Source organism: Erigeron canadensis, chromosome 2, assembly GCF_010389155.1.
Source record: "Erigeron canadensis isolate Cc75 chromosome 2, C_canadensis_v1, whole genome shotgun sequence".
In the NCBI taxonomy this organism is placed as follows: Eukaryota; Viridiplantae; Streptophyta; class Magnoliopsida; order Asterales; family Asteraceae; genus Erigeron; species Erigeron canadensis.
The window spans coordinates 13,164,423-13,236,511 of NC_057762.1; the positions used below are offsets into that span (position 1 = coordinate 13,164,423).

The 72,089-nt window shown below is 34.3% G+C and overlaps 4 protein-coding genes across 4 annotated transcripts; 1 reads left to right on the forward strand and 3 right to left on the reverse strand.

The window, feature by feature from the left end:
• The first annotated feature begins 4,822 nt into the window (after positions 1-4,822).
• On the forward strand, positions 4,823-5,359 carry LOC122587737. The gene has a single exon (XM_043759900.1). The coding sequence runs from the start codon at positions 4,823-4,825 to the stop codon at positions 5,357-5,359; it is 537 nt and encodes a 178-aa protein (XP_043615835.1).
• A 17,480-nt stretch (positions 5,360-22,839) lies between these two features.
• Positions 22,840-24,469, reverse strand: LOC122586291. Its single transcript, XM_043758294.1, has 3 exons — positions 24,412-24,469; positions 23,280-23,609; positions 22,840-23,184 (listed from the first exon to the last, which is right to left on the reverse strand). The coding sequence occupies exons 2-3, from the start codon at positions 23,605-23,607 to the stop codon at positions 22,919-22,921; spliced, it is 594 nt and encodes a 197-aa protein (XP_043614229.1). The 5' UTR covers positions 23,608-23,609; positions 24,412-24,469; the 3' UTR covers positions 22,840-22,918.
• A 732-nt stretch (positions 24,470-25,201) lies between these two features.
• LOC122586609 (probable metal-nicotianamine transporter YSL7) lies at positions 25,202-42,372 on the reverse strand. Its single transcript, XM_043758587.1, has 6 exons — positions 41,776-42,372; positions 27,463-27,626; positions 27,229-27,326; positions 27,009-27,143; positions 26,533-26,722; positions 25,202-26,448 (listed from the first exon to the last, which is right to left on the reverse strand). The coding sequence occupies exons 1-6, from the start codon at positions 42,173-42,175 to the stop codon at positions 25,342-25,344; spliced, it is 2,094 nt and encodes a 697-aa protein (XP_043614522.1). The 5' UTR covers positions 42,176-42,372; the 3' UTR covers positions 25,202-25,341.
• Positions 42,373-47,280: 4,908 nt separating this feature from the next.
• Positions 47,281-48,471, reverse strand: LOC122587738. The gene has a single exon (XM_043759901.1). The coding sequence runs from the start codon at positions 48,469-48,471 to the stop codon at positions 47,281-47,283; it is 1,191 nt and encodes a 396-aa protein (XP_043615836.1).
• Between the last annotated feature and the right edge of the window lie 23,618 nt (positions 48,472-72,089).

Consider the following 72,089-nt stretch of genomic DNA (forward strand, 5'->3'; position numbering starts at 1 on the left):
TAAGTCAGATTGTGCAGATATATGGTTATATGATTATTATCAGTTGGTAAAACTAAATCAAAATAGTTATTATATTAAAAACTATGAAATTATGTAAACTTGTGATTGACTTTGGTTTATAATATTAATGAGATACGTTATCCGGGCGTTGCCCCATGAGACATTATATTTATTGTGTTTCGTACTATGTAAAAATTATTACATGCTTTTAGAAACATTATATTATTATGGTTAGGTGTATATATTCAAAACATACACCCTACTGTTATGTGTATATATACTATCTAATAATTCACTTGTAATAAGAGAAGATAATCTTAAAAATGTTACAAACTTAGAAAATAATAATATGCAATTAAAATAAGTGATCTTTGTAAACAAATTAGAAGCAATTTAAAAGATCAAAACATAATCTGTCAAGCCCAAAATTTAGAATAAAGATGGGTCCAAAATAAAATGAAGTTAGCCCATTAAGAAAATGGAAACGGGCCCAAAGAAATAAAATGATCCGTTATTATCCTTTACACGTATTTTCGTACCATTGTTTTATATATATATATATATATTAATAGCATTTCAAACAAGCATTTTAACTGGTTATTAATTAGTTAGAAAAATATATTTTATTATATACATATATAAAAATAAAAATTAAAAAAGTTTATTTGGTGGTGGTCATTGTAGAAACATCGCAACAATGTACACTTTCGGGATAATAATGTAACAAGCGATGACCTATTTTATATTGGATATATTTTGTTTCTCTGGATTAGCACATGTTCTAACTATTTTTTTCCATGAACCGTGAAACAAATTAGCCTGAGTCACTTGACGAATATACCCTTATTAATTATTAAAGTATACCATAAATATAAACAAATATACCCTTATTAATTATTAAAGTATACCATAAATATAAATAAATACTCGTAATAGTGAGTTGACTTTCTCATTCTCTCCTTTACAAATTGTAATATTATTATATTATTTATTACTCTCTCTGTATCATATTAAATGTGCAATTTTGACTTGTCAAGGATTCTGCTTGTAACTTTGACCATAAATATCTTTGTTTGTGTGATATAATAGTTGATGAAAGTTATATCAATAAAAAGTACATTAAAAACTCAATCCGTCATTATAACTTATATGAAGTTTTATATAATATAAACAAATACTTTTACTGTTAAAGTTTAAAGTAGAAGACTTGTCTTCTGCTTGTAAATTTGACCATAAATATCTTTGTTTGTGTGATATAATAGTTGATGAAAGTTATATCAATAAAAAGTACATTGAAAACTCAATCCGTCCATATAACTTATATGAAGTTTTATATAATATAAAAAAATACTTTTACGGTCAAAGTTTAAAATACAAGATTTAACAAGTCAAAATTAGACATTTAAGATGGCATATAGAGAGAGTATTATTTAGTTAACATGGATTCCAAAGATAAATACGATTGCGAATGAATAATGAATTGTCAAAATAATTGTTTTTTAATATGGATGGTCATCACTTTTATTAACTTTGTCATGGATACATTTTTAATTTATTTAATTTTTCTTAATTCGTAATTAGAAAAAAGTATGGATTTATAGATATATTTTAAGTTTATTTAAGTCATTATACCTTTTTAAATTTATAAAATTTTAATTTCAATTTAATAAATTCAAATATGATCATTAATGATGAAAAAAAGTTACTTTAATGATATAATCATTGAAAAATAAATTTTAAATTAACACAATATTAGTTTTTTTATGTTGGATGATTAAGGTTTGTGTATTATTATTAATTTATATAATAAAATATATATAAAGTTAGCAATCAAGTTTAATATAATTAACAACAAACTTTTTCATCGTCAATTAGAGAGAGAACAACTCACATAAAGTACAATCACTAACGTTTGAGAATCAGTTGGGTAGCCTGAACCTTTTATCTTTATGTCTATCAAATCTCAAGGTTGATTCTAACAATCCGAATAAGAAAGCGTCTTAGGAAATTTGTACGATCGTAATCGCCAAGGTTGTTCATCCTAGTTGACTGTAAATCTAAAGCTGACTTCTACACCCAACTTTATCTTTTATATTTGTGCTTCATCTTCGATTTAAATCAAATGCTATAATCTACATTAATGGATCTTGAATAATCACTTCTTAAACTTATAATATACATGTGAATATTAGGTCAAGTTGGAGATTAAAGATGACATAATTTAAGAGAGCTTACCTAACTTAAGAGAGCATAAACTAACTCAATTTACAATTAACACTTAAACATTCTTTTACATTGTTTGATATCAACAAATAAATCCATTTGTTATTATAAAAACTTAATATATTAATTTCGCGTATTACACGAAAAAATAATCTAGTTTTGTACATTATGTGTTGTCTATACTATCTTATAAAATATTTTGCATTTTTCAAAAACCTAAATTACCCCTCTTCTTTATTCATTAATTTAAACATCTCTACCTATAATACCCTTAAATTTCAACCACTCATTTTTCATCTCTCTTCTCATATCTCAACCACTTTTTTTTTTTCTCCTCCATAAATCATTTTATTTCTCTAATTTATTCAAAAAAATTTCTCTCAAAAACCGTATATCGATAAATTATAAAAACTGTATGGGTGTTCTTAAAATTTAATGCTCTTTCATTGGAGATGTCATTTGATATACTTTCGACGAATTTTTAAATCTGATGATGAAACCCGTACGGGTAACACATTTGCTATCACACTCCATGACTCATCACCTCCTATGACCTATCACCCTCACCATATCACTGTCGTAATGCGCGGACACTTTCTCTCGTTAATTTTAAAAGTTTCTCATGGTTTTTACAAAATAAATGATTCTCATGTGAACCACCACATCGTCGCCATCACTGCATAAATATAATGTTTAATTAGATTTTATATTAAAATGATAAATATTTTTAATACTATACTAATTTAATAAATAAGTTTATTGATTATATTAATTTGGTAAACCATGGAGACAGCGTTAAAGATTTTGTTTTGTCATTTTAATGTGATTTTCATCCATTAATATGAAATTCAAATTAGTAGGATTAAATCAGTCAAAAACCTCTATCTTTATAAAGGGGTCAACACTTTGATCCAACTTTGTAAAATGGCTGGAGGTCAATCTAAAACATTCTTTCTATCTTCTGATTCCATGTCTGGTGAGATTCTTCCCAAAGCAACATCTCTATCTCTACCTCGAGTGGTGATGACGTACCCCCTCCCCCAGTGGTACGCAGGACCTAGCGCTACGACACGAAGGATCGTCCATCACGAAGACTTCCGCAGCAATATAACAAGATAAGAATTGTTCCTCTACAAAATTGGGATTCGGTCTTATCACTTCCATTTGATAACTAGGGAAATTATATCCCAGGCCTGAGACTTAGGAAACCTTAAGCGGCCTACTTGCTCTCCAAGAACACCTTCCCTATAAAAGGAGGATCATAAGACCTACTAAAGCCATTCGACAACACACACACACACATCATATAAAAGGCTTCATCGGCGTAAAGAGATCAACTTTACCATTCGGGAACCGCCAATAAACAATTCCAACAACCTCAAATCACCCATTGTATTAATCCCGGTTCAGTGCACAAACATTTGGCACCATTCGTGGGACGTCATACTCAGATCCCACCACCACTTTGAATCCTATTTTCTGCATCAAATCAAGAAAAATGGCCGACGTCCCGCCAGGATTTGGGCAAAGCTCTCAACAAACAAACTGAGAACCAACCCATTAGAAACTCTCCACCCAGGTCCGGTCCAGCAACCGAAACACCGACTAATGGTGATCAGCAGACTGATCGTCGAGCGGGGGAAGACACTGAGCGCCCCACAACTATTTGATCCAGACTATATTATTTGAAATTATAGTCGAATCAACCATACCATTAGGTACCTTCAGAGCACTGGAGCACTCGACGGTGTCACTAGGACACTGAATTTCGATGGCAAAACCGAAGATGAATATGATGCTGACACCCCTTCGAGGGGATTCCGGCGATACCCTCGGATACCGAGATCCGGAGTCAGGACTGATTATGGATTCGGATTAGGAAGCTAGGAGCTTCGGCCCCGAACCCCTCCGCATCGCACACAACCGGAGGAAACAGGGGCCCCAAGACAGGAGAACTGTAACACCCCAACTAAGGCGGAATAATGAGATGTACAGAAAGTCAAGCATTCAAAACAAAGGATAATAAATAACATTCACCATAGCTTTATTTGATAAAAGAATTTTACCAAACCCTAAACCCTAAACCCTAAACCCTAAACCCTAAACAAAAGAACTTCCAATGGTATCAGAGCCATTTTGTTTTTTAAAATAAGGGGGAGATGGAGAATAAATTTTAATAAACGATTCTGAAGAATCTAAAGAAAACATAACTGAAATTTTAAATTTCAATGAAAATGAAAAATGTTTTGTATCAGATTACATGATTAATTCTGATCAACTTACAAAATTTAACAAGCTTAAATTCAAGCTTGATTCAATACAAGTTTTTAACCAGTCTGGATATTTACAGAGTTTAGTTTAAAAAGCTTTTACTCGAAAAAATAAAATCTTTTACTGTTTTAATACTGAAGAACTTTCAGTAGATATAAAAGATACTTCTAGAGAAGTTTATTTACCACTTTTAACCAAAGGAGAAATAGCAAAAAGGCTATTAAGTGTTAGACCAGATTTAAGAAAGTCTCTTAATATGGTTCATATAGGAGCTGTAAAAATTCTCCTAAAAGCACAATTCAGAGATGGAATTAACTTTCCAATAAAAATGGCACTTGTTGACAATAGAATTGTTAACAGACAAGATGCTCTATTAGGAGCAGTACAAGGAAATTTAGCATACGGTAAATTTATGTTTACTGTTTATCCTAAATTCGCATTACATAGAGAGTCTAGAGATTTTGATATGTCTTTAAGCTTTATACACCAATGTGAAAGAACTGACCTTATGGAACCAGGTAATAAAGTATTTACGGTTAATTATTTAATCGCATATGTTATTACAAATAGTACTCATTCAATAGAGTATAAAGAAAAAGAGAATATCACAATGGAAGATATATTCTCAGAAATTGGAACTGTAGAAGGCAGTAAATTTACTGAACCATCACAGTTACAAGAAAATTGGGCAATGAATATTGCGCGAAATAAAAAGGTTTTACACCAAAGGCCTAGATATAATTTCTCTAATTCGTTAAGATTAAGTGAACCTAGTTCATCTGAAATCTCTTTTGATTTAATGAGATCAATGTCCGAAAGGATAGATAAATATGGAGAAATCCTCAAAGAGGTAGTAGGAATTTAATATGTCCTATTATTCCTAAAAAATGAGTTCTATTACTGAGAAGTAAGAAAAAATCTTTTTTGATAACTTAGAAAAAGATGATTTAGATCAAGTCAATGAACTAGTGCAACTTTTATCCTTAAGCGATGAAGAATATGAACAAAGGTTATCAGAAAATAAAGAATTGAAAAATAAATATTTTCCCTATCAAGAGAAAATTTTTACTATTCAAAACCAGAAACCGAAGACGATTCTTTTGATGACATGGAGGTTGAAGAAGAAGAAGAGCCAATAGAGCACAAAATAAATAGGAATCAAACTCAAGCTAGTAGTAGCAAAAGGTCTTCCTATAGCAATACTAAATCGGAATTCTCTATGCCATATCATAAAGGCATACCCAATTCAAATAACAATGGAAATTCACAACCCATTGACACTATAAAAATTGATTGCATCTTTGACTTTGAAAGAAGAAAAGAAATAATTGATAAATGGAATATTGAAATAAGTTTAATTATTCAGTCAAATCCTAATGAGTTTCTCATGCAAGAACTGTTTTACTTTTGGTAGAACATAAATCTTCTGGCATAATTCAAAATATGATCAAAGGAACTAATTGGAATATAGATCTACATGGAGGAGATTTATATTATCAAATTATTGGTGCCATATACATGATGTTCTTAGGACTTGATTTTGTTACCAATAGAGATCAAGAAAATGGCAGAATACAAGAAAAGGCAAGACAAGCCTTAACAAAAGCTCAAATTTGCGATATATGTCTTTTAGAAGACTTTACTTGTTTATTTGAACAAAATCTATATAAATTATCCACAAGTGAATATCATAATTGGATAGAGATATATTTAATGAAAATTCCTATCGTTGGAGTAAAAGCCAAAGAAAGATGGAATAAAGAAAAAAAATGATTTAACAAAACACTCTCTTGGATTTGCTATCGTTGGAGTAAAAGCCAAAGAAGAAATTGCAATTATTTGTGATCTTGCAAATACGCAAAAACAATTAAAAAGGTTTAATAAAAATTGTTGTACAAATTTGACTCATATACCACCATTATCATATGGTTGTAACATAGTTAAAGACAAGAAATATTTCAAAAATAAATATAAAAAGAAATATGATAAACCTACCAATAATAGAAGGTTTTGGAAGCCAAAGAAGAAAACATTTACCCCAGGTAAATACTTTTCAAAAGAAAAATCTAAGGTATGTCCTCAAGGTAAAAAAGACTGTCGGTGCTGGATATGCCCGAAGAAGGGCATTATGCAAATGAATGTCCAAATAGGCAAAATTTTCCTAACAAAGTAAAGCTTATTTTAGAAGCAGAAAAAGATGGATATTTTCCCTCAGAAGACAATTTTAAAGGAGTAACAAAGGTATACTCATTAAAAATTGAATACTCTTCGTCAGAAGAATCTAGTGAAGAATAAATATTATTTTAAACAGATGCTTCTAATAAATTTTAAAGTGCAGGTTTTGAAGACAAAAACTACAGGAAAAGAAGAAATTTACTCATGGTAAAAAAGATTATCTATCCAGATAACAAGTGATGTCTTGTCAAAAGACAAATGCAGATTTCAAGATATTCCATTAAAACATCTTGACAAAAATGATACTGTTTATTGCTTGACCCACTATTTTCATAAACGAAAGCAATGACACAATCAAAAATTTTGCTATAAATAGCATTCAAAAAGTCTTTGAAAAGGAAAAAGACATCTAATTTTCCATTTAAAGAAAGGGGAATAATGGATGAGCTTAAGGCATTTCGCCTAAAAGAAAAAATTCTTTTGATTGAGTTAAAAGCTATTCAAGAAAAAATAGCTCTCTATGACGAAAGTCTAACAACTGTTAATTCAGAACAGGAATCCGCAAGGATAAAATCTGAGTCTATTCTCTCTCAAACGGTAAAGGGTAAAGAAAAAGAAAATCCATTGACTCCTATTGCTTTGGAAAAAAGCAAAAAGAAAGTTAATGAAGAACTACAATCTTCATCTAGTCTAGCAGCAAACGGCTCTGGTAAAGACACAAAAAATCCGTTGATGGCTGACAGTTTGCCAAAAACTGAAACGGTCTCTCTCAGACCAAGTTACGCTCAAGTGATACATGAGCCCACAAACACAAATTCCACATATTTTGTCATTTTCGAAGGCGAAAATAGAGGAATTTACGAAGATTGGGGAATTGTCTCCAAATATGTAACTGGAAACCCATTTCCATACAAGAAATATAAAACGCTGTTACAAGCACAGCAAGAAGCTTCTCATTATTCAGCACAGGATGGAAAGAAAGAAATACCTTTAAAGGTAACCTTTTTTACTGAGCCATTGAAGAGCAAGAAGAAAGAAAGAATCATCGAATTCAAGCAACCTTTCTCAAGACCAACAGTTATTGAAGAAAAGGAAGAAAGAGATTTAATCTCTCTAGACGAATTTAGAATGATGTGGTCCAAAGCCAGATCGCTAAGTCAAAAAGACTTTGAGGTCGAACATATCTATTCAGAAGATAAAGCTACTAAAAGTTTAATTATCTTTTGTCCAGGCACCAGCCCAGAGCTTGTTTCTCTAGCATTTTCAGCTGGATTAATAAAGTTCATATATCTTTCTCCTAACTTGCTAGAAATTAGCTTACTACCAGAAGGAATGAAGAAAGCTATTAAAAACTTTCGAAAAAAGATTGCAGCTGCAAAAGATGCAAACATCTTTATCAAGTGTAATTCTACACTACCAGATTGGTCACATGGAGAATCCTTCCAGAGTTACCATCATCTAGAAATTGGCATTGCCCAAGCAAGAAAAGTTGATCCGTCCAAAGTAATGGATGAAGACTACAATGACCCAGAATACTGGGTTGATATTAGAGCAAGAGGATTTATAAAAATCCTAAATAATCTACAAGGATTAAAAGCAGGTAGCTTTAACAAAATGAATTATTGCAGTAACCATTGCATTATCACTAGTTATTGTGGAACCCCACTACCAATGCACGAAAATGAAGCTTTAGAGAAAATGGAGCAACAAATTGCCTTCAATAAAATTGAAGCAAGTCCAATCACTAAAGAAAAACTTTGCAAAAGGTTAAAGGCTATGACCAAAAATCATAACTGCGATTATTGCAAAGAATCTTCAACAGAAGAAAATAATTCAAGTGGTCCCTCCACTAGTAAAGAATCTCTTTATACGGACGAAGAGAGATAAACCCAGCACATGTAGCTGTCGATCAAGAAACGTCATGGATGACGAAAGAAGAAAAATTAACTCAACACATGCGGTTGTCGAGCAAAAAACGTCAGAGATGACGACCTTTTAATTTGTCTTGTAATAAGCCACTTCCATTATATAAGGAAGATGGATCCTTTAGTTTAAGACATCCCCATTCGAAACATCCCATCCTTCACACACCCATTTCTCTCATTGTATAATATGATTACTAGTGAGTAGTTTCTCCATTAAGGAGAAATAATGTAAATTATCAAGAAGTTTCTTATCTTCGGATAAGAGACAGTTATGAAATAAGACTATCTTTTCTAGTTTTCTATATTTTTCTCTAAATAATTGTTATTGTTAAACCTGGAAACTCTGAAGCCATGATGAAGTACCGTTTAGGCAGGAGGCCGCTAGGGAAATATTGGTTGGGTTTGGTCACTAGCAGAAATAGAATTCAGAAGAATTAGAAAATATCAAGAAAAGGTATGTTACTCATAACTGTTAAAACAACTTTATATGGTAACTTACTTATTCTCCTTAAGACTAAAAACTTGAAAAAGAAATCAAAACATATAAAATTGATATGCAGACAAACATGTCCATGTTGAATTTGCAACTCATAAATTTGGCTATGCCAATAATTAAAGGTTACCCTCAAGATATGACTAAAAGTATATCATTAAGTATGTGGTTCACCACAATTATGACTAACTCAATCTTTATGATTGTTTACGTCAAATTAAAGAAAGGCTTTATTGCCAATAAAGACTAGAAATTGTAAGACTTTGATTAAAAATGGTCTTATACTTAAAATTCCTTAAAAAGGAAATATATCGTGTTAATCAAGAGATTATTCGAAAGAAAATCAAGAGATTATTCGAAAGAAAAATATGATTGAAAGGTTATATGAATCTATTCATAAACAACCAATTGATAGACATGTTGATATATGTCAAATAATTAATTTAAAACTCCATGTAGTTTTATTAAATGAAGAAATGAGATGCTTGTCTCTAAGAGTCTTTTAAAGATCTTTTTATAATTTAATCAATTATAATGAGTCCATACATTACTTTCTTGAAATAAGAAATTAAAAGAATTAATCATCAGATTATTCTTAATAAACAACGGATCCAATTGTTATCAGATTCTGTTACCTAACATCCAGCCAACTGGCGTAGAGATGTATCTCAAATACGAGAGTTAACATTCTATCTAGTTGAACTAGAACAAGAACTGAGACTGTTGTCTCTACATATCTTTTAATTAAGACCATATCTTGAGAATAATTAAACTTATTTCAGTATTCCATTAATCAATTATTTCTTTTCTTCTTTCGAAGTCAAAGATGCAATCAATTTTTAGCGGAATAATGAACTGTAACACCCCAACTAAGGCGGAATAATGAGATGTACAGAAAGTCAAGCATTCAAAACAAAGGATAATAAATAACATTCACCATAGATTTATTTGATAAAAGAATTTTACAAATGTACAAGCATGTGAACCAATCCCCAAGTACAATGCGTCTACCGCACTTGGGCATTAAGTCCACGAAACAAATAACAAGCACATCAAGTAGTATACTACAATGATCAAGGTTTGATCTTTGACTCCAAAGTGCAATGCAAAAAATCATGATGCATATAAATCCTCAAAGCTTATGCTAATTCCTGAAAAGCATGAAGAAAAAGTGTCAACTACGTTTGTGCATAGGTTTTTATATAAATCTTGGTACATCACCGTTTTAATACTTAGAAAACCGATTACTATTACATTTCGAAATACCCAACCCATATGACCGACAAAAATTCTCATATCATATTATCGAGTTTTTCCCAAATACCACAATGTTATTTAAAACGTTCAAAATCCATGGTAATTATAAAGTTCTCATTTGTCAAATCCACTTGAGGGAAAAATATATCAAATAATTAATCATATATCACATCGAAACCATTCGGTCATCAATATTTCAATATCGCCAATTTCAACGACTTTCAAGATTTCATATGAGGGATGATACCCAAACCGTATGTTCAAATCAAAATATCCAAACATATTAATATCAGTTTCATTTAGCCACACAGGCATAATTTAATATCAATTTCATTTAGCCACAAGGGCATAATTTAATATCAATTTCATTTAGCCACAAGGGCATAATTTACATAATTTTTGATGAGTAAATGCTTGAGCCACTACTACTACCTTTTCATGTCCAAACAATATATTATTTCATTTCATAGAACAAGCTGTCAATCAAGTGCTTTAATTACAATTGGGGTCATGCCATGGAGACGACCGTTTAAATTTAAGGTAGCTAGAGCACCGCTCTGATCAGACTGGAAGTGAAGGTCGTCACAAAGGCAACCAACATTCCACCGTTACGTTATGGGTGGGTGGACAACTCCTAGTTGCGCAACCCTCTAACTACAGGCCTCCCATTTCGGAGTAAATAGTAGTGTACCGAAATATAACAGTTTGACAGAACTCAAGCTCATCATATATCATTTATAACATTGAACATAAATCATAATTCCATTTCATAATCATACTATCAAGAATCATTTCTTATATAAAAAGAAATTTTATTTATATATATCATGTTTTTCACCCCAAAAGTTAAACACATAAAATAGTTTGAAAGGGGGCTATGACTCGCCTTGATATGCCATGCATTATATTCATATATCCAAAATGGGTACTTCCCATCTATAGCTTCCTTGATCATATATTCCTTATGCTCCTCATTCGTATATCAAAGACAAGCCTATCCCTACGAGAGGACTAATATACATAAGTTCCTATCTTAAGCCATCACTTAGAAATGCCATTTTCATTATGTTGTTATCAATTTTGGAATCCAAGTGTATTGCAAATATTCACATCATTTTGGTTGTAGAGATTGATAGTGCAAATAGTTACTTTCATTATACACGTGGTTATAAGTTTAAATTTTCGCTAACTTGGCTTCATTTATGGTTTCGTTTAGCATCTTAGGTTATCATATGCTAATGCCATATTAAGTTATGTTTTCTTAAACATTATTGGATATGCAATAGATTTTTGTGTAAATTATCTTTGGATGTATCATTTTATATTTTAATTAAGTTATTTATGTTTATCAACTTAATTTGTGTTTCACGTCACTTAATTATACTTAACTTTTATCTCACATACTTATTGATAATCTTACGATCACTCGGGCTTTGGAAGGTCGCTTATGTGTTATGGGTCACAATCTTTTGGGCTTACAAGTGTTTTGGGCTTAAGTTTGTTATATGCTTGATGAGTTATTTTGGTTATTGGGCTATATACCTTATTGGGCCAGGTAAGCCTACTGACTTATGGTTTTATGGGTTAGTTATTTGGGTCGGGTTAGCCCATTATGATTCATAGTTCATTACATAGCCTATTACACAAACTATTAGTTCACTTCAGAATTTTCTGTTTTAATTCACATTTTTATGAAATGTTGGCTACTATTTTGAGGTCAAGCCGAATTATTTGGACCTTCATGCTTTTTACACAGTGACTTATATGTATCTAGTATTTTTGTGAATTTTTGGTGAACTTTTAGTTAAGGTTTACTATGCATAAAAATTACGTAAACTAATGTGGTCAAAAAGGCTACTGTTTGGCGACTTGAAATGTTTTATAAAAGTTCTTAATGATATGTCTTTCAGAAAAATACCACAAATTTATTTTAAGTCATGGACACATTGAAAATTACTTTCCACTAAGTTTGAGCTTCTGAAGCTTAGTATTTTGAAAACTAAAAATCATCAAAGTCTACTGATTTCCAGACCAAAATCCTAGTTTTGCGATCTTAACTTGAAAAATACGATTCACTAACTTTTCCTTCGAAATATGACCTAAAACCGGTTCCATTTAAAACACAACTCTTTGAACTTAATTTTAGACACAAAAATCGTTCAAAAATATTATACCCAACTTGAGATATCACGTCCCCAAGCTGGCATAGTTTTCTAATCAGCTTATCTTGAAAACACAATCACATGTCTTTACTTTATTACTTCACCCAACACCTATTTTGACTTCCCCAATGTATTAACTTTATTTTGTATCAATATCCTATCATGTTAATAGTGCTTCTACAGATTTTATAGCTAGTATTTTTGTACAAAGTTATTGGATTCAAAGGTTGATTTCTTAGTTTGTGAAGTTAAGCTTTTTGGTGAAAACTCAGCTCGACCACTAGGTACTAAAAGATTCATATCTCGAGTTTTGTTGACCCTTTTCGCTTGATTCCAGTTGTTAGTGAAACTAGACTCATATATCTACAACTTTTATGTTGGACACTTTCCCTGAATCGGTCCCCAAATGCCCGGTTTACCAGCCCCAAGTTCTGTTACAGATTATGTGACTTTATTTTTGATCCAAACAACCCACCAATGGTCTCTCTTACTTATTTTGCACTCTTTAACACCACTCAATAGATTTTTATAAACTTTTGGATTATGTTAACATCATATATTCAGATTATAAGCCATTTCAAAATCATCCCTTATCCATCTCAAATCCCATATTCAAAACTACTTAAATCTATATATATGCATGTCAAGATCTAACATTCTTACACTCAACCTATTATTATCTTACATTCATGTGTAGATCTATGTGTTTTTAGTGATAAAATTGAAAGATAAAGAAAGTGATAATCAAAAGATTATAAGTTATCAACCTTTGAAGATCAAAACAAGAAAATCAAGAGTGTTGTTGGGTCTTGTTCTTGATGGCAGATTTCGAGCTCCTTAGGGGCTGTTTTGACATGAAAATGATAAAGAAAAAGGGCAAGAAGGTTACTAGATGAAAGCACAAGGAAGAGACAACAAAGAGAAGCATTGATATCAACCTTTGGTGATGCAAATAAGCAAGAAAGAGGGCTGTTCGGATAACAGTTAATCACGATTTTTAGAGCTCTTGGGGGCTGTTTTGTTTCTCCATGCATGCTCCAATCCATCATAGCTTGATCCCTTACTATGTTACTATGTTATTGTTGTTGTTTGATGATTTATTGTTAAGATTTAGGGGTGTTTTTACCCCATATTTCTGCCAAGAAAGAGAGGAGAGGAGGAAAAGATAGTTGAGAGAGTTTGAGAGCATTTCTTAATGTGTGTGTGTAGAAAGCTGAAAATGAATGGGGTTGTGTAGGTTCTTGGGGTTACATCACGTGAGGAGAGGGGAAGAAAGAGGTTGGGAGCCATCTTATTGATTTGATGGAGTGGTGGTGAGACTAGGATTGGTTAGACCAAAGTGTGTGTGGTGTTTCAAACTTGTTTGGTATGTATGTAAGTAAAAGTGTCTTGATTCATTATGTATGTATGTATGTATGTATATATATATATATTTGTAATTGTAAGAGTAAGAGTAAGTGGGTTAGTTGTATGTTGATTGGTTGGTTTTATAAGTGTTTATAATTATAATTAGTTTAAGTTGTAAGCACACATATATATATATGTCGTATATGTATGTACAATCATATATGTGTTGGTGTTAAATTCTAATAAGATTGATAATGTACCTTTAGTAATTGCAAGACTTATTTAAATTTGGCAATATATATATATATATATGTTGTTTACGTATATTAATATGTACTTGACTTGTAAATTGTATTGATGTGCATTGTTCTCATTTGAGTTGTTGAATCATAATTCTGGATACATAGATTTTGATTGTTTAAGTTACATTTTTATAAGATTGTCATTATTTAATCACTTTGAGACTCTCTTGAATAGTTATAATTATTGTGTTTGGCATTTCTAAGATAACTAGTCATATATGGGCATTTCATTGTACTAGAGGGCAATTTTCACTATGCTTTAATGTCTATAAGACAATTTCTCTTAATAAACTTCTAGAAATAGATGTCTAGATAAGTCTAAGTAAAGTGTCCTAATCGGAATTTGAGGGTTGTTACAAGAACGTGCCCTCCGGGGCCAGCACTCAAGTTAATGTTCCTCCAGAATCCGCGAGACCTGAAGCCCCGAGGTCCAATCCACCTCAGTCAGGGCCCGTCCCAGTAAGATCCGATGCGACGAATAGCGTTCCCTCCCTCTGGATATAGTATTCCATCAGGAGGTTACCAGGGACCTTCAGGCCAGGCCCACCCAGGACCTTCGGAACATACCTACCCAGGACCTTCGGGATATACCTTCCCAGGACCTTCAGGTCAGACCTTCCCAGGACCTTCGGGCCATACCTTCCAAGGATCTTCGGGTCAGACATTCCAAGGCCCTACCGGTTAGAGTCATTCAGCACCCTCGGGCCAAATCCCTCAAGGACCTGCAACACAGAACTACCAAATGCCTCAGAGTCAAGGTTATGGAAATATGAATGGACCTGGGACACAACAGTACTCCTCGGGGCCTTATGGCACCCATCTCTCAGGAGAGATTTATAACAACCAACAAGCAGGGCAGGCGCAACCACATCAATATTATGCATCGCAATTCACCATACCGACACCGAGGGTCTCGCAAGGCATAAGAGGACAACAATATGCTACCCCACCCCCTGGATCCTATGGTCCTCAAGGCTGGGGGGCTCCCGTGTATCAGAATGCCCTGGAACTACAAATAGTTGGAGGAAGTGTAGAAAATTCACCGTTCGTGGCCTGGATACAAAATTATCCCCTCCCAAAGGATTTAAAATATCCTTCCCACCTGGAGACATATAAAGGAAAAAGAGACCCGGACGACTTCTTGGAAGCATTCGAAGGAGCGGCAGAGATGAAGGTTTGGAACCTACCGACCGCGTGCAGGATGTTCAGGTATGCACTCGAAGGAGACGCCAGGAAATGGCTAAAGAACGTCGCGAAAGGATCCATTGTCAGCTTTGATGACCTTAAAGAGAAATTTAGGGCCCGCTTCAGCCAGCAGAAAAGCACAAGAAAATCCATGTGGCCACCTACAGAATAAAACAGAAAGAAACGGAAGGTTGTAGAGTATTCATGGATCGATTCACCACTGAAACAAAAGATATTGTGGATCTTTCTGAGTTACTGCATGGCCTTCGGAGTAGAGGGCTAGTCGAGTTCTTATACAGGGATCTCCCAAAAACATACGAAGCGGTTCAAAAAAGCGCTCACGTATATTTGGATGCCAGGGACACCGCCTTGAAGGGAGACACAAGCCCCACGCAGGAAAAGGAAGCTCCGGCAAACAGGAAAGGAAAATGGACAAACGAAAGAGAGAAATCAAGGTACACCCCGTATCACAAGGATGACAAAGGATATCTCAAGGTGAATCTTCTGGAACTACACAAAAGCCTAAAAGAAATATTGCTCACTGAGAATGTCACAAAAACCTTCCCCACCCCGCCCAGACTATGCGTAAAAAACAGGAAGGACCCAGAAAAATATTGCGAGTTCCACAGGGATCATGGTCAGGACAAAAATGCGTGTCGGCAACTCCGGAAAGCTTTAGAAGAGGCAATAAATGAAGGAAAGCTCTCGCACCTAGTAAAAAGCGTCAAGCAACAAGAAGGCATGTAGAAAGAAGACAACATGGATCAAAAGAAAAAAGGCCCTGAGAAAACTATTTATACCATAATGAAAATCAAACCTGGGCCCGGACATTCGCTCCCAAAGACCTACAGGAGGGACATGGGAAGTATCATGTTTCCTCCAACTTACAATGTAAAGTCTTTAGAGATCCCCTGGTGATTTCCGCAATTCTATAAATAACCAAAGTAAAAGACATTATTGTGGACACCGGAAGCGAATGCAATGTCTTATATGAGAAAGCTTTCTGGAGGTTACATCCTGTGTCACGAATGAACTTGAAGAGGACAGAAGCTTCGGTCCAAGGGTATTCCGGGAACACAGCTAAACCATTGGGAAAGTTGTCGGTGCAAACGATAATAGGAGAGGGATGCTGGAAGCGAAAAGAGAAGATTACTTTTCTTGTGGTGCAGGGAACATCAACCTTCCAAGCAATCCTAGGAAGACACGGAATCCAGAAATTTGAAATGATCCCGTCCGTAGCACACGGAATGATCAAGTACGAATCAAGCGGAGGAATAGGGACCTTGGTGACGAAGGAAAAAAAACTCTCCAAAGAAGGCCAAGACGGGCCCCACTGGCTCTCATGAAGTGAAGGACCCCACTATGGACGCCTAGATGGATAATGATACGTCCAAAGGCAAGCCCCATTTACAAGAATAATTAGTCTTTTCCTTGTCTTTTCTTTTTTCTTCATTTTATTTTCTAAGCCTAGAAGATATGGTATGTAACCTCATTCATATTAGTAAATAAATGCTTTCTTTTTTTCTCTCAAACATATCTTCGTTAGAAAAAGACGCACATAAGCGCAAAAATACACACGCACAACAACACATGTGCTCCAAAATGGGGACACCCATATAATGGAATTCCATAAAATGAAAAAAGGACCTATAGTCCAAGCAAACATCTATGAATATATCCACATAAAATAGCATGCAAATAGGTGTGGAAAACAACTATCAAAGTTGCATAGAAAAGCTGCAATAATCAAGACAGCTCTTATGCCACAACATCAAAATTATGTAAAGCAGCGATCCCCATTGCTGCACAAGCAAAGTCTTATAACATTAACAAAGCAGTCTTCAAGACAGCAACCTGTCCATAAACCGCAGTCCCAACACTGCGGGCAAAAGAAAATACCCAAAGAGAAATTATTCAACAATTTACAGACATAGCAATTGTTCAAAACAGCATGATAAGCTGTTGGCAAAAGAGAAGATGTCTAAAGAGGCACATACACCAGATCAAAGGCACGTAGGCCTAAACCATTCACTGAGGGTCAACAGTGGCTTCGGGCTAGATCACGTCAGGAACAACTTTCAGCAGGTCTTCAACAGCAATGTTGGGGTCAGCAATAACCTTCTCCAGGTAAGGAAAGACAACGTCCTTCCACTTCTGGTCAACCACCTCGAGGTCATGAGAGGCAGTGGGAAGAAAATCTCCTCTGCATTGTAAATCACACTTACCTTCCGCAGCAAACTCCTCCAATACAGTAGACCTCTCATCAGCCCTTTCGGCTGAATTCAACTCCCCCAACAACTGACCCACCTTATCACTATACAAGAAAGACTTGCTCACATAAGGAATTACCTCTGTAATTAGCCTGACACTATCCTGCTTCAAAACATCAATTTGCTCACGCAACAACCTGCTAGCCTCACGCTCATCAGCATATTCTTGTTGCAACTTCAAGACAACGTCATCATGAACAACTACATCCGCTTTCAACATATTTATCTGCTGCTTCAAATCCTGGACAATATCAGATGATTCGACAGTGGTGATGAAACTAGCCTCCTTAGCCCTCAAGTCTTCAACAGTGGCCACCAAAGATTGTGTAATGTATAATAATGAGCTTAATTAAAGGTTTAATGGTGGAATGTGTGTTAGAGTGTGTGTGGGTGATGGGAGGTTGAAGGAGAAGTTAGAGAGAAAAAGTAACTTAGAGAGAAGTTGGTATGGTAAATATATCAAAAGCTTATTACAATGTTTATGGGGAAGGGGTATTATGCAAATCACTAACTTAACACTAATACCCCTTCCAATACAATAATTTACAATTAAACACCATATTTAAAATTTTAACAATCTCCCCCTTAGTGTTGAATTGTAAATGTTGCATCGTCTTTGGTCTTTAAATAAACATGATGAGCCCATTTGTTGAAAATCTCCAATGTTGATTGGACTTTGAAGCTTTCTCATTGTCTTCGATATCTTGTATCAACCTTGACTTGAATCTTCCCAACAAACATAAATTCTTGACGATGACTTTCTAAAGCTTGATCTTCTCTTGCAACTTTGAGTACTTGGAAGCATCTTTGAAATCTTTGTAGCTTTTGAGCTTTAACAACTTGAACTTTTGAATGTTGATTTCAACTTGATGTTGCTTGGAGAAGTATGTTGAATCTTTGAGTAGCATGCGGGAACTTGGTTTTGACTTTGAGTTCTTTTAGATTGCGGAAGCTTGATTATCTTGAATTCTTTTGGCATTGCGGAAGCTTGGTTTGACTTTAAATTCTTTTGACATTGTGGAAGCTTGGTTTTAGAACGCGGAAATTTGATTTGACTATGAGACTTCAATTCTTGATCTAACTTGTCTCTGAATCACAATCATCTTGGAGCATTTGATCCTTTGATCAACCTATACTTGCTCCCCCTCAAACAAACATTTCTTTCTTGGAGCAAATTATCAACTGAACGGATTATCTTCAAATTTCTTGCCCCCCCCCCCCCCCTCGAACAAATAATCATTTCGGAGCATATTTAACAATTCATGAGTTTACTCTTGCTTCCCCTCAAATTAACATTCTCTTCAAACTATGAATCTTATCAACACTTTAAACGAACTTAACTATTCAAGTATCAACAAAAAATACAATCTCCATCTAATCTCAAACTTTTTGTCTTTTTATCAAAACATTATTCCAACTCAAACTTTTCTAATCATCAAACAAATGGTCATTTTTCTTAACAAATCTTTCCATTATCGACCATGTACTTTCCAAAACTAAAATCTTGAATATTCTTGATCTAGACACAATCATTCAACTTACTCGAACAATCTCTCAACTTAACACGATAATTATTCACTCTCTTCACCTAATATAACGATCCTTTGAACATCCAAACACAACAAATTCCACCAATCAAATTCTAATCAAATTCTACCTATATCTTTGAACTCTATCTATCAATCATATAATCATTTCTCCCCCTTATGATGAAAATGTGAAACTGTTTCATCATACAGTAATGATTGATAGCATAAACGGTAGAGCACAACAAACAACAAGCAAACAACTTAACCCAACCCAATTCCCAATGAACCTATTGGTGAACTAGAATGTGGGGTTGCATTGTTGGAAAAAGATTTTTTATATGGTGTTTGTGTTCTTTGTGTTTGTGTGAAGAGAAATGAAATCCGGATAAAAATGATCTGTTATCACAACCAAAAATCAAAAGGATTAATGGTGTGGCCTAAAAAATATAATTACTATTTTTAGGACTTCCCATTATCATCGAGAAATACACAAAGCTTATCTCTCAATGGTTCGGTCTATGGCTTTGCAACCGATAGATTGCTTTAAAGAATGTAATTCATGGTCAGTGTCACAAAGGCGTTCGATAACCATGTCTTACTATCCTCAAAGACTTTTAGAAAAATAAATCCGAGGTCACATAGACTTCTCGTTTACTCAACAAATTCATAAAATGAAATTGTGAGACCTACGTTCAACGTTGGAAAAGATGTTAGCATTGGTAGGATTTCTATTCGATCATTGTGGAATATCAATAATATGATATCACTACGAATGTTCCGGAAATATCACAAAGATATCCAATGTCACAAAGACATATAAAGACTCATTGTGTCCTATTGAAATGAAAAGATATATCAAGTACGCTCTAGACTCGATAGTGATCAAATGAAGTCAGAGACTGGAGCAGAGTGTCTCCCTTTTTCAATATCAACGTCTTCCAAATGAAGAGTCGATAGAAATGTGAAAATCTACGTGAGAATGTTAAGAAACACTTGAGTGGTTAGGTAAAGATGTGCATTGCTTCACTGGGTCCATGAAGTCTTCTTCAATATCGAGAAATCAACAAATGAAATCCGATAGAAACGTGTTGACCCGGTTTTTTAAGAATTTGGGGAGGGCTTTTGTTTCTTTTAGCCCTTTCTCACATCATATTCACCTTAACCTCTCACTTTTCGACTACTCCCTCATGTCCTATTTGCACAAATATCATTACATTCATGTACCCTCACAATCTAGAATTGAGATTTTAACTGCGGGGTTAGACCTCATCGGCGATGACAAGATCATGGAGTTTTTATGAGTGGCCTAAACTCTCATGTGCAAATCTAACACCGAACTTCAATAGAGATGATCGAAAATGGTTTGAAAAACATCCAAAGTGTTTATCAAATGACAAAAGAGTTTGAACACTTGGAAGTTTTGGTTTTATAAACAAACTCCCCCTAAATATATGCATGATTTAAACAAAATGTTTTGCATATAAAGGGTGAGTAAAATGATTGTAAGTTACTCACAAACATTAAAAAATGAGACTACGAGGACAGTAGACAAAGGCGTTCGATGTCTTGCATCTCATCCTAATATTTTGTAAGAAACTCAAAGACAACATAAATAAAAAAAATGAAAAGAGAAAATATTTTTGGATTTTTCGAAAATAAGAAAAATGAAAATCTTTTTGGATTTTTCAAAAAGTTAAGAAAATGAAAATATTTTTGTATTTTTCTAAAAATAAAGAAATTACAAAAATGGTTTTAGCACGGGTTATACACTAATGTGTGCATAAGCCACTTTTCATAAAATCACTTGGAAATCACTTTTGGAACCCATTTGAGATTGGGCCCAACGGTTTTTGACTTGTTAAAAGACCAAATGTAAGTCTCATCGATTTGATGAATTGACGTTGCATTCCACAGAGAACTAAAACCCGGTAGTTTAGTTGAAAAGAGTTTTCATGGAAGCAACGGTGAAAAATCATTTGATTTCTTTAAAAACTTGTCAATCTTGGGAGATTGATTTGAAAAATGATTTTTCGAAGCAAAATCATTCATTGCACAACTGTTTTCACACGTTTTGGTGCAAGTTCAAAAAGCTCAGAAAATGAATATTTGAATGATTTTGACTCAGATGACTTATCTTTTGAAATCGGTTTTCATTTTGATTTTGTCAACTGAGATTTTGCTTGAGAAAGATGTTTAGAATCATCCTCGAAGGATAGAAAAGAGACAAAAGTAGTTGTTCCATCAAAAATTTGTTTCTTAACGTACTTCTTACCCTTTTGCAGGGAGTATTTAGTAACATGGGAGAACTTTCTTTCAAAAGGTTTGGAAGATTTACCTGTGTAAACCCTCTTTGGAAAATCAACGTTTGGTTTTGATGAAATAGATTTTGGAAAACTTTTGGACACCTCATTCTTGTCACAATCAAAATCAGGATCAGTCTGAGTTGAGGACGCGGTAGTCTCAACACATTCATAAAATGCATCATCACAACCAGTTTGCATAGAAGAATTCACAACATTACATGCCAACTCGGGATCAGTCTGAATGGAAGTCTCAACGGTCTCAACCTTATCACAATCAGTCTACACAAAAGAGTTCACAAACACAGGACAATCAGTTTGAGTACAACCATTAATCATGACTTTGGGAAGGTCAGATTTCACAGATTTGGTTTGTGTTTGCAATTCAATCTCAAGTTCGGAAATTTTCTTTGTCAAAAATGATTCGTTTGACTGAAGTTGTAAACACTTGTCTTCAAGACACTTTATTTGAGCACAAAAATTTGTTCTTTCTTCTTCAACTTTGCCCTCAAAAATGGTGGACTTGTTTCGCAACTCATGGTTAAGCTCATAAATCTTTTGTTGCAAAACAAGTTCTTTCGATTGACTGTCCAAAATATTCTTATTGAGCTATTTGAGAGAATTGTTCAACTCATTTGTTAATTTGGATATCTTTACCAACAAAAATTGATTATGAAACTCGCCGGAAAAATCGATGTCTCGCCGGAAAACTCAACTGACACCAAAACTCAGCCAATCGAAAAACTGAAAGTATGAAAATGATCACTGTTTCACCGCGAATATAACCGTATAAATTTCAGATCGTATTGATGAACAACGATCGTATAAATTTCTTGAGAAATTTGTTGTTAATTTTCTGGTTTTTTTTTTTTAATAGTTGAAAAATGTAATATTCAATGTAAACTAAGGACAATCACGAGTGACAGTTACTGTAGTGAACTGATCAAAAAGCGTGTGGTTACTATAGCCACAGGAATATGAAAAGTGTAATACAGATATTGACTACTTCTTCTTTTGAATGTATCATTTGAATTATATAGTTTACCGAGCTCAAACTTTAAGCACACAACAACAATGAAATTTTAATCTGAGAATCAAATTTAATTAGATTTAACACTAATCCACACTAATTTGATAATCGGAATCACTAATTATCCTCAAACTCCGCGAAATCTGAAATTTCAGTGTAATGAATTTAAGCTCAAAAACACGAAATTTCGAACAAAATGGGATGAATTTAAGTTCGTGGATCGTTCAGATTCACCGATTATGCTCTGATCCCAAATGTAATATATAATAATGAGCTAAATTGAAGGTTTAATGGTGGAATGTGTGTTAGAGTGTGTGTGGGTGATGGGAGGTTGAAGAAGAAGTTAGAGAGATAAAGTAACTTAGAGAGAAGTTGGTATGGTAAATATATCAAAAGCTTATTACAAGGTTTATGGGGAAGGGGTATTTATACAAATTACTAACTTAACACTAATATCCCTTCCAATACAAGAATTTATAATTAAACACCATATTTATAATTTTGACAGATTGTACCTCAAAACTCTTGGATCTCAGATGAATGGACATCCTGGAAAAACGCCTAGCAATAAGAGCATCAGGATAAGTGTGGAATTGGCGATCTTTTTTGAAAACACGAAGAAACGTCTCATTATCCATGTTGTCAATTTTCTTGATATTTTCAGCATTCATGTCCTCACCATTCAACCAAGTAAGAATTTTCTGATCATGAAGATCTGCAAAAAGGGGGACAATAATAAATAAGTAATATAACAGAAAGAGAACATCAACAATACAAGATTATATATATATAAAAAAAAGAGAGTCGCACCTGTCTTTGGAGCAGAGGGCCTGCGGAATTTAGACTCTTTGAGATCATCCCAAACCTTTCTCTTCTTCACACGACCTGCAATAGACTGAGGGATAGGAACTTCCCTCTTCTTCTTCTTCTTCTTCTTCTTAGCAACAGAGACCCCAGTAATTTCAACCTCAGACATATCAATGTTCAGAATGGGGGGATCCACAGCACTTGACACCTCTGGATCATCGTTCTGAACACCAGAAGAACCAGCATCAGCAACAAGACTCCCTTGCCTTTCAATACGGGGTACCTCGGTTACTTCTTTCACACCTTTTCTCACAAACTTCTTAAAAGTCATACCTACAATATGGAATAAGGCAATGATCAGAGTCAATGAACAGAAAGACTATTAAAAACAAAAATGCCAAATCCTTACCATCTATATCTACACTACCAGGCAATGTACCAATCAACTTCGCTTTGTACAACACAACATCATGATACAACACTACTTGGATAGGATGCAATCGAATTTCACGACACAAATCATCAATGACATATTCAGGAAAGGGGTTTTCATATTTTTTATGCTTACACAGTAATTTTCTATCGGTCACAGACTCAAAACCACTTAGAATCAGAGAAGCTTTCATAAAGAGGAAATCATTTATGCAGTCACGAATATCAAGACCACCCCTTTTAAAACACCCAACTTTTGATCGGTTACCCACTGTAACCCAATCGCCAGAGGGGCAGGTTTGAACAAAATATCTAAACAGATCTAACGACGGTTCACCGCCATATGCATAACTTCAAAAGCAACTATTCTCGACAAACCTAGTGGTGTTATATTGGAGATATGGATATCAAAATAGTCAAGCACACCAAGCATAAAGGATGAAAAAGGGTACCTAACATTACCCTCAGTCATGGATTTAATATAAAAACAGACAAACCCATTAGGGGGAGTAAGAACTGTATCACCATCAGAGGGAATCAAAAAAGACGATATTTTCCCAGGAAAATATTTCTCAACAAATTTGTTTAGCCACGACCAAATGACGGTCGATTCAGTGGTTTCGATGCTCCCTTTTGACATCGGAATATGATAATCAAAAGATAAACACAAAGACGAAAGAAAAAGAGGAAGGAAATCACGTACCTACTGTGTTAATCGGAAGTGGAAAAAATCGAAAACCCTAGGAGAGAGTGGAGATATTTTTCGGAAGCAGATAAAAATAAAGGAAAAGGACGAAAATCGGATTTATATATAAGGCTGCATGAAGATCACGACCGTCCACAAGTCGTCTAGGGATACGCGCCCATCTACCACCCTTAATTAGCTTTCAAATCAAATTAATTAGAGACGGTTTAAGGAAATTACAAGAAATACCCCTGAAGAATGCAACGACGCATATTACAATCCAACGCAATAACTGTATGTCAAACGTCATCACCTTGGACTGGGGGGCTTGATGACGTACCCCCACAGCGGTACGCAGGACCCAGCGCTACAACACGAAGGATTGTCCGTCACGAAGACTTCCACAGCAATATAACAAGATAAGAATTGTTCCTCTACAAAATCGGAATTCGGTCTTATCACTTCCGTTTGATAACTAGGAAAATTATATCCCGGACCTAAGACTTAGGAAACCCTTAGCGGCCTACTTGCTCTCCAAGAACACCTCCCCTATAAAAGGAGGATCATAAGACCTACTAAAGCCATTCGACAACACACACAGATCATATAAAAGGCTTCATTGGTATAAAGAGATCAACTCTACTATTCGGAAACCGCCAATAAACAATTCCAACCACCTCTAATCACCCATTGTATTAATCCCGGTTCGGTGCACAAAAAAGTGGGGATAACACTATTTACATTTCAGAGAAATTAAAGAGTTGCCCGTAATTGGAATACTCGCATATATTTATAGCCACGTACGTAATTCTACTTCAAGATGCATTTTGACCTTCAAATATATGAATACTATCAACATAAAATACATGACATGTTCTGTATATAGCAACATTTTACACTTTCTTCATACATGTATGAATATACTATCTATATTGCAATAAGATCCTGTTACGGACTTAGGAACTTGTCGACTCTAACATTAGTTGATCTCGAAAGAAACTTCATGCAAATAGGAGGCTTGACACCAGCCAAAGCGAGTATGGAACTTGGCAGTGTCCAAATTCCATCACCACAGATCAAACCGGAAGCAACAGCAGGCCCAAATGCAGCTGCTTTTGGCTTATTGATCTTGGACCAAATGAACAAAATCAAGCTGCCAACACACATGTCAATCGTGAAATATCCTCCTATGTAAAATGGAATTGCCATTGCCATTGGAATTGGAATAAACCTTGCTATATTCTTTCTTGCCGCATCTCTAATTCCATTCACGAAGATAGCAAATGCAAAGAATATGTAGCAAAGCATGAGGCATTTTTCAGGCAATGCTGAAACTCCTTCAACTCCCAAGATTGCCATGTTTCTGTAAATAAGAGCATATGGTGCGGGGTACTCAGAACCAGGAACTCCAAGATCATCAAATGCTTTGTAGAATAGCCAAAAGACGCATGGTGAGATAATACAACCCATTGCTGTTCCAATCACTTGGCTCACAAACATAGACCTGGGTGAAGCCAAGGTCATGTAACCAGTCTTGAAGTCTTGCATCAGATCAGAAGCGGTTGAGACTATGTTCATCATGACGCCACAAGCGGCTAAGCCCGCTAAAACACCACCGTGCTCCCCACCAGCCCATGCTCCAATTATGAAGATGGCTAGCTTTCCATAGGTTGATGCCAAGGACCAGTCAGTGAGTCCACACCCATAAGCGTTACAGAAGGCTAATACTGGGGCAACAACATAAATAGCAGCAATGTAGTACCACTCGAGTTGGTGGAAGATGTGTGGAAGAGTAGCGGCGGAGACAATAGCGATGGTTAGATAACCAGTGATTGCAATCCACATAGGAATTTGATCCTTGAGAAACAATCGAGTGCGTTTTTGGTCATCATAAGATAAAGAAGGAAGATCAGGTGAAGAATTACCACTAACAGGGATTTCCCCCGTGATTTGTTGTTGACTAAACTGACGATATAGGCCAAGTAAAGTGTGACCAAGGACTTTAATGAAGTTGTAGAGTCCGTCACCTAGGATCATGGCTATGCCGATGAACACCTGCAATTAGATATTGTATAAATTAAAGGTATGTTCACAAAATTGTAGGGCGGAATTAGGTATTATTGGCAGCAAGGAAATTACCCTGTAACCTTGCAAGCTGTGGAGACTACTCGATGGGATATCTGCAGGATACCAGTCACCCTTCTTTTCGTTTATAAGTGGCCACATCACACCCCAAGAAAGAATTGCTCCCACTAATAATGACACATTGATCAGATAGGGGCAGATCATGCCGACTCCAACATAAGTTGCTGAAAAGTCGAAATAAAACCTGATTTTAACACCCAAAAAAAGCGGAGCTTGTTAAACAACACAATTTCTTAGAATCGTATATGGAACTAACAATTGGAACACTAAAAACATATAGACAATCTATGGCCATTACTCTTTATCTGCATGGAATTTCTACAAAATCAGCAATGTCCTTTTACAGTTAAAATGACTTATTGTAAGCGATGATAGATAACCAAAACATATAATTTGTTAGAACGCACATTTACCAATTATAAGCTAAAATGTGTGTAGCATGCTTTTGTCCTGAGCAAACATTTGCATACCTGTTTTCTCGGGCCTTAAGGCCGAGTGATGGGAAGTTTATAAATCCACAGTCATCCCCACCTGTAAAGAACCACTGAAAAAATCCCCAAAGGAAACTGAAGGAGAAGAATTTTCCGAGGGTTCTGACTTGTTTCCTGTAGCCAAAATCATTATGGTTAGAAAATGGTGAGTTGTAGGGGACATAGTGTAGCATTTCATGAAGAAGATGGGTGGGTTTACTTGGCTAGCTTAGCACCCTGAGGAGTGTGGAAACTGTTAATAAGATGAGCAGTTGCAGTGCCACTTGGATAAATCAGTTTGAAATCAATAATCATTATCTGCAAGGAGTATGTACTATATAATTATTCAAATACTTACAATCCTTCAAATAGCTTCATTCAAAATATACAGATTAGTACTTTTGCAGTATAGTGTCTTTTTGTTATTTTCATAGTTGAAGAAATAGAATTGTACCTTGCGAAGAGGGACGACAGAAAACAGTCCAAGGAAGCTAACAACAAAGAGAAATGCAATCATCCATATAAGAGAAGGGTTCTTTATGTTTTGCGCAGAGTTTTCTTCTTTCGACTGTTTGGCGATAACATCACTCATGCCAAAAAGGTAACTACCAAAGCCTCCTTTAAAGGTTAAGAAAATGGTCATGTTTCATCCATTGCAATGAACTAATACCATTACATTCATTGCATATACAATAACTAGGATTATGAGTTGTGTTCTATACTCAAGATTGACTTAAAAATTTTCATTTATATGTTGCATACATTACTAAAGCTTATAATTTTCGAGGTTATAGATAGTAATTATATATATAACAATCCTAATTTAAACTACTACAGTGCAGCTCAGTTAGCTTTTATATAGCTTGGTTGGTTTATAGTTGGCTTGGTTGGCTAAATAAGGTAGGGATTTACAACTGCTTATGCACCTCATACAATACTTGAATGCAAGAAAATACTAGATAAGCTCTACAAGATTCTCTTGCCACATTTACTTATTTTCTTTTAATTTCTTGTCTCTATTTCTCTTTTATACACGCATAGACTCTCTTTGGTCTATTTCTTCTCTATCTTACACATAGGCACACATAAGTACAACAAAAAATAAATACTTATATATTCTTGATATAAGAAATGATTTTTGAAATGGTGATCGACGTTGCTGGGGAAAACGACTATGAACTTTGTAATTAACATCAAATCTATGCTTGAATACATATCCATCGAAAAAACATATACATATACCACATCATTCAAACCTAACCAAGCAAATCTAAAAACAAACCACCGGGATGAATCAATGCCGGAAAAAATCGCCGAGAATAGCTGCTACCATTAACCACCACAGGCTTCTTTTAATCTTTTACTTCTTCGCACCCACCACTAACCACCACAAACACCAAACTTACACAGATTTAAGAAGAGCTAAAAAAAAGTGACATTCTACCAACTGCTTCGTCTAACTCCGCCAAGCGCCGGCGATGACATGATTTCACTCCACCAAAAATTAGATTTGCTAAAAAATATATATAAGATCGATGTATAATAAATAATATGATGATGTGTTTTTGTTAGACGTAGATATAGAAGGAGAAATAATGCAGAAGAGGAAGAAGTATGCCAGTGAAGAGGTGGTCCACTGCGGTTGTCGCAAGAAGTTGCAGCGGCGGAATAGGGTGCTGTATTGAATGCATTATGACAATGATGTCGTGTTGGGTGGTTAGTTTATAGAAACAGAAGATGTAATGTAAGGGGAAATCGGGACTGGTTTTTTTACCCAAACAAACCGCTGGAGAAGCAAATAATCTTTAACCTTTAAACACAAAAGAAAATGAGAGCCTTGGAGAGTCAGAGAGGCAAATAAAATAATTTCGGTAGTACAAATGATGTGTAGGTTTGTAGACAAAAGCATGATAATTTCTAGATAAGTTACCCACAAACCACAGTTTTATAAAACTGGATGTGTAGGTAGTATGCAACGTATTGGATGAACTGCCACATTTCCACTTACCAAACAAATTTAAATTTTTATTTATTGGAATTAAAATATGTATATAATAAAAAAAATAACTTTCACTAATTTCAAAGGCTGCATAATTAAGGTTGCTGAGTTTGATCTATTTAAACTTTTATAAACTCCGACATTCCGTATTATATTAGAATACTATAAATTTAATATAACAAAATTCATTACATTCTGACTTTCATACTGGTTTTCATAACCATATAAACATTGAGAATTAAACATAATAATAATTTTAAAAAAAAACATTTCTATTAGTTGTTTATTAGTATTTTAAAAATGTTGTATTTGCTTATACATAATCTAGGTTCGTAACTTCGTATTATCATTTACTATATATACTTATGTATTTTTAATAAATTTGATACTGCGTCAACTAGGTAATTACCATAACAAAAATTATACTTTGTAAAAACTTAAAATCAAATTCTACGATACAATGTTCAATTTTGTTAACATTTTTGGACCCGCAGCGAAGCGCGGGGTGCTATAAGCCTATAACTAGTTATATAAAAATACATAAAAGTTATACACTACATCACTTCATTCTATGCAGTTTTTAAAAATGCGTAAAATTTTGTTAAGCTGTTAGCAATTTGAAACGTGTACAAAAAAGTCTATATTAAAAAGTACGAAAAAAACTTACAATTATTGAAAAGTGTGAAGAACAATATTATATTTGTACGTGCTTTTAAGTGTAAAGATCATTTATTCAGGTGATTTATACGCACTTAAAGATCATTTCTTTGCGGATGATTTATACGAAGTGCATATAAATCACCCGTGAAGAAATTATCTCCACATTTATAAGTTCATACAAGTATACAATTTGTAATCACGTATTAGTGTAAACATTTTTGTTCATAGATTTAAATGTGAAACATTTTTATTTTGTATGTGTTTATTGATGTAGATACTTTGTAGACATTTATAAATAAGAAGATTCAACAAAACTTTATGCACTTTTCAAAATTGTATAGAATACAATGTATAGAAATGACTATGTTGTAGTGATAGTACTTATTTTATTTCTTTGAGGTGGTTATGTTTAAATGTAGTCTTTGAGACTATCTTTTAACTGTAGCTCCTAATGCAAGGAAACAAAGATTCTTGATGAAGAAGTGTTTGGCGCCGGATTAGGGAGGGATGGGAAGGGGCTCGGTGCCGACTTCCAGGTAAGTATCTAGCAATAGTAATTCCTTTATTATGCAGATAATTGAGATATTAGATTTTAATTCGGATTCAAAATTAAGTCATGACTTTTTAATTAAGTCATTATCAAACACTACCTTAGTTAGGTTGTAGCTTTTATTAAAAATGATTTTATAATTTGAAAGAATGAAATAGCCTTAATTTGAATTTATACACCCATAGGGCCGATCACTTAAAAAAAGCAAGCAGACTTAGTTTTTTTTAATTAATTACATACTTAATTAAATAATGCTCTTACACACACATATATAGATATAGATAGTGGTAGATTGTTTAAATGGCTAATATTGTTTTTTATATTAGGTATATAAATATAAATATAAATATAAATTTTATAAAAGATTAATAATAAATGAATTGGGAGGTTTAAGGAACGTAATGATAATGATGATGTTACTGTAAAGGAAAGGATACGTAGTATAATTATAATTATAAATAATTTATGAATTGAAAGGATACGTAGATAGGGGTGTTAATTTGGTCGGGTTTTGGGGGAATAGAGTTATTCGGTTTTTTAAGAATTAGTAAACCGCCCATTGCCCAATCCATATATGTGGCCACCCAATCCAAACCACCCAAATAAAGTTTGGGTTATTTGGTCGGGTTTGGATTACCCAAATAAAAAAAGTTTTCAAGTTTTAATTTAATATATTTGAATAATCATGCAATCTGAATGTTAATGTACACCATTTTGTTTATTCATGATAAGGTTATTCAAATAACTACGTCTATTATTATTTTTTTGGATTAAATTATGAAAATAATTGAAGTTGTATTTATGTCATTTAAATTAGGTTATTATATTTTTATTAAACATTAAATGCTTAATCGGGTTCGGTTGGGGCCCAATTGAACCATTTAACAACTTTCTTAATCGGTTTTACCCGAACGCCAAACCAAATCCGAATAACCCAATCCAAATAGTACACAAGTCAAATGGATTGGGTTTATACGTAGATATATTGCTTGTAGATTGATTTAGACGTTTTTCTAATATTAAATAAAAATATTATATAATAAGGAGTGTACGTTTAATTTTATTTTGAAACTGGATGCAAGAATTCAATGAAAGAGTGTAAACAATGTATATGCAGTTGTCTTTGTCTACACACTGACCAAACAAAAGTGTAAACATGTTTAAACATTAAAGTAAGTAGACTTGTGAAGCATGCATATTCATATAGTCCAAATCTAATTCCAATTTCCAGCTCAGGTAATCAACAAAAAATTAATGAATTCCAAACCAACGAGATAATAACAACTTTATTAAATTTTAGGCATTTAAAATATTTAAAGCTAACTAGATTATTTTCTCGCATAATACACGGGATAAATATATTAAACTTTTATAATAGTAGTATTTATAGATAAAACATGTTGAAATAGGATAAAATTAAAAAATTATTTTGTATCAAAAAATATAGATAATGTTATATTTTTATATAATGATGTTGTAAAGTTAAATATTGAATAATGTCAGCTGGAAAATTATGATATTATTATTTAAAACTGATCTTATTGTATATGGTTTTGTAAGAATTATTTGTTATATCGTTAAATAATAATATAAAATTAAATATAAATAAAACATGTTTTTTGAAATGTTTTGTACCGGTTAACTTGATTTGTTTTAAACAGCCCCAATAATCCACCCCCATGTTTGAAGTGAAGGTGGTGGTGTTGCTTACCCAAGTTGTGTGAAATCTCTTTCACATGCTAATTTTTTAATCCATTAAAAACATGAGTGACCAATTATTTATTCAGTATAAATTAAACATAAAAAAGTTAGCATATGAGGGGTATTTCATCCAATTTATTTTTTTTTTTTTTGATGTAAATGCTTTTAACATGTAATTGTATGCAAGTATTAAGGATATTAGGTTAAAAAAATGAGAATAACTAAAAATATTGACATTTTAACATATCATTCTTAAAAGTGAATATTATTCAAAAGAAACTAAAATATAAATCTCACACTTTTATTTGGATAGATAGGATAATGTTATTTTTCTGTCCAAAAACAACATGTTTGTACTGGTAATATTTAGTAGTAAGTTTATATTTTACTTATATATTATATTTTTATTCTTTTATAAAACAAATCATCCCTCCTTTTTAAAAACGAGTAACAAAAAAGTTTAAAACACCCTCAAACAAACAACTACTCCATCCATCCATTTAAGTGATATCCAAAAATGTTCTCAATGAAATATTCGTAATTTATAAGATGCATCTTTCAACTCTTAAAGTAACTATAAATCTATAATATCCTCTTTTACATCAATTATTATTACATTAATAACCATACTACCGCCACCATCACAATGTCATCTCCGCCTTGTTTGGGTACCCTCCATTATTATATTTTAAAGGCTTAAACTCAATAAATGTATTGATTTTTATTTTTATTTATAATGTCTGGTTTTAATCATACAGTTACATGTTATTCAATTATATCATTGTATTTCTATATAAAAATCCCGTGACACACAAGATTATGTGAATGTTAATACAATTCATTTACTTGTTTAAAGTTCACAATAAAAAAATCATTAAAAAAATTATAATAGTTCATAATGTAGTTTTAAATGATCTAATTATTATTCTAAATGTTAGAGATCAATAAAATGATCTTGTTATAAAAGATACTTTATTACGATAATATACATTAGTACTGTATATATGCAACGTGAGATATTTTGATGATGAATGTCAAATAAATTCAAAAATGTATCTTCATAAGTACATAGAGGTTATTATGAGTAAAATGAGATGAATTAGCCTGTTTTTAAAAAAGTAAAAATAATTAAGTAGATTAAACTTTTGAAGTAAATCTTTTGGAAATAATTAAATAATCAAACGGAGTGTTATTTATTTAACTAAAGAAATTTAGTAAGAATTTTTAAAAAAAGAAGTTGAGTTCATCAAAATCATCTAAAGGTTATAATTAAAAGTGACTTTTCATCGAATGGTTTTGACTTTTTTATAAAATGATTTAGAGTTAAGTACTTTTTTCGTCCCTGTGGTTTATCATTTTATCACTATTCATCCTCGCCGTTAACTTTTGGCTAAAATCATCCCCATGGTTTGCATTTCGTCCCTGCCGTTATAACTTTGCCGTTAACCCCCTCACATGCAAGTCACGTGAGGGGCATTTTCGTCTTTTCACCCATTTAAGTGCAAAAATCGTCCTTGCGGTTTCTCATTTTTTCATTTTTCATCCTCTCCGTTAAAAAAAAATAAAAAAATAATGGTAACAACTTATCCAAACAAAACAAAAACTTATATATACATATATATATTTGAGAATTTACTCAATCACCTTCAAATGCAAACATGTATATACAATGTTTTAAATACAGGTATATACCGGTCGGTGTTACCGGCAATACCGGTATGGGGGTGGTACTCCGGTACAACTATTTCTGGCATTTTTGATATTTTTCGGTAATACCGTTCCGGTGTTATCATTTTTTATTTTTTAAAATTTTTTTAAAATTTTTTTTGTAATATTTTAATATTATATTTTTTTAATTTTTGAACTTTAAAACTTATACTTTATAATAAAGTTCCTTTTTGGTATTTTTTTTGAGTGAATAGTAATTATATTTTGACGATTGAGTTAATCTATAGTAATTTTTATAACATTTTTATAAATTAAACTAAATTAGTCATACCGCTGGTGTTAAATTACATCTTCATATGTATATATAGGTTTTTGATTTGATTTTGTTTTGGTTTTTTGATTAAATTCTTGTTTGGAGGTTTGTTAAAGATAAGGATGAAAAATGCAAAAACGATAAACCATAAGGACGAATTTTGCACTTAAGATGGATGAAAAGACATAAATGCCCTTGGGTTAATGGATCAAGGACGAAATGCAAACCACGGGGATGATTTTAGCCAAAAATTAACGGCGAGGACGAAAAGTGATAAAACGACAAACCACATGGACGGAAAAAGTACTTAACTCAACAATTTAAGTGGCTCTTTTATAATTATTGGAAGATACAATGTGAGCATTGTTCACATTCAATTATTAACATATTAAAGAAGATAATGATGTCTCAAGTATTCCAATTGCTAACTTGTACTCAAGGCAAATTAATATGTAATTAATGAACTCGATATTATATTAAAAGATTAACTAATTTAATAACTGTTTAATAATTGTTTTTGTAATGTCGCTGAATGTTCGAAATTTTTTTTAATAATTGTTTATTAATTCAATAGAAAATATATCTAATCATTTATATATATACATATATTTTGTTGGTAAAGTGAGTATAGAGAAAAAAAAATATAACCATTTAAATTCATCACCAAAACAATCTTGGTAGTATATATATTTAATGAGTAACTTTTACCTTTGAAAAAGACTTGAGTTTATCTCTCAAAAATTTGATTACCTCCGGACATGAGCCCTTCGTGCGGAAGCTTCGTTACGTGTTGCCGTATGTATAATCATTTGGAGGGGTATATCATTTTATCATGTACTTGTAATTTTGTATAATAACTTGTAAAATTAAGAATTAATAAACAATTTTTAGTTCCGCTAAATTGGACGGCTGTATCACTGTATGTGATACAAAATAGTAATTGACAACACTATTATAAGAAAATTCAATATTTTGACTTGAAATTTCAGCAAGTTATTTTTATCACTCTAAACTATTTGGATTTATCTGTAATTTATTTATAAAGAAGTCTTAAATTCCCATTTCTATTACCCCATATAAAAAAAGAAAAAAAAAAGTGTTGTCCAAAATATGTAACTTTAATATAATATAAATTTTGCTAAACCAAACTATAAAGGTTTTTTTTAATTAAGATAGAATGAAATAATTATAGACTTAACATAAGATTCAGAGGGTGTACTTTTGATATTAAAAGATACAATTTCTTTATACACGTTAAATGTTGTCCTAAAAGCTTCATTTAGCATTTTTTCATATAATATTTAGCTTGTAAAAAGTTATTTTATCTCTGCAGATAATAATACCTTAGACTTTTCAAATAAAACTCACAATACTTAATTAAAAGTAAATTAACAAAACTAATAGTAATCAATAAACATAAATTATAGATGGACAAAAAAAAAATAATTGAACGTGCACCATTTTTTGCAACCATTTATAGCTTTTAGCTAAGCAAAGATTTCTATATAAAGAGAAAAAAAATGATAAGAAAGACCGTGATTCGATACAGTGAGAAAATATTTGACACATCAATTAGTGGTTTATATACTGTATATTTCTTAATTTGTTGATAATTGAATTACGCAGTGATATTGACTTTTGATTAAAGGTACAGAGGCTACATGTTGATCTTGATCCGATAATCACTAATAGTATTAAAATAATTAAAAAGCTAAAAAAAAATAATTGAACGTGCACCAGACACTATCAAGTAGACTTTGTATAAAGTCATTGGATTATCTAATTTGAACCACATGATCGATATCCCTCATTCACGCCTATTTTGGTCCCCAACCCCGACATGTTACATACCAAGATCGTTCCAATAAATTTAGACAATTTAATTTTCTATGTCAAAAGACTCTTTATTATTCTTAATATTTTGCTTTATCTCTTACGAGAGTAAATACCCGCGCGTTGCGGTGGTGAGATGATAGGTTGATAGTTAGGTCATAGAGTGTGATATGTCATAAAATGTGATTGGTCATATGAGTTGATATGTCATAGAGTTTGATAGACAAATGTCTTAGCCGCACGGGCTCCGTCATCGGATTTAAAAATTCGTGGAAAGTATATCGGATGACATTTCTAATGAAAGAGCATGAAATTTTAAGAGCACTCATATAATTTTTATAATTTAAGGATATACAATTTTTGAGATAAAACTTTTTGAATGAATATGAGGAATAAATGATTTATGGAGGAGAGAAAAAAAAATGATTGGTTGAGATTTGTTGAGAAAGAAAATGTATTATAGTTATTTTAAATAAATATAAAATAGATAGAAGAAACATTTTGAAGAAATACCTAAAATCAATATTGAAAATTTAAATTAAATGTTAAAAATTTAGAGAAAATATGTTATATAATATAGTATAGATATTTAGACAAAATTTATTTTGAAAAGAGTATCATTATTATTATTATTGTTATTTTGCTTTTAACTCTTATATATCGGTTAAGATCAAATAAAATGGATGCTTTATCTCTTAGTAACCAAATGAATGGTTAAGATAAAAAAAAAATGGATGGTTGAAATTTATTTTTGATTTTACATAAATATTAGTTTACGAATAAACATTTACTAGATTGTAGACCCGTGTTCAACACTGGACACGGAATTTACGATATTATCAATATTAGATCTTCATATATTTAAGTCCTAAAGGCTTATAATTTTGAAGAAATACGGTCTTCAGTGGTATATTTTGCAAGTTGTAATACAATAATAATAGGTTCATCACTGTCATTATTAGTCTAGACATATTGATGGAAGTGTTTGTCATAGTCATTCCACAAGACACAAACTATATATAATAGTTTCTCCATTATAAAATATTTTGAAACCAGATGTACTCATAATGTGATATTATTATGAAAGATAATTAAGAATTAAAATATAAACATATTTGTGATCCTATACTTGACATTCAAGTATATGTATTTAATCATGATGTGCGTTCATAACACGCATAGGTTTATTTTCAATCACTTGTTCTATGATAATATGATAACAATTAGGATTGTTTTTATATTCTTTGATAAAAATTAGGACTCTTAATTTGAGTGACAACTGTAACTTTAAACATTAAAATGCAAAACTAATATACAAAAAGGAGATAATTATGTACCTTTTTTATTGAGAGATAATTGAATCTTGAATGAAGTTTATATTGATTTGGATTTAAGATTCAAGTAACCCTCTGTCGTAAATTATGTTTGGTTCTAGGATCGTCTCATCTCATGTGATTCCTATTGTGTTTATGATAATGATGTTGTATATCTTTATTTGTTATTATGTTCGGGATATGTATCTAGATTTCACATTGTATTTACATCATCATAATTCAATTTGATGAAATCGAACGATGTGATTAGTTAATAAGTCATTAGTTCAACTGTCTTATAGTATATATTAAGATACTACCTATATAAACAAACTACCTCATCCCCCATTCAACTCTCTACCTTTGAATTATCTAATATACCCTTTACATATTACTTCCACACACCTTATCCCTGAAATTCCGAGATTACCCTTAATAATCTATACTACCTATATAACAAACTACCTCATCCCCCATTCAAATCTCTACATTTGAATTACCTAATATACCATCTACATTTAAACTACCTCCACACACCTTATCCCTAAAATTACGAGATTACCCTTAATAAAAAAAAACCCTACAATTACCTAAAACCCCTATTGTTATAAAATCTCCATTAACTCTAAAATTATTGCTGAAGGTATTGCTACGGATAAGAAAAAATTTATAACTCATGAAATTACGAACCAATTATGTCCTTTGTATATTCGTATTAAATTTTAATCTTTGACTATTTATTTTTTTTAATTGCCTTGGTCTCCTCCCCTACAATTGTAAGTGGTTATTTTTCATAGTTAGTGTTTGCACTTCTTTATTTTTTGCACTTAATCCGCAACTTATTTTTAGAATGATATATACGGTTAGATCCTGCATTAACGCATCTCATGAATGTAAACTGAACGTTATAAACCGTTACAGTATCTAAAGCGTTATAGACCGTCGCCGCTGCAACGCGCGGACACCACTTTAGTTTCACATAAATATATACAATATTTTTTTTTTTGTTTAATATAAATTAATCACAATTTAATTATATGCGAAGTATGTATTGAACTGAAAATTGAATATGTTCGAACATTTATGAAGAAAGAGACGAATTAGTTTAAAAGTGATCATTTCATGCTACTACTTGCGGGAGAGACACCTAGAAATTTCATTCAAAGAAATTGGCTTGTGGTGATTCATGTGATGTTATTAAAGCACATATAACTACTCATAAATGATATACAGAAAACTAAACAAGCAAATTAAAAAAGTAAAATGAGAATTCCATAGTTAGTATAAAGATTTTTTTTTTTCTTTTTTTCTCTAAAAATAACAATGTTAGTAGGGACAATAGACACTTATTGATTTTTTCCAGGTAAAGTTAATCCATTTGATAAAAATATAACCTGCCAAGTAGAAGATAAAAAATTCAAAGGGAAATGATAAATCTACAATATTTATTAGCCATTTATAACAAACGTACAAATTTTACTGTAAAGTGTATAACTGTATAAAGGAGACATTGTTGTAAATGGTTAATACATGTTGTAACTTTATCACTTTCCAAAATTCAAACTCCCTTTTTTGGTATACGAATATAGAGTTAAACAAAACTTATTTAATTTCTTATTCACGCAAATCTAAAAAACGTCTTTTTATGCATACTTTTAATTCTTTAATTGATTGGAGTTAAGAAATTTATTTCTTAAAACTTTTTATGCATATAACTTGGATACACTTATACACTATATACATTAAATTACAAGATGTAATAGTATTTAATATTGTTATTTTATTGAAGAGTAATCTAGGTCTACAAAGACATTAAAATAGCTTGCGACTATATTCCAAGATTGAAATATATATATATATATATATAACTCTTTTCTCCGGTAAGAGATATATAAGTGAGCTTTTTTTCCTATAAGTTAAATTATATGGTTTAGTTTTTGGTTAATTGTTAAGATTTGTAATAAGCTTAGCTAATTACATATATATTTTCTATATATATACAAAAATAAAAATTAAAAATCGAATTTCTTTGATAGGAACCGTTTGATCTCATGTACCGAATAGGTATCCACATAAACCCAGCAGGGATAGTGTCAAGGTAATTCAACCACTTAAATTAAATTTTGCTTCTGGCAAGATTCGAACTCAGGTTGCTCCTAGAAAGTGGCAACTGATGACCAACTCTTCTACTAAGAGTTATAAAAAGCTTTATGTACAATTTAGTGGTTTACAGAAGCTTAAACTTCATGATATATTAAACAAAGTAGTAAAATAAAGAGCAAGGAACGCTTTTGTACCAAAAACGAACATTTTTGTGCTAGGTGATTCAGAAGAAATCGCTTAAAGTGTGCGCTTCATGTACAGGGACAACTTATTGTCGCCTAAGGCGATGAGAAACGTTTTTATTTCCGCCTAGCGCTTAATCACCAAAAATATACAATTAATGAAGATGTTTTATTTTTATAATTTCTTATAAATATAAAAATGAAGATAGGGCAGCAAACCGAAGACGTACAACCACGGTCTCCTCTCCTTTCCGGTCGAGCTAGTTTTTATTCATTCTTTTAAATATAAAAGGCTTGATGTATTCTCTTAATAAAAAAAAATATAATATATTGTTATTTAATTTACATCTGTCTATAGTACTTTTATATCATGTTACATACATAAAAAGTATCCATGTGCAATATTAATCAACTGTCTATCGTGACTTTTAATTCTGTCAACAAAAAAATGTAAAAGTAATATGTTCGTCATTTTTAGAACTTTCATTTACGTTTGTTAAAAAGTAATATCATCAATCATGGTAAGATTCAATTGAGAACAATTCACATATGAACATAGATAATATTAAATATAATTTGATATGTTCATATGTGAATGAATATATTCATATATACTATCACATATGAATATCAAGTTATAATACAGTGGTTCTCATGGTTCTTCTAATTTAAATAGTTCTCACATGCACTTTTACCCATCATATATATATATAGGGAAAAAAGAATATAAGACTGTCCGACACCTAAGCTCAAGTATGTAACCCCTCACATACTACAATAATATTTTATATTTCCTGTTTAATGAATAAATGTATGGACCCCATGATTTTTATGGATTAAAAAAACAATAATGTGTAAACATAGATACCCGACAACCTTATATTCTCATCCTCATATATATATAGGGGTTGTGTATTGTAAAACAAGTATTAAAGTAAAACAAATAAGACAAGATCTTGACCATTAGATCATGGTTAAATTGATGCACGATGATTCACGAAGCAGTTGATACAAAATGATTTTCATGATGCACGGTGATTTTTAAAGAAGAAAAATCTATTGTTTTATTTGTTTTACTTTAATACTTGTTTTATTTTACTTAAAACCTATATAATTACGTGTGAAAAATAATATATTAAATCGAATTATAAATCACTATTTCGGATTATCAACTGTATTTTAGTCGAATCACAAACTAACTTTTGTGTAACATTTTCTTAAAAAAGGCTGGAGAACTTTTATAGTTTTATATAGTAGTAAAGAAGTAAGCCGTATTTTACAAGGGAGATCTTGGGATTGAGTCTTGACAAAGACAAATTTGAGATAATCAAAGAATTATTAACTTGTTAAGATTCACTTAGACATTAGAGGTATTAGTAGGTACCAAACAAGGAGGAGGATTCCTTCAAGTTTCTTCAACTTGACTAGTCAAGTTGCGAGGATCTTGACCTTTGGATGAAAATCAAGGGTCTAGATTCAATGATACTTATTTAATCTTAGCCCTTTCAATCAAGAGTCAAGATCCTCCCAACTTGACTAGTCAAGTTGGGAAAACTTGAAGAATCCCATTCCACCAAATAATACATGTGATCAAGAGTTTCACTTTTTTTTTATATATCTATACTTCTATATTTCTATACTTCTATACTACTATATAAAAATTATAACCACTACGTTGAAAGTTTACATAAATGGGACATGCGAATTGACCAAAATACCCTTAATGAATTAAATTACCATCAAATCTTAATATTAAATTACACCATTAGTCCATTATATTAAAAAAATATCTCTACTAACCCCTCTAAATCAAATATTTTTACCTACACCAATAGATGTCACCATCACCGACTCGCAACCGCATTGCGCGGGTACCATGCTCGTAAAGATAAAAATAAAGATAGAGTAAATATTATACTAAAATTGTTTAATGCCAATACTAAAATGTAAAAGGTTATAATCAAATCCCGTGACTAGCGGTTGGATTATTAGGCACCAAACTCGCATCCTCTTTCTCTTTAATTCATTTTGTTACACCTTTAGCAAAAATAAATTACTCGTATTTCCTAATCTTGAAACTGTATTGTCCGGTAAAGTAGTGACATTTCTATTTTAAGTTGCACTTAATATTTGATAGTAAGACTGGTGTCAGGGATGAATTAGTTTCCTCATCGGTTACCATAAAATTAAATCGACGTCATTAGGATGTCTTTATCGGTGCATCGATTTAAAGCATAGGCAAAACCACACTATTGTTAGAGGTAGCTCGAGCTACGGATATGTATCAAAAAACAAGGGTCACTAATGACTAATGAAAGTTAGAAAAAAAAAAAAAAAAAAAAAAAAACAAGCAATAAGCCAATAGGATCAAACGGTTCCTATCAATTTACCATTTTTTTTTAAATCTGAATTTAATTCAAGAGGTGAAAAGAAAAAGAGAGGTACCAGAAAAAGCGATGCCGGAGGTAGCAACAACACAAGTCTGAATAACAGTATTCTCTTGCCTAGTAAAAGGCTGTTTCAACATCCCAGATTTATCCAAAAACTTAGTCCATGTTTTAACAAAGAAGAAACCCAAAAGTCCAGCAGAAACATTTAAAGAAGGAATAATTCCAGTTGTTAGATTTAGTTTCATGACAATGAAAGTGAACATGATTCCCAATATGAAACTAACAACAAATGCTCGAACTGTCAACTGACTTTGCCACACAGGAACCTTCTTGCTCTCGAATATTCTCTCTATCGATTCCACCTTCCCTTCCTTGTTACCATCATGATCATTATCATATTCTTGTTCTTGGTGATGTTGTTCAATGTTTGATAGTGATGTACTTTCTGTTGTCATTTTTATTAAAATTTTCAAATAGTGTTTTTTTGTGATTGAATTGGGGCTGGTGGTGTTTATCTTTGGCCTCGATATATGGGAGGAGAAGATTGGTTTTTAAAAATTCATTGTCTCATTTCATTTGTTTTGAATGAGGTAATTCAAAGTGCTTGGATGGGGGCATGTCAGTGGTAATAATATAGTTGGCCAAATTGAAGTGGGGGAATGGAATACGGAGTGACAGCGGGGACTTTAGATATTAGTATGTGTGAAACCGTTGAACAATTATTTCGGCATATTGTTTACGCAAAAGAGAAATGATATATAAATGATACGAGAATGTAACTAACTATGACTCAATAGTTATGTATGTTAGAATATGATCACGTAAAATGATCATATGTCCAGAAAATATTTAAGCCTACGGGGTCACACCTCAACGTGAATGTAACTATAATTAATTAATATATTAAATGTAATTTATTAATTAATTTGATCACGAAAAACTAACGAAGGTCCGTTAAAAGAGTTAATAGTTAACGATACTTAACTAACGGACTTAACGAAGGAGAGTTGGAATTAGGTGAAACGAACAAGACTCGAAAACCAATTAACACGGAAAACTTGGAATTTTTATTTTTATTTTTTACACACAGACTAATACTCCACAAACTAGTCTACAACAGACTAATACTCCACAAATAAGTATACAACAGATTAATACTCCACAAATAAGTCCACAACAGACTAATACTCCATATACTTCTGCACAAACCCATTTCGACCCAAAAATTCATTTCCACATATTAACAACTAGTAAATCTAATCACAAACACATTTACAAACTTGTTAAAACCTACCACAATACAACTAGTCCATCAACAACCAGAATTCGAAAAACGTTTGACCAAGCATAACCATAAACAAATGTACCAAGACATGACCATGAACAACCAAATATACCAAGAGCCAAAGTCAAGAGGGATTACTAAGTATCTATACAAAATGATCCATTCTTCATGAATGGCTATACCTTTAAGTCTTCCAAAGAAACCTTAACTTCAAACTCAAATAAACAAACCTAGTTCCTTCTTCCGGAACCACCTATCAAAATGGTAAACAACTAAAAAGTAAGCGAATGCTTAGTGAATAAACTTGCATACAAATATATATACGAAGGATGACAAAAACACAAAAGACTATTGCATGTAGCCAATGATACCGTCATATCATCACTTACATACTCACTTTTGCGCTAACAAAACATACATGGATCCATATACGCTAAACAATAATCAAAGAGGTTCTTATGCCTCATCTCAACTCAACTATGGGGTTCTTAGGCCCCGGCCTCAACATTAGGCCCTAACGCCGAATCGATTACCACATACGGAATCCACCATCATATGGTAATCGACTCAACGCACATTTAAGAGTATGCAAGAGTAACAACAATCAAGAATGCCACAACAAGTGCAAAGCTTTCAACCTAACAAATCAACACAATATGCATAAGACTTGATTCACAAAACTTGGCTAGCTCACATAGCCCCTAACAATTCACTAGCATTCCTATCCATTCAACTCATTCTCTTTGAGTTGGCTCAAACCCAATTTCTTTTACAAAACTCTACCTTTCAAAATGATCAATCACAATTATCTATCATTTTGCTAAAAATCTCATTTTACCACCATCATGTGGCCAATTCATCTTTTTGCTCAAAAATATTGATGATATGAGGTACAAATCATACCTTAAATAAATGGTGTAGATGGAAAAGAAGTATAAAGCGGCTGAAGAAAGAAGAAGCAAAATGGTTTTTGATGATTTAAGGAAGAAATAATAAACAAAATCACACCTAAAGTCTTAATGACTAGCCGAGCCAGTTCCGAGCCGAATTCCAGCCATTTCCTAGCCAAGTCTCAACCGTATCCCAGCCAGATTCCCAGCCAAATCCGAGCCATATCTCAGCCGATCCTAAGTCACATTCTCAGCCGATCCTAAGCTATTTCCTAGCTAGTGATACGCCTTCCTTTGTGATACGCTTATAAATATAAATATAAATATATTTATGCAAGTAAGGTAGGATAGGATGAGAGGTGTTTCCCTTATCTTAAAGACGAACTTTCTCCCCTCCAGACTCTCCTCAACCTTTAAGAAATCCTTTGCCGTTGGGAATAAGCCTCAGGCATAAATGCTCAATCCTATTACCAAGGGAACATAAAAAGTATATTATTATAATTCGAGAATGTTTTATTCCTCGTACTGACATTCTAATTCATGGGTTAGGCCCATTTATGACAACGGCCCAAAATACAATGTTACCCTAATTGGTACAGTCTATAAATACCCAATGATTGGATGTTAAGATCATTCAATATTCATTCAATTTCAATATAAAATATCAACATTCATTCATATACGTTCTCTCTCAAAATCTATTAAATAATCATCAATATCATCAATATTTAATATCCTCCATAGATTGATACATCTCTATGGGAAAATCATCATGCACCTTAGATTTTTTTAAGAGTTTATTAGGTTTGCACTCTTTTTGAGGAGATCTTGATGATTTTCATGGTTAAACCCACTTTTTGATTGAGCTCTACATCTCATGCTCAAACAAATATCAAATTCTCATTTTAACCATAAGGATCACTAACTACTCAATCATTAGTCTTCCTAAACCCAAAACCTAACCCATTTTTCATTGAGTCACTTTTACACCAACAAAGTCATTAGGTAGTTCAACCTACCATTTTCATCAATATTTCAATAGCTAGTGAAAACTCAACTTTCTCATAAATCAAAATCATCACATGATCTTATCAAATTCATAATCATACTCAACACATAACTCAATGACAAACTAGGTTATCTAAGGAATTGGGGAAAAATTACCATTATCCAATATCTATCAAAAACCCCCAAATTGGTTCTCTCCATGAACCCTAAATCAAAAGAAAGATAAAAACTAATTTAGGGGAAATCAATACCTCACAACAAGAAGCTAAAACAAGACTTAGATGGAAAATTCTTCTCCCCTCCTTTTTCTCCCTTGAATTTCCGGCCACCACTATCAACACCACAAACCCTAACTTTTCAATTTAGGTTGATTATCATTGTTATTTGGAAGAATTTGATTAATTAAGATAAACACTCTTTAAGAATTGAAATCACACTACTAATTTCCTTCATTTTTCCTTCTTGGATTTGACCATACACCATCACCACACACACTATTAATTTCAATCTTTTCAATTTGAAGATGAAAGAAAGATTATTGTTAGTTGTTATTTTATAATGATTCTAAAATTAAGTTGAAATGGGGTATGAATTGAAAGGGAATTTAGATAAGAAGGTAGGAGGAATCAATGAAGGAAAAAGAGAAAATGGGTGAGTCATAACAAGTACATGGCTGTCACTCCTCCTGAGTGCCACGCCTCAAAACACTTTTTGTGGGTATTTTACCCGCTATCTGCTAAAGTTCCAACTAAATTAACCCCCGACTCAAAAATAAAATACTAGGAACTTAATTTAATGTCAAAACTACAAAAAGGGGTTAATTTATTTATCTTTAAAATCTTGGGGTGTTACAACTCTCCCCCACTTGGAATGGATCACGACCTCGTGATCCGCGCTATAACCCAAGACAATAATACACAAGAAGTCATTCTCGGACTCCCTAGTGCAAATGCACATCCTCGTAAGCTTTCACAGTATCTTACACATCCTTATTGTTTTATTTGAACTCTTCTAAGTCCTCATTCTATTATGACCGAGGTCCTGCAACTCAATTCAACTCATTGTCGGCTTCGATTTCTTTCAAGGCACCTAGGTAGCGTTATTGTCAAGACACTTTCGAAGATGTGGCACGTGAAAATGATAGAGTAAACACCCGAAAACTTATTGATAAATTCTAAACGATACACAACCTTACCAACTCTAGTCGTGATTTCTTCATTATCGACCATTTAGTCACAGTTTACACCTCCCGTATTCGCAATGCATACTATCGACATTTACATAAAACTTCTCCTTGCATAAACTTTCCAACACCTCTGATGAATAAATCTCATAATTGGCTTGTTCTGGGATGAAAGAGTATAACTTCAATGAGAAAGATGAAGGGTTCGTAAAACATGACTGACGAACACGATTCTTAAGCTTCATGAAAATTTACATAATCGTCAATAAATCTAGGAAGGAATGATAGAGATTTCAAAATGACTAAAACAAGAGCGAAGAACAGCGTTAGTAATGTCTTCAATGCACACCTTATGCACATTTTTAGTTCATGATAACTCAAACAAAGGTTTATATTGGAAAGATGTATGTAACTCCTCGTCATTGGCTTGTGTAGACCATTGATTCTTGACCACAAATAGTCGTTCTTGCTAGCCACCTTGTTGAACTTGCTATAATCGGTATGCGTTCCCTAGCTACTATCCTTCATTAAACGAAAGGAAAAAGACACACCCTATTGAAATTACTAAGATGAACGAAGTCTTTGTAAACAATTCTTGAACTCTTTTCATTACTCCTTGTATTTACATTGAAGTCTCGCGATAGAGGGATTGACAATGGGGATATTTTCCCGAATTAAATCAATAGGAGGTTTCACTTGCCGTTCGGAAAGGATGCCCGTCAAGTCCTTGGATGAAACATTGACAAATGCATAGACGTGAAGGCTTACTTTCAATAAATGAAGATTTCTTTTCAACATCGAAATTATGAGCAAAATAGGTTTGACAACTACGAAATAAACAATGACGGCACGAGCAAAGTACAACGGTAAAGAACGCTCCCTTCGATTGTCAACCAAAGTTCCACTTTTAAAATCCTTAAATTGCACCGCCTCTTCATTACACCCACAACTCAACATTTTAAAAATTCCACCGGTTCACACCTATTACTACATCAATTTCTTGATTTGTAACACGACACCGGATAGGAGCTTCAATGCGGGAATAATATGACTCAATCTAGAGACAACAAGCGACTGATTAGACTCCAAGAATTGAAATATCTCGTATACGGACATTACTCCTCAGGAGTGTACATGAGACCACATTATTAACATTTTCATTTTACTTTAAAACGAGTTGAAAGACCTACCTTGTTAGTTTCCATAAGCTCGAGCATTCCTTCTTTCCACTTCCTTTCTCCTCTCCTTTTGCCTTTCTTCTTCGGTTAGTGTGGGACAAGAACTCTTCATGTGTCCCCCTTCAAAACATTTAAAGCATATGATTGACTTCTCCGACCCTGCCTTGCAATCTTGACTCATATACCCTACCTGTCCACAATTATAACATCCTTTCATTGACGCTTTGCACACACTCGGATGGTTCCTTTTGCATTGTTGGCAAAAAGGAAGGTCGTTCCTTGCGAACCCTCTACTTGAACCTTCAACTTGCCTAGGCTTCTTGTTTGGGGAGTTACTAATCTCAATCTTTCTTCTCGGGCCTTCTTCATCAACTCGAGTTTGCTCGATTTCATGGTCCCGAGCTACATCTGCCAACATGGAGAAAGACTCCATTTGTCGAAGACTTATCTTCTCCCTTATATCCTTCCTCAACTTCATGTAGAATTGCTCCTTGAGCAAATGATTGTTTCCAAGAAACTCCTGAAAAAATTGTGCTTTATCCAAGAATTGGGCGAGAAATTCATTCAAGCTTAAGCTCCCTTGACAATCGTTGAGGAATTCACTTCTTATTTTAGTGACTTCAGCCTTCGACCTATACTCCTTGAAGAACATTGTCTTGAACTCGGGCCATTCCACCCGTTCCATAGCTTCCTTCTTCACCGTCAACAAACCATCCCACCATCGCTTCTGACTATTACGAAGCATGCCTACTGCAAATACCACCTTAAGATGCGAAGGACATTGGCTAGTGCGAAAGGCTCCTTCAATCTCCGATATCCATCTTGTGCAAACTATAGGGTCACGATCACCATGATACTCAGGTGTGTGACATACTTCAAAATCCCTAAACGTGAAATTCTTCTTGTAACCCTTCTCCCCCGTCGCTTCCACCTCTCTTTCGTCTTCGGTCTTTTTACCCTTAACTTCACCATCCTGTTTCTCGAATTCTCGTTGCACATTCAGTGCCACCTCTTCTCGAATCATTTGAGCTATATGATTGTTCATAGCCCCTTCCATAGTTTCATTCAACCTTTTAAGTAGAACGGGGGTGTACTTTTCTAACGCTCTCCCTATTTGGTCGGAGATGTCCATACTATTTTCGGGAAAGATTACTTCTTCCTCGTTGCGTCTATCGTGTTCTTCCTCTTCATGATGTTGATCCGTCATACTATAATAAGAGTAGATATAATTGATTTAAACATACGCAACCTATCTCTCTCTACGAATCATGAGCCAAAACTTATAACTTTATACTAAACCGTCCCAAGGTTTGATGCCGTTAGATTATGAAATTGTTAGTATTTCAACCACAATAAGGCCGACTTCTTATTGTGCTTTAAATACTAGCAAGTGGATAAACTAGCATCATCAAACGCATCTTTCGGTCCCATATAAAATTTCGGTCACCTAAGGTCAAGTCTCAACTAAGGTTTAAGTCTAGGCACTCTCTACACGAGGGAATACCTAAATCCCTTAAACCTTGCTCGTCACTTACCTTTTGAGTGTAATCATTTCTAGCAGATCAACTGATGAAATGGTTGCATGTCAATTGGATCCTAGCCTTAATGAAATTAATTGTTTATTTTATAAACATTGGGTAATTAATTTCTTAAGGATTTATTATCGAAAATACTGATTTTTGAACTTAATTTGTTTTGTAGAAGGCAATGAATCCCTCCACAAACACCAATACTTTTCGGCAAAAGTTTGAAAGAAAAATTCTTTCTGGACAAAACTCAAATGATCTCATTCATAGACCGAGAATGGTTCTAAATAACTATGAAGTCCTTGATGAGGAGAGATCAGTTGTTCCAAGAATTAGTGCTGCAACTAATGAGTTGAGTGCAACCGATACCGCGTTTGGAAGGCAATAATTGTATGAATTGCATAAAGCAGTTTTTAGCCTACAACACGAGCAAGGAACACCGGTTAGACCTCATATACTAAAATTGAAAATGTATTTTGAGGAATTGGAAAAGCTGAATAATGCTTATGTTCCTCTGATTATGATTGGAATAATTGTCAAGTCACTTTCTAAGGATTTTCAGAATTTTGTGAGCAACTATCATTTACATGGCACGGTTAATATCGTTACTGAACTCCATGCTATGATAATTGAGTATGAAAAACAACTTCCAAAGAAATTTCCAACACCCCAAGTTCTTGCAAACAAGGGGGGGAGTCCAGAAAAGAAAACAACCAATCGCCAAGGGCAATGAAATGCCTCAAACGAAAAAGGGTACAACGGCTAAAGACCAGAGCTGTCATCATTGTAATGAAGTCGGGCACTGGAAGAGGAACTGTCCTAAGTATCTTGCCGAGTTGAACGCGAAGAAGAAGAATACTAGCGGCGCTAGTACTTCAGGTATCTTCACTATTGACTTATTTTCCTTAACTAAGCGTAAATCGTGGGTTTATGACACTGGCTGTGGAACTCATATCTGTAATGAATTTCATGGGCTTAGGAAAAGGAGGAAACTGAAGCCCAGAGCTTTGCAGTTGATCGTGGGTAATGGTCTACCAGCACCTGTTGAAGCAATTGGAGAATTTCATTTAGTTCTTCCTTCCGGTTTAATTATTGTTTTAGACAATTGTCATTATGCACCTTCTATTACTAGAGGTGTTATTTCAGTTTCTTTGTTGAAAGACAACGAATTCATTAATGTTTTTAATGATATTGGTATTTCAGTTTCTAAAAATAATGTTCATTATTTTGATGCTATTGCTTATGATGGTATTTATGAAATTGATATGCGTGATTGTGTTTCAAATAATTCAATGTATAATGTTAGCAAAAGAGCCAAGACGGACTTGGACTCTACCTATCTTTGGCACTGTCGTCTTGCACACATTGGCAAAAATTGCATTGAAAGACTTCAACGTGAAGGAATCTTAAAATTACATGATGAATCATTTGATAAATGCGAGTCATGTGTTTCCAGCAAGATGTCACGAAAACCCTTTAAGCATTCACCAGAAAGGGCTAAAGATCTTCTTGGACTCATTCATACCGGTGTTTGCGGCCCATTTAGACATGTATCAAGGAAAGGAGCTAGCTACTTCATAACTTTTACGGATGATTTCAGTCGTTATGGTTATGTTTACTTGCTTAAACAAAAACATGAAGTCTTTGAAACATTCAAAGAATTTAAAAATGAAGTAGAAAATCAACTCGGTAAAATCATCAAGATTCTTCGTTCGGATCGAGGTGGTGAATACTCAAGCCAAGAGTTTAAGGATTATCTTAAAGCATGTGGAATTGTCCAACAGCTTACTCCTCCATATACTCCTCAGCATAATGGAGTGTCTGAAAGGAGAAATCGAACCTTGCTAGACATGGTGAGATCAATGATGACCCGTAAAACTCTCTCATTTTCATTTTGGGATTATGCTCTAGAGACTGCTGTACGCATTCTCAATATGGTTCCAACCAAGAAAGTTGACAAGACACCGTACAAATTATGGCATGGTGATGTCCCTAATTTGTCTTACTTAAGAGTCTGGGGATGTGAGGCACTTGTGAAGCGTGATACGCCTGACAAACTGTTCGTGCATCTTTGTCGGATACCCTAAGGAAACAATGGGTTACGACTTCTATGATCCCGCCAAAAACATTGTTCGTGTTGCTCGATATGCTGAGTTCTTTGAAAGAAATTAGTTCAAAAGAACAGTGGGAGGGTTGTAGAACTTGATGAGACTCAAAAGGAAGATGTGTTACCTTCTGAAACTCCTAGCAATCATCAACTTGGGGGGGGGGAAATGTTCAAAGTGATGAACCTCAAGTCGATGATAATGAAGCGATTCCACTTCGTAGGTCCGAAAGGACAAGACGTCCTACCGAAAGACTATGTCTGATGGTAGAAGAAGACGTTGTTGGAGATCTCGATGAGCCTCCGAATTTCAAAGCTGCATTATCAGATCCGGAATCTGACAAATGGCTTGAAGCTACGAAGGTGGAAATGAAATCCATGGAAGACAATCAAGTCTGGAGCTTGGTTGATCTTCCACAAAATGCTCAAACTGTTGGGTGTAAGTGATCTTCAAAAAGAAGACGGACATGGATGGAAATGTACACACCTATAAAGCTTGTCTCGTGGCGAAAGGTTATACTCAATGTTTCGGTGTTGATTATAATGAGACCTTTTATCCGGTTGCGGACATTAGAGCTATTAGGATACTCTTAGCCATAGTTGCGTATTACGATTTTGAGATATGGCAAATGGATGTTAAGACTTCCTTCTTAAATGGTTACTTGGATGAAGAAGTCTATATGGATCAACCGGAAGGTCTTATTGATCCAAAACATCCCAACAAAGTATGCAAGCTTCAAAGGTCCATTTATGGACTAAAGCAAGCATCAAGAAGTTGGAATAAACGGTTTGATGAAGAAATCAAAAAGTTTGGTTTTGTTCAAAATCCCGATGAGCCATGTGTATATCGCAAAGCTAGTGGGAGTAATGTTACTTTCCTTATCTTGTATGTCGATGACATATTAATCATAGGAAAAACACATTCCAATGATGCAAGATGTTAAATCCCATCTTGGAAAGTGTTTTGCCATGAAAGATTTAGGAGAAGTGGCATTTATTCTTGGTATCAAGATCTACTGAGATAGATCAAGGCGATTAATTGGACTAAGTCAAAGTGCTTATATTGATAAGATCTTGAAGCGATTCAAGATGGAGAATTCTAAGCGTGGGTTTATACCTATGCAAGAAGGACTTAGTTTATCTGTCAAACAAGGTGCTACTACGCCTAGTGAGGTGGAGCGTATGAGTAGAATTCCATATGCTTCGGCTGTGGGATCTATTATGTATGCGGTTAGATGCACTAGACCCGATGTGGCGTTCGCGCAAAACATCGTAAGCCGATATCAACAGAATCTTGGTGAAAGCCATTGGATTGTTGTTAAAATATTCTGAAGTACCTACGAGCTACTAAAGATATATTTTTGGTGTATGGAGGAAATCCAGATTTAGAGCTCAAAGTGACCGGATACTATGATGCTGGGTTTCAAATTGATAAAGATGACACGAAGTCTCAATCAGGATTCGTCTTCGTTCTTAACGGAGGAGCTGTGGACTGGAAAAGCAAGAAGCAAACCATAGTTGCCATGTTTGCAACAGTGTCTGAGTACATTGCCGCCTCAGAAGCCGCAATGGAAGCAGTCTGGATAAGGAAGTTCATTAGCGGGCTAAACGTGATCCCCTCAAATGACTTACCCACTGATTTGTACTGTGATAATACTGGTACATTAATCATTGCCAACGATTCCGGAGTTCAGAAAGGTGCCAGACATTATGCTAGACGATATCACTATGTTCATGAGCAGATCGAACTAGGGGAGATCAAATTACTCAAAGTTCACACAGATTTTAACTTAGCTGATCCTTTCACAAAAGCTTTGTCTAGGCCCAAGCTTGGAAGGCATGCCGAGGGCATAGGACTTAAATTAGCTAGTTATTTCATGTAAATCTGTTGTTCGGTATTTGGATAAGAGATGTTAAACAATTTATATTTTTATAATGAAATGAAGTACTTGATATGTTTGATTTCATTCAATATTATATTGTGTCATATATTTGCATGTTTAATCCTTGAATATTTTATTTAATATTTTAAATATTTTATCAAATATTCTGAATTGTCCATTGTCTATTAATTATATGGGAATATAATTAAACTAAGACAAATCTGAGTGATTGGTTATATTCTTAGAATATATAATGGATGGTCCCACCAAACTCACATGATATCCATAATTGATGCATATCGGACTACCTCACTAACGAGTTATCACTTTATGGATCGACGTCATTAAGTGAAATTCGTAAATGGTTACTTTTATTGATCCTTTGACTTGAGATACAAGTAGGTCAGCATGTATGAATCGCACTTACTAGATGTAGTTCTAACTCACCTGAATAAGGGGGTACATAAAGGGCTATTTTCAGAAAGTGTCGTGAAGTATGATGACTGGCGATTATATTTGATAATCATTAATTAGTTATTGAATGAGAAACATAATCGTTAAATTATGAAATGACCTTGATCCATATTCATATTTAACAAGGTATCTGAACAAAGGGATAATAAATGTCTTAACCGTTTAAACATACTTTAAGAAACTATACTTAAATTTTTCCGGGAGCATTGACTTGTTGCTAGACGCTAACCAATGTTATTACCTACATTCATTACGAGCTCAAGTGAGAGCTGTTAGAATATGATCACGTAAAATGAACGTATGTCCGGAAAGTATTTAAGCCTACGGGGTCACACCTCAACGTGAATGTAACTATAATTAATTAATATATTAAATGTAATTTATTAATTAATTTGATCACGAAAAACTAACGAAGGTTCGTTAAAAGAGTTAATAGTTAACGGTACTTAACTAACGGGCTTAACGAATGTGAGTTGGAATTAGGAAACAATTAGGAAAACCCCTCTAGAATGTTCTAGGGTGTAACATCCCTGATTCTTTTATTCATTTCGTTGACTTTGACCGTTAGTCAAAGTTGACATATTGTTAGGTGACCTTATATTAGGTGAATAATTATGGTGTTAATTATTATGTGTTTATGTGGATAAGTTTGAGTAGGTGTTTCCATTTAGTGTGACAAAAATTGTTGATAAATGTTTACCGCCGATGCTTGTTATGGTGTTATGTATTCCCTGGTAGTGTCGAATAATTGTTAGAGACTATTATATGAAGTTACCTGAAGTTGGTATTGGTTAATAAAATTAGAAGGTGTTAAGTGTCGATTAAGGAAACCTAAAAGTCACCCTAATTAATTTCTTGTGCCTTACCTATCGATATAAAAAGAAAATATATATATTATGTTTTAACTCTTGAATAGCCGCAAGAAAGAAAATACGAGAGTCTAGTTACTTCTCATCTGTATGTTTCGGCGGCCGTTTATATTAATTAGAAGTAATGATTCGAATTGAGCTTTCTTGTTGTTCATTATCTGTAAACTAGACACATATTTACTTTTAGATAAATACTATATAGATGATTGTATCATTGGTTTTGTTAGTCAATGAATTGACCACCGATTTATGTATAGAAAACGAAATCATGAAGTAAATTTTAATATGATGCTGTCTTAAAATTGTGGTCCATAACGTAAGGAAAAAAAAAGTCATATTTGTTGTTTTGTGTTATTTTTCTATAACATCAAACGAGATGCATATATGTACATACATTATATAGTTGTGTTTCAATTACTTGTGGACCACCATCATATAAGTCAAGATTGTTGTTTTTTTAGTTACCTTCTTTTCTGAGTGAACTAGTTCATATATATATATTTTTGTATTGATACTTTTCGAAACAAAATTAAGCAGAATGTCTTGGTATTGTTATTGACTTGTACCAGAGAAAGAATGCAACTTGTAATATGGGTCATTATTTATTTTCTTTTAACATCAAATAACTCTTTTGTAAAAAGAATAGTTATTGTTATTCCATGTGTAGTCAAAAAAAGAAAAGAGCTATGCAGAATGTTATTTTCACATTATTGTTGTGTCTAGGTCGATTAGACTAGATTGGACTATTCTGTTCGACTTTTATTAGATAAGCGTAAGCAATAATAATGTAAAACAAAATAAGTGTATGGTTGTGGGATTCAAGAGTTAGTAATTTTTAATGTTTATTCTTTTATTGATTTATTATAATTATTGGTCCTCTATAGGTTGTTGGGAATACATAACAAGTTTGGTAAACTATTATTATTTGTGGTTTGTGAAGTGCAAAGGTAAGATAACTTACTTTTGACACTTGAGGGACACAACAAAACTTAGTTTTGATAATTAAACTCCCCTTTTATGTTGCTTAAAGTATCTCATGCATATGATGGGTGTGAGATATATGAGGGAGGTTGACTTGGGTATTGTTCATGCATGTTTATGTAGTAATGAGATGTTTATTACATGATTTACTTATGAAGCTTGTAGTTGGAGTTGTGAATATTTTGTGTGGACTTATTGACATAGAACATTAGACATGATTTAAGTTGCCATGTCACGTGCACGATAAGGGCCCTAGTGTTGATGTGTAGTTTTGGTTGCACCCTATTTGTGTATATAAGTCTCGAGCATTGTGTTGAAAGAGTTAAGCTTAACCCACAGTTAGCCTATTTAGGCTCGTTGTGCTGCATTGATCATTCGGGGGCACCGTACATGTTTCTCGTCTGACCCAATTAGTGTCGGTAGAGTAATTCCGGGTGAAGTGATTGACCACCAGTGTAGTAACGGGTTACTCATGGATTTGGTTATGCCTATCCTTAACGACAATGATGGACCCCGTAAGGCTTACCCATCTAGTCGGGTGTGAGATTTCCTATTTGGTCATGTGGCCACCTCACACAACTTATTTGTGCAGATCTTATTTGGCATTACCTTTGTGTTGATTGTGTTGTTTATGCAGTTAAGTAGCTAGTGTTGACATGGAGGATTGTTAGGCACATTATAGGATTTAATATACCTATTACGCAGATTTTGTGTTGATATTGTTGTAGTGCCTTTATGTATGCATGAGTTGTTTTATAATTGATTTAATTGGCAATCCTTTTCATTAAACTAACCTGTTATCTTACTCAGCTTTAATAGCCGACACTTGTTTTTGTGAAAATGTGTTGTGCTCTCAGGTTAGGCAGTAATTGGCGACTTGGTAGCATGCTTGTGAGACGGGTAGCTTTTATTGGAGCTTATGGATGTTGGCTTTAGTTACCCATAGTTGCATTTATTTAAGTAGACCTATTTATTTAGCCGTTTGGCCGTCACTTTGTTGGTTTGATTGTGTGTTTCATTTGGATTATTGCAATGATACTTGTTGGTAACACCTTTTGAGACATTTATTATGTTTTATTGATTCTGTTAGGAATCAAATGAGATTTTTTTAAATGTTGCTTCCGCAATTTATTAACGGTGTTATGTTTAAAGCTGAAATTTTTTTGAAATCCACATTTTTGTAAAGAAGAGTGTTACAAGTTAATATCAGAGCCGTAGTTTAAGTGAACCATTGGCCATAGGTGTAGGTCTTGGACTTAAACTAGTTAAAATAGTGCGCATTTGAACTTAGAAAGTTTGCCTTTAGGATGGGTTTGGGTTGAGTGTGAGAGTAGGATTAAGGCTTATATGTGTTTGCTGTAGAGATGAATAATTATGTAGCTTAGCCTTAATTTCCTTACTTCTCTTTATGCCTGCCGTTAAACTTTCTCGTTTGTGATTTTATAGAAGTATGGTGAATACCAGAAGCAGGAATGATGCTACTGGACCAAGTGTTACTGATGTGACTAATTTATACCCATTACCCACATCCTTATTGACCTGTTTCTTATGTGTTTTAAGTTTATTTCATGTGCATTTGGCGCGTTTATGGCGTTTGTTAGTGGTTTCAGGCGCTAGACAGGTTACGTGCTTACTTGGTACATTTTCGGAAGACTTAGCTTTAAAGATGAATCATAACCGAGGGTTGTTCAAGGAGGAAGAAATGGCGAGTTGAAGGTCGTAAAAGAAGATTTCCACATTAATCATACCCACTGCGACGCAGTGGAGGAGGCATATGCTCACTGCGCCGCAGTGGGTATAGTTGTTCTGAAAGAATTTGATCAGAAGAAAAAGGATGCGCCGCAGTGGGAAGGAATATAGCCACTGCGACGCAGTGGTGGGAAGTCAACTGGGGTGTTCAAGTCAAAGTTCAGAATGCGCCGCAGTCGTGGAAGCTCGAGATGACTGCGCCGCAGTCTATTGAAAGAAAATTGTACACCAGGTCAGAAAAAATAGACTGCGACGCAGTGGACGGCTATGTAGCCACTGCGCCGCAGTGGGTGCACGGGGGAACCAGACTTGCCTTGTTTTTGCATCAGATTTTGGAGGAGTATAAATAGAAAACCCTAGGTCGAAAATCAGGTATCAAAAATCTTTCTAGGAGCTGTTCTACAAGGGTTCTTCTTCCTCCAATCAAGATTATTTCTTAGGCGGATTCGTTGAAGATTCACGGGCACCCATCTAGATCGTATCTACTTATTGTCTTGCATTTTATTTTCTTCAAACGATTGGTACATCATGTTTCTCCTCTATTTTATTCATTATTGTGAATTGATCATGAGTGGCTAAACGTTTAATCATCCACTTTGATGAAACTAGACGGATAATGTGATTGCAATATTTTTAATTCAAAAGGGTTTATTTAATTATCGTTGTTCTGTGATCTTGATGATACTAATTCTTTTCATTAATTAATTTCGATATTGGTTGCATATGATTCTTCGTTGGTGGTACCAGTTGAATGTGTATGTGATTTTAAAACGGTTACTTGTCTATAAATAATCATCACTAGTTCATGGTATGATAGTGAATATCGTTTTAAGAAAAGATTAATTTTGTCAACGGGATTGATATCGGTTGGTGGTACCATGCTATTGTCACATAGGTTCAATTGATAATTTGATAGTCAATAAAACTGATTGTTAGAAGAATCGTCTTAGTTTTGGTGGTGCCGGCTTAGGTAATTCGACTAGCTTAATCTTGTCACGATTATCTTTAAACTCTAGAGAATTTGTCTGAAGTGTTCTTTTAAATTTATGCAATTATTTTGCAAACCAATTTACTTTATTTGTCAAAAGGATTTTCGAAGCAACACCTGTTTTCCAAACCATTTTACAAGCAACTAATCATTTCCCAATCCCTGAGAACGAACTCAGACTTACCTCTTAACTATATTACAAATGATCGGGTTCACTGACCGTTAATGCGTAGTAGTTAGTTTTTGGGTAGTTTTTGTTTTATAAATTTAAAGCTCGATTTTGCACATCAGTTACTAACCCGAATAACAATGTGAATGAGGGTCCCACTCCAGCTGAGTTGGTTGATTTGCTACGTTCTGTTAATAATTAGTTGACACGGACCAGACAAGAGTTGCAAGAAGTGAGAGTTGAAAGGGATCTTTTGTTGAATCAGCCTGAAAGATCGGTAGAGAGTTACCCTCGCTGAAACCGTCAGTATGAGGAGCCATCTCCTACTCGTAGCGATACAGGTATTACTCCTTCGGTTCATTCTATTTGCCGAAGGGACGACATGGTTTATAATGATGGGGATGATATGGATGGTGGTGGAGTTCACAAGAGACATCATGATGGCGGTGAGAGACGTGTGTTAGGTCCAGTTTTGGCTATAAACTGGAGCTCTCCAGCTGCATCTAGAGAGAATGAAGAATTGTCTGAAATATTAGAAGTCCAGTTGCATTGTACAGTTTAAGCAACTGATGACTTCCTCCAGTTGAGATCTGAAGACTTAAATCTAAAGACCTACCAGTTGAAGTCGAAGACAACAAGTGGAAGAAAGGAAATGGTAATGGCAGCGAAGGCTAGTTAACATTTCACCAGATCAATCAACTGGAGATCCTCCAGTGTAAATGCCTTTACAAAGCTTTATACTGATTACTAGGAGGACCTTTTGCACTACATCCTTTTACCTGGACAATAATCTTGTCTGTGGATAAAAGTGCAAAGATGTAGAGTGGTTGAATAAAGTAACCTTTTGTCTTACTTTATTTAGCACACACAAAGGATTATTTACTAATACTTTTGTGTGCTGTCAACCATATTTGTACGTCGAAGTTGAGATCCCAATGCTCATACTTCGAATATAAATAGAGGTCCTTGCCCAAGCATTTCAACAACTTTGCAAGCACATACATTCTGCAATATTGGTGAACTTGTGCAATATTCTCTCAATCGCAAAAAGGAACATTTCACAACTTTAAGTGTTTCGATTGTTAAGAGAATTTCCAAGTATAGATCAATTGTATTTCATAGGTTGTTAGGATATTTACATCTTTGTATTATCTTGGTTCCGCAACAACCTTGTATTTTATTTAACAATCTATAAATAAAATACACTTGAAAATTACATATTGTCTCACCATATTTCCTTACTTGTCAGTTACATTATTGCATTGTATTTACTTATTTACATTGTCACCTTAATTAGTAAACCTCCAGATTACCTGGTACACAATCACTTTAAATTGGTCACGTCCAGATTAAGTGATTGTGTTGCAAAGTACACTCACCATTGACATAGAGGTGTCTTCAGCACCCATCTAATATTAGTTGGGACTTACAAGTGGTATCAGAGCGGGCAGGTTGAAAATCCTGGGAGAATGGACCATATATACCCATGTCCAGTGGTGTTAGCCCTCTTCTTGACCCAACTGGGAAAAGAGGTATAATGTTGAAAATCCTCAAGAATGGACCATATATACCCATGTCCAGTGGTGTTAGCCCTCTTCTTGACCCAACTGGAAGAAGAGGTACCAGAGAAAAGTCTGAGGAACATTGGTCAGACGAGGATCGCAGACTGGTTGATCTTGATACCAGACTGAAAAACATGATCCTTGCTGCTGTCCCGGAGGAAGTAATTCCAACACTTGTGTTGTTTCCCAGTGCTAAATCTATGTGGGATGAATTAGTTCTCCAGTTTGAAGGAGAAAATGACACCATTGTCACCAAAAAGGTTGCACTAAACAAGAAGTATGAATCCTTCTTTGCTCTTCCCAATGAAAGTTTAACTGGTACTTACACCAGACTTACTGGTCTAATTAATAAACTTAGAGGCTTGGGAGTAGAGAAGGATAATGATATTCTTCTTGAGAAATTTTGTGATGTATTGCCATCCAAATGGGCACACATGGTTCTTGTCTTAAGACAAGGTAAGACCTTGCACAACCATACTCTTGTTTCCCTTTATGGAGCCATCAGATTCACTGAAGATAATGATGCTGTAAGGATATTGGCTGAGCAAGATGCTTTAAACCATGCTCAGAGTTCCAAGGTCGCCAACCTTACTGGGCAACCTTGTGCTGCTTTAATGTCTGCTGAGAATGTCCAGTTACATTCTATGAAGGAGATGTTAAACAACTTACTGAACTCTGGCCTAACCACAAATCTAAGTAATGGTTGTGAGGAAACTGGCGATGATGATCTGGTAGCCATGATTGCTAAAACCTTTAACAGGTTCAAGCATAAATCTAATCGATTTAATGGGTCCAATAATGCTTCCAGTTCAAATTCTCTGGATAAGGCCAATCTTATCTGCTATAAGTGTGGTAAGAAAGGTCATTTCATGAAGGAATGCAGATCTAGTCAGATGAACAACCAAACTGGTCCTGTTGTCCCAAATTTTGTTAAAACTGATGATTATAAGGCCAAATACAAGAAACTTAAGGCCCAAATTGCTCTCATGTCTCTTGAACAAGAAAAAGAGAAAGAAAAGAACAAGTGCATGATGGCTCAAACTGAAGGGAAATGAGAACTCTCTGATGACTCATCTGATGATGAAGAAGAGATTAGAGATGTGTGTTTCATGGCATTAGAAAATCAACAACCAGTGGTAAAAGATGATGTTGTTTTTTGGAAGATGGGTGGACATCATTTTAAAGAAGGTAAGAGATTATGATGTTGAATTGGATACAGAACTAAAACTGGATATTGCTGAATCATTAAATGATGACCTGTTATTTGTTGAAACTATGAGAACTGACTGTGAAAGATACTTGGAAACTGTTTTAATTGAGTTTAACAACATGAAATGTGACAACCCTCATTTTCCGACTACGACAACGTACTTATATTTATCTAGGTATCTATCCCTAGAGGTTCGTTAGGGAAATTGACCTTCTAGACATTTAGGCAAATTGACAATTGCCCTCTAGTATGGTGAAATGCCTTAGAAATGCCATAAACAATAACTAAAATCATTCGAGATAATCTCAAGCAATAAACTAGTTTTAAGTGAACTTCATAAAATACCTTTGAACAAAATTTTTATTGTTAATCAATTAAGTTATATAAACAATAATGTAAGACTCACAAGTTGAGATAACAATCAAAATCCCTATAAATTGTCCAACAAATTAAACACCAAACTAAATTTAAGTAAATATGGCCATGAAAATAAAAATTTCTATCTCGAAAATATTTGTAAGTTATATGTACATAAAGTGCTTAAATAATGAGTAAGTATATATATATGCTTAAAAATAAATACAAGTTTACAACTAATAGCTTATGTAACCAACTAAAAATACAAGAATATATCCATACATACATATATACATACACTTATATACCTCTAACCAAAACAACTAATTACCTACATTTAACTAACATAACACTTACAAAATAAATACCCACTTAACCTATACTTACACTACAATATATACATTACTTTTATACACAAAAAAAAAAAAAGAGAAAACCCTTCCCTATCCCCCTCTTTGGCCGTCCCCCATCATACCCACACACACACATACCATTTGAAATTTTTCATGCTTTCTTTTAGTCTTGGAACTCTCTTTTTCTCTCTCACTTTCTCCCACTCTTCCACACACATTCAACCACTTTCTCTCCTCAAAAATTCTGCACTTTTCTCTTCTCCTCTTCTTCTCATTTTCGGTTCATACAACAAACTATAGAGCTCAAAAATCTTAAGTAAATCAACTATAATAATAAGGGTTCATGCTAGATCATTCAAGGGTGTGCTAAAGCAAGCTAAGGAGTCCATTTTGGGGTCATATGGTCGTGGGTTTGGCTGTCCAAAACAGCCTCCATTTTGAGTTCATCAAGGGTATAACTCATCATCTTTTTGTTTAATCTATCTTATTTTTGTATATACTAAAAGTTCTTTATCAAAACCATATTTTCTTTGATTCTCCTCTTGAAAACACACTTAATGAGGGCATGTTGATAGAATCTTTCCTTTCATGTCATTGCATGTCAAGATCTAGAGGAAAAATTCAAGGATTCAACTCAAATAAGACCCAAAAGTGATGGTTCATGAGAAAGCTTGCAAATTTGTTGATAGATCTCTACAAAATCGATTTTTGTTGATAAGGATGAAGATTATTTTCTGTGATTTTTCATAAATAAACTTATTTTTATGTTGTATGAAAGATTTGTCAAGAGATTTGTTCATAAAATGGTTAGATGGTCACATGCAATCACATTTTTGGATGATATTTGCAAGAACTAAGTTTATTGATTTTGTTGGGTAAAAGTTCAAGTATGAATGATGTGTGTTGATCTTAAAATTAGTTGAAATCTGCATAATTGATGTTAAGGAACACAAAATAAAGTAATAATCTTGTTAGTGGTAATTTAGAGGCTAAAGCAAGCAACAAACACTATTGGTGAGTTGATATAATCAAGAAGAATTCTGACAGAAATAATATTTTCACTTGGGACGGATAAACTGAGCATTTCTAGACATTTTCAAACAAAACTTTCAAAATAAAAGTTGTAGATAAATGAGTTAAGTTTAATCTCCAACTGGAATTACTCAAAAATACTAAACCAAACAAAAGATATGATTTTTCTACTCAAACTGGTCAAAACTGTAATTTGTCTGAATATTTTATGAACTTTAGCAATTTTTATCTCCTAATCCATAAGGTTCCAGGAGATCATACTTGGTGGAAAGTAATTTCAACGTGTTGTGAACTTAAAATAAAATCACGGGATTTTTCTAACGATCAGAACATCAAGAACTTTTATAAAACTTCTGATGTCGCAAGCAGTGCCTATTCGGGATAGTTTGTGTTTGGATAATTTTTAAGGACACCAAACATCATCTAAAAATTCACCAAAAATTTACAAAAATACTAGATACATATAAGTCACTGTGTAAAAATCATGAAGGTCCAAATAATTCATCTTGACCCCAAAATAGTAGCTAACATTTCTTAAAAATGAAGTATAAAACAGAAAATTTGTAAGTAATCTTATAAATGGCATAATGGGCTATGTAATGAACTAAGAACCATAATGGGCTAACCCGGCCCAAATAATGAACCCATAAGGAACACAAATCAGTAGGCCCACTTGGCCCAACAAGCCTTATAGCCCAATAACCACTATGACCCATTATGCACCTAACCCAAATAAGGTAAAGCCCAATAACTAATGTAAGCCCAAAACATTTAAAATTCCGTGACACCTAAGGCCCAATTGATAATGGCCCATAACACTTAAACGAATTTCATGAGATAAGTGTAATCAAAATAAAACAAAGATAATTAAGTGAGATTGACGTAAGTAATTATGTTAACCAAGATATATATTGATATCACAAATGTTAATTCACGCTAAAATCGGTTACACAACAAATGATGGATAAGGATAACATAACTTAATAAGATATTTCTACATGATGACCTAAGGTGCCAAGTGAAACCACAAATGAAGCCAAGTTACCAAAAATCTAACAACTTATAGCTACACATGTAATGAAAGTAACCCTTTACACCATCAATCTCTACAACCAAAACGATGCGAGTGTTACCGATATACTTGGACCCCACAATTGATAGCAACATAATGAAAATGGCATTTCTAAGTGATGGCTTAAGATAGGAACTTACGCATATTAGTCCTATCGTAGGGATAGTCTTGGCTTGAGAAATGATGGAGGAACAAATGGATATATGGTCAAGGAAGCTATAGATGGAAGTACCCATTTTGGATAGATGAGTATAATATGCGGCATATCAAGGTGAGTCATAGCCCCCTTTCAAACTCTTTTATGTGTTTTACTTTCGGGGTGAAAAGCATGATAAATGAAACTACTTTCTATATATACAATGTTTCTTGAAAGAGAGTTTGTTATATGAAATGATTCTTGATTTATGAGTATGAAATGATAATAAAGGATTTATGTGATGAGCTTGAGTTCTGTCAAACCGCGGCGTTTGGTACACTACTATTTACTCCGAAAGTGGAGGCCTGTAGTTAGTTAGTTGCGCAACTAGGTTTCGTCCGCCCACCCAAAGCGTACCGTTGGAAGGTTGGTTGCCTTCGTGACAACCTCCACTTCTAGTCTGGCCCCCGGGTGTTCTAACTACCTTAAGATAATCGGGCGTCTCCATGGCACGACCCATTATCATTATTGACATTAGTATTACGGCACTTGATTGACAGCTTGTGCTATGAATTGAATTATTGGATTGTAATCGGACTTGAATAAAATGGTAGTAGTAGTGGCTCAAGCATTTACTCATCAAAATTATGCAAATTATGCCCTTGTGGCTAAGTGAAAGGGATATTAATATTGTTGATAATTGGAAATTGTTTGGACATACGGATTGGGTATCGTCCCTCATGTGATATCTTGAAAGACGTTGAAATTGGTGATATTGAAATGATTTTGGTAACCGAATGATTTTGGTATGATATACGATTAATCAATTTATATACTTTTTCTCTCATGATGATTTCACAAATGAGAACCTGAAATTTTACTATAGATTCTCCAAGTCTTGATATGACATTATGGTATTTGGAAACTTGATAACATGATATGAAAACTTTGTCGATCATATGGTTTGGATATTTCGAAATGTAATAGTAATCAACTTTTCTAAGTATTAAAACGGTGATGTACCAAGATTTATATAAAAACCTATGCACTCACCAACTACGTTTTCGTAGTTGACACTTTTTCTTCATGCTTTTCAGGAAATAAGCTTAAGCATTGAGGATTTATATGCTTCATGAATATTTGCATTGCCCTTTGGAGTCAAAGATCAAACTTTGTGATAGGCAATGGAATCCGCCTTGATCATTGTAGTATACTACTTCATGTGCTTGTTATTTGTTTCGTGAACTTAATATTCAAGTACGGTGGACGCATTTGTACTTGGAAATTGGTTCACATGCTTGTACATTTGTAAATTCTTTTATCAAATAAAAGTATGGTGAATGTTATTTATAATCCTTTGTTTTGAATACTCGACTTTCTGTACATCTCATTGTTCCGCCTAAGTTGGGGTGTTACATGAAAGGTCAAATTAATGATTTGCAAAGTGTCCAGTTGGCGCTCAAAGAGTCAGATTTGAAAAATGAGGCATTGGAAAGAGATAACCAAAAATTAAAATTTGATCTTGAAAAGGAACACATGGTTATTGAGACCACCCCTGTTGAGGTCAAAACTGGAGCCAAAAAGGCTAAAGCTCCAGTTAAAAAGGAAGCTGGTGATAATCCTTTGCCTCAAAAGTCCAAAGAGCCCAAGACTCCAAAGACTCAGAATTTAGCTGAACCCAAGTCCAAGGTTCAGCAGCCTGAAGAAAACAACCTTTTGTTAAAACTAGAGAGTCAACTCCAAAATTTGTCTAGGCAAGTACAAAGTTGTACTGCCAGAATAAAAAATCTGGAAGGAGCTTCATCTTCTTCAGTTGAAAAACAAATTGTTAAAACTCCACCATTGAAGCAAAAGCAAAAACAAAATCAATCTGCTCAAAAAGGAGCAAAATCTGGAATGAAAAAGGAGGATGTTGTTGTTCCCATCAAACCAATTGTTTTTACTCCTGAAGCTGGAAATAATCCTCCAGTTCCAGCCTCCAGTTCCAACCCAAGTAAATCTGCAGAGACTTCTCAAGAGAAGTCTGGTGGACCCATCAAGAAAAGATGGGTTCACAAAAATAACTAATTATCTACTTGGGTGTGCAGGGCGATCAAAGAAGAATATCTGGTATCTGGACAGCGCTGCTGGACGGACAATGACCGAATGTAAGCCCCTGCCGGAAGAGTTCACTGTCCAAGATGGACCGACAGTGACATTTGGTAATGATAGAAGTGGGAAAACTGAAGGAGATGGTGTCATTGACAATGGACAGGTCCAATTCACAAAAGTTGCATTTGTTAATGGTTTGAAATATAACCTGATAAGTGTCAGTGAACTTTGTGATGATGGATATAAGGTGTTGTTCGATATTGCTCAAGGTACCATATTTAACAAGGACTGGAAAGTGGTGATGATTACACCAAGGAAAGGGAATGTGTACATAATGGACATGGAACCTGCTCCAAAAGAGCATTATTTCTATGCCAAAGCTGATGAGGACACCAACTGGTTGTGGCACAAAAGGTTATCCCATCTTAATTTCAAGAATATCAATAAGTTATCTAGAAAACAACTGGTGGAAAGGATTCCTTTAATTTCCTTTAAAAAGGAAAAGCCATGTCCAAGGTGTGAGATGGGCAAAAAGAAAAGAGCCAGTTTCAAGACCAGGCAAAACTTCAGTATCACTGAATCTCTTCACATGCTGCATATGGACCTCTTTGGTCCAGTAAATGTTCAAACTAAAGTTGGTAAACGATACACTTTAGTTGTTGATGATGAATACACCAGGTATTGTTGAGTGGTGTTCATCAGATCAAAAAGTGATGCACCTGGTGAAATCATCTCACTCATCAAAAGAATTGAACTCAAATATACCATAAATGTGTGTCAATTGCGAAGTGATAATGGTACTGGATTCATCAATAATGAATTAGAGTCATTTTGCACTGACACTGGCATTTCTTAAAACTTCTCTTCAGCTCGTTCCCCAGAGCAAAATGGTGTGGTTGAAAGGAAAAATCGCACATTGATTGAAGCTGCAAGAAGTATGTTATTTGAATCAGGTCTTCATACTAGTTTTTGGGCAGAAGCAGTGTCTACAGCTTGTCATACCCAAAATCGGTCAGTTTATGTCAAGAGACATAGGAAGACTGCCTACGAAGTCCTCAGGAATCGTAAACCAAACATTGGATATTTTCATGTATTTGGTTGTCCAGTTTATATTTTGAACGATTCCAGTCAGTTGGGAAAATTTGATGCAAAAGCTGACGAAGGTGTTTTCGTGGGGTATTAAAATATAAGAAAGGCCTATAGAGTTTACAATTATAGACTCCAAAAGGTACATGAGACAATTCATGTCACATTCGATGAATCAAATGAGGCAATCAATAAAAGACCAAGCCTTGATTTATCTTCGGTTGACCCAGTTGATTTTGGTGTATCTGATCAAGTTCATCAATTAGTTTCTACACCAGAAGATGTTTCCAGTCATCAAGACTTGGAACCAGTTGCACAGAAGAAAATCTCCAGTGACACTCCATTTTATCCCTCCATCAGTTTCAATTTACCAAAGAAACTGGTGATTGGATCAGATGTTTGTGCCACAACAACATCAGAACTAGTTCAGACTTCTCCAGTTCTTCAAAATATGCCTTTGTTTGAAGATGATCATGTCAACATTCCAGCTGACACTGATGATGAAGTTGAAGTAGTTTGGGCTGATGCATCTCCAGTTGCCACAACTGTTGAAGATCAACAGGTGTCTTGCACTGATGTTGTGAAATATCAAGCTAGTCAATACACTAAATGGACAGTTGGTCATCCCATTGAGCAAATTACTGGAAATCTAGATAGTGGGGTTCAGACTAGAAGAGCCACAAGTGAACAATGCTTGAACGTCACCTTCTTATCACTAATTGAACCGAAGAAGATTGACGAGGCTTTGGCAGATCCAAGCTGGGTTGAGGCTATGCAAGAAGAACTTAACCAGTTCGAAAGGAACAATGTTTGGGAACTTGTTAGTTGTCCTCCAGGGTTGAAGAAAGAACCCATTGGAATGAGGTGGGTCTATCGAAACAAGATAGATGAAGATGGCAATGTTGTTAGGAACAAAGCAAGATTGGTTGCCAAGGGTTATTGTCAAGCAGAAGGCGTTGATTTCTATGAAACTTTTGCTCCAGTTGCAAGACTTGAAGACATTAGAATTTTCTTGGCTTATGCTGCACATTTGCAATTCAAAGTCTTCCAGATGGATGTCAAAAGTGCGTTCCTGAATGGAAAGTTGGAAGAAGAAGTGTATGTTAAGCAGACTCCAGGGTTCTTGAACGAAAAGCATCCTCACTAGGTATATAGGCTAAACAAAGCATTGTATGGTCTTCGTCAAGCCCCAAGAGTCTGGTATGACACTCTAACTAAACATCTTCTTAATAATGGTTTTCAAAGAGGTGCAATAGATAATACCTTGTTTATCTTGAAAGAAAAAGGTAATATCTTGTTGGTACAAATTTATGTTGATGACATTATATTTGGGTCAACTGATGATGGAATGTGTAAAAGGTTTTCAAAAATCATGTCTCAAGAATATGAGATGAGTTTAATGGGTGAATTAACATTTTTCTTAGGTTTACAAATTAAACAAACCATGGATGGTATTTTTATTAACCAAGAAAATTATGTCAGAGATTTGTTAAGAAAATACAAATATGATTCTATCCCATCAAAAACCACACCTATTTCAGCTCCATTGAATTTGGATTCTGACCCAAATGGTAAACCAGTGGACCAAAAGGAATATCGTGGAATGGTTGGTTGACTGATGTATTTAACTGCCAGTCGACCAGATATAATGTTTGCAACATGTCTATGTGCCAGATTTTAGGCCAATCTAAAAGAATCACATTTGCATGCTGTTAAACGCATTTTCAGGTACCTGAAAGGGTGCCCTAGCCTTGGTCTTTGGTATCCCAAAGGCTCAGGGTTAGATCTAATGGGTTATTCAGATTCAGATCATGCAGGTTGTAAGATTGATAGAAAGTCTACAACTGGTGGTTGTCACTTCCAGGGGGGAAAACTGGTGAGTTGGACCAGTAAGAAGCAGACTTCGGTCTCAATGTCAACTGCTGAGGCAGAGTACATTTCTGCGGCCAGTTGCTGTGCCCAGATTCTTTTGATCAAAAACCAGTTACTTGATTATGGTATGAAATACACAAGAACCCCAATCTTTTGTGACAACACCAGTGCAATTGCTATGTCTCACAACCCAGTGATGCACTCAAAGACAAAGCATATTGACATCAGGTATCACTTCATTCGTGATCATTTTTTGAAAGTAGACATTGAAATACATTTCATCCCCACTGATAAACAGTTACCTGATGTTTTTACAAAACCTCTTGATGAGAAAACTTTTAAACATCTCATCAGTGAATTGGGTATGTTAAATCCTCATTAAACTGGAGAGGCCCTCCAGTTGAGGATGGTCCAGGTGATCCCTGATTGGCCGGAGATTGAATGTCTTGATGTACTCAAAGACTAGTCATTGATCAAATGGATCACGTTTTTAGGGGGAAAGACTCAAAATATTTTTCCAACTAAAACAGTTGAAACTGGCATCTGGAAAATCTCTCCAATATGCTAGTTTAGTCTTGTCTTAAACTGGTGGTCAACCAGATTTCATAACGTTATGTTTTACTTGGTGAATACTTGTGACACGTGATGATACTCGAGTGTTTGCATCGCTCTCACAAACGTCACCTGACATGTCTTACGTGTCAAGACTTTTTGCTGAAAATTATTGTACTTTTTATGGGAATTGTTGAAGTTAATGGGTGAGTGGGAATACCAGCCGTCATAGCATTAAATGCTTGATGGGAGGTATTAAATGTTTTTGAATTCTCAAAATTACTAAAAAATCAAAATTTGAAATTGTGTGTAAAATTTGGGGATTAAAATATATTTTCGTATATATATTGGTAATATTTTACTGCCTATATATACCCCCACTAAATATTTTTTTCTCATTTACTTCGCACAAAATTCCTTTCATTTACTCTTCCAATCATTCACAATTCGAGATCCCTTTCTCTCTTTCTTCTTTAAATCCAAAACCCTAAATCCAAAATCTCAAATGGCTCTTAAATCGTCATCTTATTCATCTCGCTCTCGAGATGTGAATCTACTCACTGTCGAGTTTAATCCATCCGAAAATGTTTCTCATGCTGTTGGTGCCCCCATAAGTTCAAAATTAATAAAATTAAATCCAAACAATCCAATGGCATCTCTTCAAGGGCATCAGGCCGCTGATTCTCTCATTGGAAAAATCCAATACTTTCTTCGGGATTCTCCCCTCAGCGATGCCTTTTCTTTGAACCCAAACAAGTTGTTTCATGATTACTTGTGCGAGTTCTGGTACACGGCGTCCAATTCTGATGACTGCTCATCCATCTCCTTCACTTTAAAGGATGGGTCAGTCCCGTGTACCATTACCACTGAAACATTGAGGGAGGCCCTTAACCTCAATTACTGGAGACAAGATGAGAGTCTAGTGGTGATTTACCTAATATCAACTTCCGTCAGGTCTTTCTTGACATGGGGAATAAAGAAGTCTTGGAGGGAGGTGTACTAAAGACCAAAGGATCAATTACTATGAGAGGGCTTTCACCATCCTGGAAGTACTTCATGGTCCATTTGGTGGAAAGTTTAGGTGGGAGTTCAGGTGGTTTGGACCAGATAAACTCTTTCCAGGCAGAGATGGCATACTGCCTGTGGAATGGACTAAGGGTGGACTTCGCAAACATCCTGTTTAGAAGCTTGGTGTTTAAGTTAAAAGGCAACAGGGGTCCTTGTATCCCATTTTCGCGATTTATATCCCTTTGTTTCATACTAGTTCTGGGCAGAGAGGAATACAATAACACGCAATCATTAGACTTTGTGCCAGAATTATTAAGAAATCTGGACAACCTTGTGTCCACATATGATGAAGTCCAGATTTCTCCAAGAATGCTACTAGCATTCTCTAGAACTGATGCACCACCACCAGGTGAGTCAGAAAGACAACTGGGCGGGCCTCAAAATAATGAGGGACCCACCAGTTCGTCTGCAGATGTTGTGACTGTTGCAGAACCTAGAGATCTCCCCTCAGGCATCCAGGCGGTTCCAAAGGCAAGAAGATCTACCAAAAGTAGAAGAAGATCTAGATCAGGACTTGCTATATCTGACCAGTCACAGCCAGTGATCGTGGTCTCTGAATCACAAGCCCATGATATTGCAACTGAGGAAAGAGCAATTGTAGTTGAGGCTCCAGTTACCTCTTTTCAGGGAGAAGATGCTTCGGCAACGGATCCTATAACTGATGAAACCATTGAGGAAACTCAAACTGGTCATCAGGAGTCTGAACAACCTGTTCAGCCACCCCCAACATTTATGGATCTTGGCATAAATGAGGGTGAGTTTCAGCTTGAATCTTCAGATTCATCTGAGACTGAATCTGACTAGGAGATGGCTGATGCAACTGTACTTGATCAGCTCCCTTCTCTCCTTGGTCAGCCCCAAGAACCACAAGTTTCAGTTTCACCACTTGACTTCTCCTCCTTACAAGAAATTCCAACATTCGCCTCTCGACAACTACTTTCATCCATGAATGTGCCTAGAAATAGACACATTCTTACACCACTTTTGCCGACGTTCACATCTGAGCATTCTCAGCATGAACGTCACATTGAATCTCTTTCCTTTCCTTCTTCAACAACTTCTATTCCTTCAGCTGGTGCAACAACAACTGGAGAACCTTCACTTTCTGTACCTCCTCCAGTTGTATCTGTTGCTTTCCGAGCAGGTCCAGTGGTACCTTCCCCTCCGTCACTGGACAACCAGTTAGTGTCTTTCCAAACCGATATCTCAAACCTTTTAACAAGGGTGGAGGATATTCAGAAGACACTGGACAAGAATACCAAGTCCCTCTCCAAATACCACAAGGATCATAATACTAATGTAAGGGTGGTTAATTTGGGGATTAACAAGTTCTCTGGCAATGAGGACTTGGTATTCAGGAAGCTCAACGAGTTGGTCATCAGCTGCAATTCACTGGCTACTTCTTTAAAGGAAGCTTTTGACTTAACTCAATCAAATTAAGGTACACACATCCATCACCAACCTGCTGAATAATACTGTCAGATCATCAGAGGTTGAGTTGAATGAATTAGAAAGACAGGTCAAATTACTTGTTGAAAAACCTGGTCTGGATGTTGTTGAGCTTGGCAACCAGTTGGCCACTTCAGTTGGTCAGAAAATTGAAAATACCTTGGCTGAAAGGGAGAATAATTTGATAGAAAGGGTGATATCTGAGATCACCAAGACTGCAGCGTCCCAGGTTGATCTCACCC

What these genes read in the sequence shown, in the direction of transcription:
- LOC122586291 (XM_043758294.1), bottom strand. Translation starts at nt 23,607, where the DNA reads ATGACTTTTAAGAAGTTTGTGAGAAAAGGTGTGAAAGAAGTAACCGAG. An exon ending in GCCCTCTGCTCCAAAGACAG is followed by an intron (nt 23,185 to 23,279) that starts GTGCGACTCTCT and finishes CCCTTTTTGCAG; the next exon opens with ATCTTCATGATCAGAAAATT.
- LOC122586609 (XM_043758587.1), bottom strand. Translation starts at nt 42,175, where the DNA reads ATGACAACAGAAAGTACATCACTATCAAACATTGAACAACATCACCAA. An exon ending in CTGTCGTCCCTCTTCGCAAG is followed by an intron (nt 27,327 to 27,462) that starts GTACAATTCTAT and finishes TACTCCTTGCAG; the next exon opens with ATAATGATTATTGATTTCAA. An exon ending in CTTAAGGCCCGAGAAAACAG is followed by an intron (nt 26,723 to 27,008) that starts GTATGCAAATGT and finishes TGTTAAAATCAG; the next exon opens with GTTTTATTTCGACTTTTCAG.
- LOC122587738 (XM_043759901.1), bottom strand. Translation starts at nt 48,471, where the DNA reads ATGACGGATCAACATCATGAAGAGGAAGAACACGATAGACGCAACGAG.
- LOC122587737 (XM_043759900.1), top strand. Translation starts at nt 4,823, where the DNA reads ATGGCACTTGTTGACAATAGAATTGTTAACAGACAAGATGCTCTATTA.